Consider the following 67,441-nt stretch of genomic DNA (forward strand, 5'->3'; position numbering starts at 1 on the left):
TCTGTTGATCATCTTGCTCATTAATAGAAATAAAACCACCAATTCTAACTAATCAGAATTTATGAAAGAATCGTCAAAACGGCTAGCCAATAGGAGATCATGGCACTGTTTTAAGCAAAAGAGTAAGGTCATAAACACGATGCGTGTCAAGTTTTCGTAGACGTTACTTCTCTTTCGGGGAGGAGGAGGGGGGGGGTACAGATACACGTAGGCCGTCGCTAAGCAAATAGTGTTGATGAAATTGAACTCAAGGGTAACCTAACTATTCCTAGAGTCTGTATAGTGCCTACAAATTTCTAAAGAATTAGAGTGCCCTCATTGAGAATTGTATTTTCTTTCGACGACTAGAAGGTCAAGAGTGTTTCGAGATAACTGGGGAAAATTAAAATTAATGTTTAGAGAGGTCTTAGTAACGAGGAGCTAACCATTTACGGAACTCAAGTGAATTAAGGCTTGGCTGGCTAATTAAATATGCATAACATTCCAAAATGCAATTTACAATGATTTCATACAGCAACATTAAATTGTGATATAAGACTTGTCTTTAAAGACCCAATAACAAAGAATTCCAAGCAATGTACGTCCTACAACATTCTTTAGCTTGACCAAACATGTCACAAGCAAAGAAACGAACGGAAAGTTGGTGAAGTCAAATATGCTATATATAAAATTGAAATATATGCAGAAAATACGACGCAAGTGTTACACATAAATTTTTGTGGATTGAGATCTCAGCAAGACCAAGTATGGAACTAGATGTAACAAATTACGTAGGTACTTTAACACTGATAAGTTAATCTGCTTCCCTCCATTGGGACCAAAAAAAAAGAATATAACACTTCATCTGTGCACTCAAACGTTATAATATTAGCGTGGAAATCATTAGACCTTTTCTCTCAATAAGGAAGCCAGGAAAGAGCATCAAGCTGCGGAACAGTTAGCAGGTTTAAATCTGGTGTAAAGGGCACTTCAATTTTTCTTATTGATAACCTGGAAGAAGGGCTATGTGTTCTTGTAACATGAAGTTATCATAAAGTAGAACATATCTTTTACGAACCCCAATTCCATAAAAAAATTACGAATATTGCGAACAATACTTTTCGATATTTCGTAGCTGCCATCATTTGTAAATGTTTCGCAAGCTCACATGAAGTGAGGTGCGATTTGAAAGGAAACGACGTCAAAGCTTCAACAAGGAAAATCCACACGTAGAATTATCATAGGGTTCCATAGGGTATAAACAGAGCTCTTTGTTCTATTTATGATGTAGCTGTTCGAGTTTTGTCACCAGCATAAGACCCGGCAAAGATGAGTTATAGGAAGTCGATTTCTGTCGCAAGACTGCAGAGATCGTTCAAAGTATATTTTCCGCCAAGTTTGATCTCTAACTTTCAATGCTTTCGAATGCAACGAAAGGCATTCACCTTTTCATTCAATTCTTGCTAACCGGCCCACGGTTAGCTCCATTTGTTAGAGCGCCGGATTGTATTATGCGGGAGGTCGAGGGTTCGTGCCCTGGCCGGTCCAATACTCATGGTCTTAAAAAAACAGAGGAGAATTTGCTACCTTTCTATAATATTAAGAAATGGATAGATATTCTAGTCTTCTCGGATAAGGACGAATAAACCGTAGACCCCGTCTCCTGCAGGATTAGGGGTAGGCCTAGGAGACGTTAATTTCACACGCGCGAGATCACTATGTGGGGGATGTCCTTCCCTGGGGTGGGATGGGTGAGTGGTGTTGTAAGAATGGCCCTGAAAAGCCCTATGAGGGAGTGGTTAAATAACGTATGTACGTATGTATGTATGTATGTATGTATTTATGTATCTTATTCGTTGGTTTACATTATTCTAAAAAATTCGAAATTTCACTTTGTCTTGTAACATTTCAACACTTTCTCGAATCTTAGCATCCGGATTTCCCGCCAAATTCGACATTTCTTTTCATTAAGCACTAAAACACATTTTTTGGGCTTTAGAGCCACACAAAATGTTGGGAGAACACGAGCTGAAGGTGAGTGATTAAAAAGCTTTGTGAGTGTTCTCCCAACATCCCGAGAGGTTTTGTCACGCCTTCTAATAAATTTTAGTTATAACACGCGCTGTAATTAGTTGAAATAACGTGCTCTATCAGAGTACAAAACACGGAGCTGAGCTAAGGTTTACCAAAAATCCAAGGGTTCACATCATATCCTTGTTGGATTAATTTCAGGAAAAAAATGTTTCGTAACATTTGAGGTTCAGAATACATTCATGATTTCAAACGTACAAGTCCCTGTTAAAAATAAATCGAAAGCCCATAAAGAAAGCCGACGCACGACACGATCGCTATTAAATGGTTTTCTTTCTCGCGGAGTGTTGTTCGAGAACCGCTTTTGAGGCCAAGATTCATCGAATTTGAAGTGAAACAAATTATGGCTTTTCGTTTTGATAAGGAAAATTCATATTTTGAAGAAATGGCACGCTGTGCATCGGAAGAACCAACTAAAGGTTTGTAAGCATGCCAAGTACCATAATTGACGTCTTTATAACGCGAGCGGAGAAGAAATTCCTCGAATAACAGAAAACGAAATATAATATCCGAGTTTTGAAGGGTTTTCATGCTTGGTTAGATTGCTAAGACAAGGCCATCAGAATCCTCGTTAGAATGGTTCAAGTTATTTGATCAGTTGAACAATACGTAAGCTGTCAAAAATGCCAAAAATGGCGTTCATTGCTTTTATGACATAAAGAGATCAAATCCAACCTCTACAACCTGATGAAACCTGCGCTTGAAAACTGAATTGACCAATCAGACGATGCATACCATGTATTCACTATGTCCTAATCCAAGAAAGTTGGCGTTTTCTTCTTAAAGAGGGGCTTTGATTATCTACAAGAGGTTGTTAACTGGAAAATCTCTTGCTATCTTTAATACAAAAACGTTCTCAATGGATGGGGAGTATTGGGGTATTTTTGACGGTTCGCAGCTCTAAACTGACTTTGACGGTAGATTTCCAAGAACTTAGATGTTCACAGTTGACGATTAATAGAAGGATATTTCTTCGACTGTTTTTAATCTTAACAAGAGAATTTAAACTTGTGTTCTCTTGATTTTAGTTATAGATTATACTCAGACCATCTAAGTCTTTCTCTGATTAAGTGAAGTAGAGCGAGTGTTTAAAAAAAAAAAAACAACCTGACTCATCAGAGAATTACGAGATATTACGCACATAGTTTTTCCAAATAGTGAAAAGCGGAGGGCGTTATGATCAGACTTTTCAATAATTAAAAAAAAAAAAATGTTACAAGTCGTTTATAAAAGGGAAATCAGGTTTTAAAAACAAAATGGACCAACCCCTATGTAAAATGCAGCAACCTAATTCTTATTGTTCCGGTAGCTTCTAAGCCGTCTCTATCGATATTATTCAGCATCTCGAAAGTAAATGCAATCTATGTAAATACAACCAAAGGCTTATTTCAAACACGAGTACTTTAATCTCAAACAATTAGATCAAGGAAGAGGTAAACATACGTATCACATAATATTGTTTGTTTTCATCCTGAGCGCGCGCTCCAGAAAGCCATTTCGAAGTCAACTGTCAGAACTGTTATTACGTTAGCGAATAGTAAGCAAGGTCCACGTGAGAACCTTCGAGACCTTTTATTTGAACCTTGTTTGTACATTGGTTTTCAAGCTTTTTTAGCAAGCTTCACACTATTTAAGGACAATGGTGGTATTTCACAGAATTTACAAGCCGTTTATTATTAACATATTTTTTCAAGTTTCCACTGAATGAAGTGTGCAAGCGAAAGCGCCGAAAGTTTAACATCGCTATTAATACAAGATAAATAGCTTGAAGTGTAAATACGTGTATTCATCGGTATCTTATTCCTTTAAAAACATAGGAGTGTTTCATGCAAAGTCCAAAAACTTCAATCTTTTTTTTTTGTAGAAATTCATTACAAGCAACTGCCATTAGCTAAGTCGTTAGGATGAGCATTGACTGAAAGTTGACGGAAATATTCGCTGGAGAGTTGTTGAGCGATACATTGGTGAACAGTCCACCTAGAACTCTTGCTGTTAGATCATCACTGCCGTTATTCATTGATGTTGTGTTATTGCCAACTACTAATGGAAGTACAAGGCTGTTGACTTCAATTTCTTGCAAACGGCTTCAGTGCGTAGACCGTCGCTGGCGTTGGCAACTGTGACAGTCGTGGTCGTACGACTGCAAATCCAGCCAACTTGCCTGACATCCTTCGTTGATTTTCTAAAAGAGTATGGCTGTAGGTGGATATTGAACCCGAGTTGACCTGACCCGTTAGCTCGGAGGTTGTTTTTTGTGGGCCATGTTTACAGGATTTTCTCGCTTTCGCGTTGTCGCGAGCGAAAGAGGTTTTTCATGCCTCTCCAATAATTAACTGTTCAGTTCAAAACAAGGAAGAACCTCAAGCTCACTTTCAAAACCGCATTTTATGTTTTTGGCCCTTTAAAAGGTGACAATGGTTTTAAAATCATTTTAGATTGACTCAGAAACCAAACTTTGTAACGATAGTTATTCTGCTTACGTAGATGCAAAAAAAATATCACTTAGCCTCATTATCAACTCGCAATTCCACCGTAAATAACTCGCTTCCTTAACCAATCAGAATGCAATATTGTGTTCAACGATGCCATTATATCGCAAATAGTGACTAGCCAAGGGCGTTATGATCAGGCTTTTTAATAACTTAAAAGTGTCAAAAGTGGTCCAAAACAAGGGAATCGGTTTGCAGGGTCCTTTTGCTTTCATCAATAACTAAATGAAACAAATCCTATGTCAAATGTAGCTAACTGTTTCTTAACATTCTCGTAACTTCCAAGCTATCTCGATCGATATTGTTCAGCCAGTCGAAAGTAAGTGCATTGTATGCAAATACAACCAAAGGCTTATTTGAAATACGAGTACTTTGATCTCAAACAAAAAATTAAGGAATAGGTAAACATACGTAGCACAATAAATAGGTACTTACACACTGTTGAGCATGAGGTGAAATGAAAGAAAGAAAACAACAAATAGTCAACTGTTGTTAATCATTTTAGCATACTTATCATTAACCTTTATTCCCAGGAAAAATGGCACGAAACTTGTGTTGGTTGAAATCTCGTCTATTCGAAGACTACGTAGAAAGTTATTTTGCGAGTAGTGAATAGCGAAGGGCGTTACAATCAGACTTTTTAATACTTTAGAAATATGAAAAGTCGTCCAAAAGAGGGAGTCGGGTTGCAGGGCCCTTTTTCCTTTTATCAATAAAAAAATGGATCATATCCTATGTCAAATGCAGCTACCTGTTTCTTATTGTTCTCGTAACTTGCAAGCTATCTCGAACGATATTATTCAGCCGCTCGAAAGTAAGTGCATTCTATGCAAATACAACCAAAGGCTTACTTCAAATACGAGTACTTTGATCTCAAACAATTAAATTAAGAAATAGGTAAGCATACGTAGCACAATAAATTGGTACTTACCAACTGTTGAGCATGAGGTGAAATGAAAGAAAGAAAACAACAAATAATCAACTGCTGTTAATCATTTTAGCATACTTATCATTAACCTTTATTCCTAGAAAAAAATGGTAGTAAACCTGTGTTGGTTGAAATCTCGTCTATTCGAAGACTACGTAGAAAGTTATTTTGCGAGTAGTGAATAGCGAAGGGCGTTACAATCAGACTTTTTAATACTTTAGAAATATGAAAAGTCGTCCAAAAAAAGGAAATCGAATTGCAGGACCCTTTTTGCTTTTATCAATAACAAAATGGAACATATCCTATGTCAAATGGAGGTACATGTTTGTTATTGTTCCAGTAATTTCCAAGCTATATCGATCGATATTATTTAGCCACTCGAAAGTAAGTGCATTCTATGCAAATAAAACCAAAGGCTTATTTGAAATACGAGTACTTTGATCTCAGACAATTAAATTAAGGAATAGGTAAACAAACGTAGCACAATAAATAGGTACTTACACACTGTTGAGCATGAGGTGAAATGAAAGAAAGAAAACAACAAATAGTCAACTGTTGTTAATCATTTTAGCATAATTATCATTAACCTTTTTTCCCAGAAAAACTGGCACAAAACCTGTGTTGGTTAAAATCTCGTCTATTCGGAGACTACGTAGAAAGATATTTTGCAAGTAGTGAATAGCGAAGGGCGTTACAATCAGACTTTTTAATACTTAAGAAATATGAAAAGTCGTCCAAAAAGAGGAAATCGGGTTGCAGGGCCCTTTTTGCTTTTATCAATAACAAAATGGAACAAATCCTATGTCAAATGTAGTTACCTGTTTGTTATTGTTCTCGTAACTTCCAAGCTATCTCGATCGATATTATTCAGACGCTCGAAAGCTAGTGCATTCTATGCAAATACAAGCAAAGGCTTATTTGAAATACGAGTACTTTGATCTCAAACAATTAAATTAAAAAATAGGTAAACATACGTAGCACAGTAAATAGGTACTTACGGTCTGTTGAGGATAAGGTGAAATGAAAGAAAGAAAACAACAAATAGTCAACTGTTGTTGATAATTTTAGCATAGTTATCATTAACCTTTATTGCCAGAAAAAGTGGCAGGAAACCTGTGTTGGTTGAAATCTCGTCTATTCGAAGACTACGTAGAAAGTTATTTTGCGAGTAGTGAATAGCGAAGGGCGTTACGATCAAACTTTTTAATACTTTAGAAATATGAAAAGTCGTCCAAAAAAAGGGAATCGGGTTGCAGGGCTTTTTTTGCTTTTTTCAATAACAAAATGGAACAAATCCTGAGTCAAACACAGCTACCTGTTTCTTATTGTTCTCGTAACTTCCAAGCTATCTCGATTGATATTATTCAGACGCTCGAAAGTAAGTACATTCTATACAATTACAACCAAAGGCTTATTTGAAATACGAGTACTTTGATCTCAAACAATTAAATTAAGAAATAGGTAAACATACGTAGCACAATAAATAGGTACTTACCAACTGTTGAGTATGAGGTGAAATGAAAGAAAGAAAACAACAAATAGTCAACTGTTGTTAATCATTTTAGCATACTTATCATTAACCTTTATTCCCCAAAAAACTGGCTCGAAACTTGTGTTGGTTCAAATCTCGTCTATTCGGAGACTACGTAGAAAGTTATTTTGCGAGTAGTGAATAGCGAAGGGCGTTACGATAAGACTTTTTAATACCTTAGAAATATGAAAAGTCGTCCAAAAAAAGGGAATAGGGTTGCAGAGCCTTTTTGCTTTTATCAATAACAAAATGGAACATATCCTATGTCAAATGCAGCTACCTGTTTGTGTTTTTTCTCGTAACTTCCAAGCTATCTCGATCGATATTATTCAGCCGCTCGAAAGCAAGTGCATTCTATACGAATAAAACCAAAGGCTTATTTGAAATACGAGTACTTTGATCTCAAACGATTAAATTAAGTAATAGGTAAACATATGTAGCACAATAAATAGGTACTTACCAACTGTTGAGTATGAGGTGTAATAAAAGAAAGAAAACAACAAATAGTCAACTGTTGTTAATCATTTTAGCATAGTTATCATTAACTTTTATTCCCAGAAAAAATGGCACGAAACCTGTGTTGGTTGAAATCTTGTCTATTCGGAGACTACGTAGAAAGTTATTTTGCAAGTAGTGAATAGCGAAGGGCGTTACAATCAGACTTTTTAATACTTAAGAAATATGAAAGTCATCCAAAAAAAGGAAATCGGGTTGCAGGGCTCTTTTTCCTTTTATCAATAACAAAATGGAACAAATCCTATGTCAAATGCAGCTACCTGTTTTTTATTGTTTTTGTAACTTGCAAGCTATCTCGATCGATATTATTCAGACGCTCCAAAAGCTAGTGCATTCTATGCAAATACAACCCGAGGCTTATTTGAAATACGAGTACTTTGATCTCAAACAATTAAATTAAGAAATAGGTAAACATACGTAGCACACTAAATAGGTACTTACGGTCTGTTGAGTATGAGGTGAAATGAAAGGAAGAAGACAACAAATAGTCAACTGTTTTTAATCATTTTAGCATACTTATCGTTAACCTTTATTCCTAAAAAAAAATGGCAGTAAACCTGTGTTGGTTGAAATCTCGTCTATTCGAATACTATGTACAAAGTTATTTTGCGAGTTGTGAATAACGAAGGGCGTTATGATCAGACTTTTTAATATTTTAGAAATATGAAAAGTCGTCCAAAAAAAGGGAATCGGGTTGCAGGGCCCTTTTTGCTTTTATCAATAACAAAATGGAACAAATCCTATGTCAAATGTAGTTACTTGTTTGTTATTGTTCTCGTAACTTCCAAGCTATCTCGATCGATATTATTCAGCCGCTCGAAAGTAAGTGCATTCTATACAAATACAGCCAAAGGCTTATTTTAAATAAGCAAAAAGTTCAAGGAATGGATAAACTTGCATAGCAAAAACGGTAATCATTAACCCTTACTCTTAGAAAAGGCCAGGAAAGCCGCGATGTTTCTAATCTCGTCTCTTTGAAATACTATCAAGAGATTTCTTTCGCTCTCGAATGACTCCGTGATAATCTATATATTCAGAATTCAATTTTTGCACGACATTCTACCTAAGAAGACAGCAACAAAATGTGGCGAATAAATAAAGGGAGAAAAAAACCTATGTTTGGAGGTCGAGGGTAAATATCTTAAGCGACATGGAATATTGTTTACGGTTCTTGATTATGGTAAGTAGTGTTCTCAACACCGGTTTATTCATTATTATTATTATTATTATTATTATTATTATTATTATTATTATTTTTGTAATTTTAATACATAATTGATGTGTTTCTTTTGCTTGTTTAGTTTTACATGCAGTTAGCTCGTTCGGAATTAGACGATCGAAGAGCTTTTCAAATAGCTTTGTCCATTGAACACGATGCGAAAGAAGGGAATGTAGTTTGAAACCTGAAGACTGTTTCGTCGAGAAATTCTATTATTGATCATTAAGTTAATTAATCCACTAATAAGATACTTTAAAGTGATATCATAATACTAATGTAAGTGATTTGTCGGCTGTGGGCCCAACCGACTCACTTGGTAAATATCAAATCGTTTCGTATACGTTATTATCTGAGCATTTCATAACAATGTGACTTTATTTTAAGATTCGAACGCACTTCTTTGATTGTCTGACACTGTAGTCGTCAATAAAGATGTTTGATAATAGTGAACCAAAAGCCCACAACTGACGAAACATTCGAATCCCAATCGGTAACTCCGAGGACCGCGACGGATAACACTGAGATGGCAGAAGAAGCCAAAAGCATTCGACGAACAGCCAAAGCAATGTTTGCCAGGATGCGCAATTAACTCCTGAAACCTATGGATGCCGACCAAGGACGAGAAATGGTCGAAGGTAATTACGTGAAGCTTTCAGAAGCATGGGATATCGTTGAAAGTAAACACGATCTATACAGGATGTATTTAACGGATGAAGAACTGGAAGTCGTGGAGGGGTGGATTACTGAGTTGCGGGGCCTGTTTGCAGAAGCGACAGCGCGTAAAATCCAGTATATACAAAAATCAGTTAGATCAGAAATTGTCGTTCGAGAGAACACATTACGTCATGAAACAGAAATGAAGGAGCGCGCGGAAAGAGAGAGGAAAGCAGAAAAGGCACAATGCGCGCGAAAGCGCAAACAGTTTTTGGCACTATCTGTAATAATACAAAGCATTTTCTTGATAATAACATTGCCGCACATACTCTGGAAAGGTCTTTATGACAGATAGAAGATGCGTATGCCGAGTGCAAAATTGCAAACGATGACGTTTTAGATTTAGCAGACCATGACACTTCAGAAAACGCTATAAAATTTGCTTCACAGATACAATGCCGGCTCGATGATATGACTGAGAAGCTCACGTCGTTAATCGGTCCAAAACATGATAAAATAGCAAAGAGAGAGACCTGCCCGTCCTCCAACCTTCAGTTAGAAAAATAGAATTGCCGCGATTTGAAGGAGAAATTTGCGCTTATCTACAATCCAAACGAGACTTTAAAAAACAGATCATGCCGCATCTCCAAAGCGAGGATGTTTCCTACGTACTACGTTCATGCTCAAGGCTCACTAGCGCATAACCACTAGCACAAGAATAAGCACAAGAATAAGCACAAGAATAAGCACAAGCACAAGCATAAGCAAGTGAGAACACAGAACATAAGCATAAGAGCATACGCAGGCGCAGTATCAACAAATTTTTCGTTACCAGTCTTCCTCGACTATAATCAAGATGGCGGATGAAGATGAAATCTTTCTCTTTGCGTTGCTTGTAATTTACCTTTTTCAGAAGATCCATCAGACCTAGAAGGTTTTGGGCAAGGGAGATATATCGTTGCAAGAAAGCTCAAGGGGAGTTCAATTACCTTGTTTCGGAACTTCGTGGTAGTGACAGAGAGCTTTACTTTCGGTAAGCGAACTTTAAAAGTCTGCTGAAAAACTAGTGTAAAAGGCTTACTTACGCTCCGAACATTATTGCGTCTAGCGTTTTGTTATTTTGCAGGCAAGTTTTTGTTTGTAATTTGACTTAAAGAAAAGCCCTGAAAATAGCATGAAGATATAAACTTGATAAATATATTTTTTGCCTCAGTACTGTGTTACTTTGTATATGCTACAGTAAATTTTTAATTCCAACTTTAGTTCAACATGATGTTACAAGGGCACGCTCGAAATATTATTGTTTAAATATAAAGTTTAGTCATTGGTTCATTGAATGATTATTGGTCTCATATTAGTTACATGAGAATGTCACGAGTATTTTGATTGCCTCCTTTCCAAGGTTGGCCCACTTATAAGAAGCAAGCTATAAAATTCACACAGCCTATCTCACCATCAGAACGTCTTGCACTGACCATACGTTATTTGGCTTCTGGTGACAGTCAACAATCCATGTCCTTTTCTTATTGAATATCGAATATCCTTAACCAGCAATTTCAACCCCTTCTAGATTCTAGAGTGATATCTCTGAGAGAGGTGAATGCAATTTGTCTTTATAACACTTGTATAAAATTGCTGTCTTATCATAAATGTGATAACACAACAGTTTACCTACGAATTGTCCTGTTGATGTTTTTGTACATAATACACAAATTATGAGTAAGACTGTCACTAAGAAAACAGGAGATCAATGATGTGTTTTGAGTTTGAGAAAGGAGGGATTGGTTGATTAACATGGTCAGGAACCGGTTAAATGCTTTCAACATTCAACAACACAACCGCTTTGATTATTACAACATCCATATGAAAAGGGAATAGTTTCAAAACTGTTTGTTTGAAAAGAACATAACTCTCATTTTATAACTATTTTATAATCTATAACTAAAACTTGTACAATAGTTATTTCAATACTTTTACCGAACTGGTTGTAATAAAAAAATAATGTTGACATTACATCACAGCAGACTCAGACAATTTTGCCTTGTTTCAAATACCAATACATAACTAAGTAGGGTGGATACCCTTGGCATTTATAACCCCTCGTGTCGACGTTGCTGGAGGAAGTAACCTGGGGGATATGTTGAAACAGCCTCTACATTACCCAGCTCAGACATGAGACTACTCCTAGCGACACCGCGGAAATACGTTTTGGTGACGTCACAGTGGTCAGTGGTCATCAACATTAGGCTGCCAAGTGCTTCCATGTGTTTGTGGACTGAGTTCGATGAAAACGTCGGCCTTTTGCATGGTTTTAAGTCGGAAAATATCCATGATACTTCTCCTTGTTTATTATGGTTGATCCTTTGAATGGGTTTTTAATACTAAAACCACGTCTTAACAAATAGCGGTACAGGGGAGTCATTTTGTTTGGAGTTTTGTGCTGTTTGCTGACTTTAGCTGGCCGTCGTTACGAAGTGCGATCGTGGTTCGTCAGTCGCCCTCGCCTTCAGAATTGTCAAAAACAGCGATAGTTATCCAGACAAAGCAAGAGATTAGTTCTGTAAGATAATTTTCCAACGAGTCTGAAGACTGGTTGGATTTTTAAGTGTTATTAGCATGAAGCAATACACGTAATTATTGAGTTGTGAAAATATTCACACTCACTTTGCGCCGACGTGCGTTGCCTTTTCATTTTGGAAATCATTCGCTTGGTTGAGAATTTTACTTTTCTAGACTGATTTTTCGCCATTCCACCTTTCTGATTTTCTGTGCCTTTAAGAACGGGTGTCCGTAACGCTCGAAACGTCAGCTTTTGTAATCGTTACGGTTGCCAATTTACCACTTCAACTTTGTTGATATATCCAAATTAAAATATGAAAACATTTGTTCATTTCATAAACTTGCAGCTTTATCAACAAGTTATCTCTCATGAACAGAATAACGCCTGACTCAAGCTCATATAATGGTGATGTTTACAAAGGGAGTAGAAATCGAAGAAATTGTGATTTGTTTGTATTTGAGACTGTCCAACATGATTGGATCATTTACAATTTATCTTGAATTAAGTTTTTATTGATATTAAACGATTGTAGATCTCCATTACTTGTCTTTGGTACGTTTGCTTGTACCTGTTACTACAACTGCTACTTTAATTTCCCATACAGCTCTATTTGTTTTACATGAAAGCATTTTCAATAAAACCCACTTCTTTATTATGATTATTATGATTATGATGATGATGATGATTATTATTATTATTATATTTTTATAACTCAGTCATTTGAAACTTTTACAGGCACGTATGTTTACCTGAAGTATATTCCACTATCTTGCATGTGCATTGCATTAATTTATGCAAATAATCAACTACTCTTCTTTTTCAATTCATTTTTTTTTTAGATTAGCTTTGCATAGCTTTACATAGTTTCCATGTGCTTTAGGAATCATATACATCACATGCTCTGAAGCACTGCAAGGATAATTATGATCCCCATCAGTAGTATTACATCATATCCCCACACTGAGGACATCATTATGAAACGTTCCTATTTGAATTGTAACCATTATTTTTCAAGGTGGCAAAATATATGTGTATTGCTGAAACTCGTTGAGAATTTCTTATTGACTACAACTAGCATAGCCATACTAGTGCTCCCCTTCCCTGTAATAAGTTGGGAAAAGGACATCTGTATGGTGCTATCATTGTTCATGTTTGGGAATATCCCATCCCTGAGTTTTATTTGACTAGATGGGCACAGCAGTACACAAGCTAATTACAAGCTTTTGGTTACTCCTCATGACTTACTGTTAACTGGGAATTGACAGCTGACTTAATGTAATCAATTTTCTCCTGAACATTTTTTAACTTCATTTGTTCCACTTCAGAAAATACTTCTGATAATTTCCCTCTGACATTTCTAATTTGGAAGATTAATCATCATAATCATTATGTTCTTTAAACCTCCATAAACACCCAACAAGAGTTCTTTGTTTATAACTCAGGCAGCTTCTGAATATAAGAAATCAAGTTTAGAAGATAGTTGATTCATTCAAGGCTGTTGCAATATGAGAAAAGACAATGCAGTGCTTTATTCACATCGATTAAATTATATTAAAAAAATTATTTTACCTTACAGTAGTTTTGTTTCTTAAAAAATTGTTTTCTAGTAGTACCAAGATGGTAATATTACTTTGTGAATCTGGGAGCTAATTAAAGCAGAAGTATTCTGTTAGCTCGGTACATTTTATGTTGCAGATGGCATTAAGTTAGTAAAGAAAGAAAAGAAAAAGCAAAAATAAATAAAATAAAATGATTAGTGAGGGAAAAGCAGCTTAAAAAAAGGCATACTACAAATTATTCATAATTGTAATGAGAAATACTTGTTGGGAAAGTAAAACTATTGCTCAGAAATAAAATTACAGCTTCTCAGAAAAAAAATTACAGACTAAGGTGGAAAGTGAAAACTTCTTTGTTATCATTATAATGGACATTTTGTACTTAAAGCATACCTCGGTTTATTCTTCCTCTAGTTGAGCCAGTCTTTCTACTTTTGGGGGCTTCAGTCCTTTGCATGTTACAGTCGTAGGTTTTTTGGCCAACTATGATACATACAGTAACGAGTGGGGATAGGGTGGCCGTGCTACAAGGGCATGTTTTGTCTTCTTTTCGGCGAATCTGACCGAAAAGTCGTTGACATGCCGATTTATACGGTTCAAGCCACTGCTTTACAAACCTGATAGTGCAGCGTCCTCGGATCACCGCTTCAACCATTCAAAAATCGTCTCATTTTTAGCCTTGGTACATAAGCTCTTTTATAAACAAAACTTAGTTGCCGCGGAGCCGCCAGCGAAAAACAACAATTTCATATCGTGTGCAACTTCAGTTCGGCTTTGGCAAATTATATAATTGAGCTTAAGAACTATCCAAAAGGTGAGCCGAGTTTCAAAGCTAAGTTTACTGTATTATTTCTAAGTTTTGACCTTTTACGCTGTCGATTTGACTGACGGCGAAAAACATTGTAAAAGTTATCGGCCTTTCATGGTTTCGTTGAGGTGTCCGCTGACTAGTAAAATACTGTATCGTACCCTAAAAAACGTATTTCCGCGGTGTCACTCCTAGCAGTTTCAGGGTACCTAGAAGCTACATAGCTAACAGGATTAACATCTTGAGAATTACTCTTTGATAAACGTGAAAAAATCAAATTGTTTATTTCCATCCTGGTCGTCAGTCTTTCTTGTGTTGGCATCTTTCTCAGTTGGCATCTTTCTCAGTTGGGCAGCAACCAGTTCTCCAAAAGGCGTTCTTCATCTTTTTGTTCTCTTGACTGTCTCTACTTACAAGGTGATTTCCAATAGAGTTGAGAAAATCCATTTCAGCTCCTTCAATAGCTTCATTATTTACTCTCGGGCGTTTGGCATGGGAGGTATTTTGGCCGACCAGTTACTTTAGACTTTAATGACTGTGGCTCAAAGCTAGGGTCTGGGGTGACGCTTCTACCGGAGCTGCTGTCTACTGGAGTGCATATACCTTCATCTTCAATACCAGCATCATCTAGTTGTGAGGTTTCATCTATCACTATAAGATTACTTGAAGATCGACGGAGTTGAACATATGAATCCAGCCAGGCCAAAAACATGCACATGTCGCTTGTTTCACTTTTGGCATCTATGACAGATTGTGTATCCGCTCCACTGACGTTAACACTGTACTTTCTTCTTGTTTCTTAAATATTTTTTACTCAGGTTTTTGAAAGTAGAGTCTGCATCTTTACCTAAAAATTATAAGTATCGATTCTTAGTCTATATTGGCCTGTTTCAGTTTGAAAAACCTCAAACCTACTTTGCACATAGCGATACTTGATAGAGATCAACCATGTGCTTCATTTTATCAAATAATATCCAGTCACAAGAGAAACAGCTCGCCATTTCGGGCGAATTCTTCAATTGTACGAACTGGTTTGTGTTACGTTAATATCAAAATAAAGTGGACGCGCGTACTATCAATTCCATGGAAAAGCTTCATGAGGTAAACCTTGTTAATCTTAAACTTAGCCTAGAAATGATGAGAGAAAGCAATAATTACCTGAGGGAAACCAGTCTTCCGTGCGACGTCTTGCCATGCAAGTTCCTTTTTGTTGCGGTCTTTAAAATCTTTACTTGCTTTACCATACAAAACTGGATATTGTCTCACCGCCTCGGAGAGAAGTTCATCTACTGACAGCTCTGCATTTGCCGAAGTGTCAAATCGATCGGAGTCCCCCATTTTGTTTGTGGATAGTTTCTCGAGGAGATATGGGTCAAAGTGAGCGATTATTCGTTGACCACCTTACGCTTATGCTTATATATGCTTATTTCACACGCGTTCGCACTACGACATAAGCATAACAGCACAAGAAGAACGAACCTTGTTCGTTTTTCTTGTGCTTATGCTTATGGTTAGGTCGTGGGTGTTCTCACTTGCTTATGCTTGTGCTTGTGCTTATGCTTGCGCTTGTGCTTATGCGCAAGTGAAAACCAGCCTTTAGGCAGCGAGCCTGCAACTATCGTTAAAATCATTGACGACGATGTCAGGGAAATATGGAAAAGTCTAGATGAGAAGTCTGGAGATCCAGCAAAAGTTGCAGATGTCATTATTGACGGGATACGGAGAACTGGAATTATAAGAGAAGAAGAGGAGAAGAGATTTATTGAACTCGTAGAGATCATTGAAGAGGGCTATAGAGATCTAAAAAGGCTCGCTCTAGAATCGGAGATAACAAAAACAAGCTCTGTCAGTATCATAGAAAAGAAACTACCGGCGGACATTCGACGAAAATGGGCCGAGATTGTGAGCGCTGATAACAGTGCAGTTAATAAAACTAACAAATTTCCATCGCTTCTTAACTTCCTACACAGCCAACGTAGAGCCATAGAATATGACACGGCCTCGCTAAGGGTACCAGCTGGTCCATTGAAAGCCGTCATTCACCACACAACTGCTGAGAAGGAAATCGATATGAAAGGCCAAAGACTGACGCAGGGTAAATGCTTAATTCAAGAGGGTGGCAAACATTCCGCTGAGGAATGTAAAGTCTGCTCGTCGCAGTCTCTTGACGAAAAGAAGACGCTACTGAAAGAGAAAAATGCTTGCTGGTATTGTCTTAAGGTCGGTCACCTGTCTCGTGTATGCAGAGCGAAGAAAACATGCAACATCAAAGACTGTCCATTGACACATCATCACTCTCTGCACGAAGAAATACAGGTGTTAAACACGTCCAACACCTCTGGGCCAACAAACGTTTGTAGGAATACAGAGACTGACGCCTGCCTGTTACAAGTGCAGAAGATCAAAACCAAAAGGGTAACTTGAACGTGATGTGAGATAACGCATCCTCTCTATGTTTCGTTACCAATTCCAAAGCTAGAGAACAAGATCGTAAAGGAAAGAAAGGAGCTTTATCGAACATAAAGATTGGATCCCAGGATAAGAAGATAAATACGATGAAATTTATACTACCCTTAGTTGATACACAAGGTAAAACAATACACATTGAAGCCTATGGTATTGATCAGATTACCTCAGACTTCGAAAGCATGAGCACCGAGAATCTGGCAAAGTTGTTTAACGGCGTGTCAAAGGACGATATCGCACGACCAGCGGGACCCGTCGACGTTTTTATTGGGTATGAGTTTGCTGCGTATCACCCTCAAAGAAAAAAGAACGCTAGACACCTTCTGTTACTCCAGACTTGATTTGGCCTTTGTATCGGAGTAACACACCCGTCGATAAAAGGCGAAATAAAAAAACATGACCTCAGTTACGCTCGAGTGCATCATGTAATAAAAGTAGAAGACTTGTACAAAATAGAGAATCTTGGCGTTGAAAGTGTTTAGCGTTGTGGAAGCTGCAAATGTGGACATTGTACTATTGGAAGTAAAAACTAAAGCATCAAAGAAGAAAAGGAGTTCGAGTTGATTGAGAAAAACATGAAGTTTGACGCTCAAGACAATAGATGGATCGCGGAGTACCCATTGATTTAAGATCCGTGCGATCTTCCTGATAATAGACGAGTGAGTAGCTCTAGCCATGCTGTATTCTACTGAGCGTAGACTGGAAAAGAATACACAACATGCAACTGTATACGATAACCAAGCTGGAGATATGGTTCTATAGGGGGTCGTCCGTAAACTCAGCAAAGAGGAACTTAACACTTACAAAGATGCTATCCATTACATTTCCCATCCGGAGGCGCTCAAACCAGACTCTAAATCTCCTCCAGTTACAATCGTGTTTAACAGTAACGCAAACTACATTGATTACGTATTTAATGAGTACTGGGCAAAGGAGCCAGACTTGCTTAACAGTCTGCATGGAATACTTGTGCGATTTCGCGAGAATGAAGTAGCATTCATAGGTGATATCAAGGAGATGTACCATACCGTTAAAACAACAGTGCTAGATCGACACACTCACCGATTTTTATGGAGGGACATGGTCACCGACAGAGCACCCGACACCTATGTGATAAAAAGAGTTTCACTCGGAGATAAGCCCTCTGCAACCATTGCTACGATGGCCCCGCGCAAGACAGCAGAGATGGGAAGTGAGCGATATCTGGATGCCGCAAAAATCGTGAAACATATATGGATGGCATTATATAAAGTACCACAGACCTTCCCACTGCCCTAAAATGAATACAGGACATCAAGACCTTAATTATTAAGGGCAGATTTGAACTAAAAGAATGGATATTTTCCCGTGACTCAAGTAACAGTAAAAAGTATCTATCAAATGAGTCAAACGTAGCGACCGAAAAGGTACTAGGAGTCAATTGGGACCCAATCCACGACCATTTGTGCTTTTCAGCAAAGCTTAACTTCTTTTCGAATCGGAAACGCGGAGTACAGAAAGGCAATCCTAGTAACGATTCGAAACTCACACCATCACTTACGAACTGATGATATTGTCAGAAGCCAACAGTATGTACGACCCTCTTGGACTGGCGGGGCCCTTCACAGTGCGGGCCAAAATCTTTAAGCGACATTTGTGGGAAAATAGCGAGAAGCTCGACTGGGACGATCCGATACCAGAAAATAATAAACAACAATGGTCAGCATTCCTTAATAAATAACCTGAAATGGATCGAGTCAAATTTTTCGGTGAGATGTTTAAAGCCTTCGGACGCAGTTTGCAATCCTGTTCTTATTATATTCTGTGATGCTTCAGAAGGCATTTACGGCTCCTGTGCGTATGTACGATGGCAACGACAGAGCGGAGGGTTTGCGTGCAATTTGATTGTTTCTAAAAATCGCGTTGCCCCGACAAAAATATGTCTATCGAAAAAGTAGAGTTGTGTGGAGCAGTGTTAAGTGAGCGGCTTAAATCCTTGATCGATAAAGAAAGCAGATACTTTTTTGAGAAATCCTATTACGTAGTTGACTCTCAGATAGTGCACGCAATGTTACAGAAAAGCTCCTACGGTTTGAATACCTTCGCCGCTACACGTATCGGTGAGATTCAGGAAGGAACCAACATCGAGGATTGGTATTGGTGCGAAAGTAAATTTAACATTGAAGATTGGTTAACTAGAGGAAAGAAGCCAAGTGAAATTAGTCTTCACAGCGATTTGCAACGAGGAGCTCTTTTTCTTAAACAACCCGAGAGCGAGTAGCCTATTTCTCGTAATTATTCTGAAGTAAGAATACCTCCAACAATTATGAAAGTAGTCCACACAGGGAATGTAACTGTTAAAGGCGACTTGGCGTCTAGAATCAAGATCGAACGATGCTCAGATTATAACCGTCTATCGAGAGTGACAGCAGTTATTTTAAACCTTTATCGCAGAGAACCCAAGGTAACCTTTAAGAACGCATAACAGGAAATAACAAGTAAAGATGTAGAGGCAGCGGAGGTATTCTGGATCAAAGAGGCACAGCGAAATATGGAGAACGATATAAAACATGGTAGGTACAGACGTTTGTGTCGTCGATTACGAGATGATGGCATATATGTGATAAGTGGCCGTGCTGAAAAATAGCTAGAAATAGCCTACAACAAGAAAGATATACTCCTACCATGGCAGCATCGATTTGCTCGTATTTACTAGGAGTACATTCATGCTAAGGGGCATCACGGAGTTCTTACAACAGCAAGCAAGATCCGTGCAAGGTTCTGGATAACCAAATAACTTAAAATGATCCAATCTGTAAAGATCAACTGTGTGACGTGTAAGAAACTTGACAAGAAACTATCAGGACAAGTACTGGGAAACCTTCCTAAAGAAAGACTCAAACCGAAACCCTCATGATATTCCACATCAATTGACTTATTTGGATCCTTTACGATCCGTGACGCAGTTAAGAAGCGTTCTACATCAAAAGCGCATGGGGTGATTTTTAATTGCGCTGGAACCAGAACTGCATATTTGGAGCTTGCACCTGACTACAGCCCAGAAAGTTTTCTTATGGTTTTAAGCAGATTTGTCTTACTTAGGGAATATCCATCGAAAATTTATGCCGACAATGGCGCGAAACTTCTCGCAGCAACTCAGGAACTTGAGAAAGTTACGAAATCTTTACATTTGGAGAAGCTAAAAATTCTTTGAGGTATGGAAGGTTTTGAATGGAACTTCACGCCAGCTGATGCACCAGGGCAAAATGGAACATCAGAATCTCTCGTCAGATCAGTCAAAAGATCACTCAAGACTGCTATTGGAGAAAGCATCCTCACGTTTTCAGAAGTTCAAACGGTACTCTTTAAAGTTGCTAATCTAATTAATGAAAGACCTATAACCGTATAAAAGTTGAAACAGAAGTGACCGTTTTTGACGGTTGATGACTAAAGCTTGAGCTATGCGATGGCTGAAAGTTAAACTCATTGAGACCTTTTAAAGTGGACGCGCTATCTGAATTAGACACGAAACATATCTGAAGGCATGTAAAGCAATTTTAAAATCATATATCATATGACCTGTACGGCCCGCGCGCAAACCTATAAGCCAAGGTGAAAGCTGACGTGTGAAGGGCCGACGGGTTGACTTGGATCGGTCCAGAAAAAACACTTTCAGCCCTGCACTTATTGGGATCTTTATAATTTTCTGATAACGCATTTGAAATTGTGCACTTCAGATAAAAGTATAATAAATGAGAAAACGAGTAAAACTTCTCGATAATTATGACCAGCAGCAATAAAGAAAAATATTTTTTTCTGTAGAATGCTTTACCAAGTGTGCAGTGCGTACCTTTCTGCCGTATACATGTACATCCTACCTATTACGACAAAGGTTTCGAAATCTTCAACACCTAGTGGTCATGTGATAAAAGGCTTATTGATTGAGTTTGTTAGGACCACACGGGATAATATTTGACCCTCTGCCCGAGGTCATGCTCTCTGAACGAGCATGACCTCGAGCAAATTATTTTTCCCGTCCGACCCTCCCACTCAGTCAAAAAGCACATTTTACATGTCCCTTCTTTTTAAAATCCATCTCGATGTTATGCTGTTAGCCACTGTATCAATAAAACTCACGGCCGAAAACGTTTTGTGCTCGGATTATCGGAAAAAGAAAATCCGTACTTTAGCTACAACACTTTCCCCTCTGCAAAAGTTCGATTACACTTTCCAACTTGTTACAATGAACTAATAATAATAAAGTATTATCGTTTGTCTCACGATATGGTCACTTGAGATGTGGATCGCGACATTTCGACTGCATCCGGCTATTCTTCATCAGGAGATAAGGTCTACTGACTTCAGGTCTTTTTATAAAGCAGGATGCTCCGCTGTGATTGGTTGGTATTCCCCAGCTGTGATTGGTACGATTCCTAGATGACGAGATGATGGTGTCTTTCGACGTATAGTTCCTTTTTACCAACGTCCCTGTCAACGCCGCTGTTCAGGCCGCATTGCAAAAACTGTAAAACGACCCCAGCCTCCCAGAACACACGGCGCTAACACCAGCTCAAATCGCCGAACTTCTGAATTTTGTTTTGAGAGCCACATACTTCCAGGTCCTCACGGCTGCCGCACCAGTATCGTACACAGGAAGCCCACACACACTAATCAATACTGAGCGTATGATTCACACCAACCACAATCAGTAAAACATGGTATTGTTAAGTGTCTCCAAGAGTGCACTAACGCCTCCTGACAAAAGCTTCTGTCATCTCTCAGGAAAAGAAACATTTTTCATCCGCTCTTACCTCTAATGACTACCCTATTTCTTCCTTGCAGAAAGTCACCAAGATCAGAAAATCTAACGCTGCTTCCGAGCCCGCAATCGATTTGAAGTGCACTGCAGTGTTACTTTATGTTAAAGGTCTTTCGGAACAGCTTCGCCGCTGCCTACAACAACAAAGCGTACGCGCTGTCTTCAAGTCGGAAATCGTAATATGATCAGAGCTGGTAAGAGCAAAAGACGCTGTCGATTCGGCCAAACAAGACGGCGTAGTTTACAGGATTCCCTGTGAATGCGGCAAAGTTTACATCGGTGAGACTGGAAGACCAATGTACGACAGAATGACGGAACAAGACCGAGAGATCCGACTAGCTTGTACCCAAACCTCCGCCATTTCAGAGTACCCCTACAATACCGGACACCAACCGCTTTCAAGTGAGATTAGGTTTATTAATCGAGATCCTCACTGATAAAATCGCAGGGTGAAAGAGGCTATTCACATAAGACTTCACCCTTAGAACATCAATAAGGACAGCGGATTAGAAATTCTTGAAGGGTGGATGGCTACGATCAAGAAACACAACAACAGGAGAACCGTACGACAGCTGACTACCGAGAGAACGTCTCACCAACATCAAGGATTAAAACGCGCCGATCATAGCTGTGGAATACCAAACAATGACAACGGAACATCCTGCTTTATAAGAATACCCGAAACCAGTCGACCTTATCGCCTGATGAAGACTAGCCGGATGCAGTTGAACGGGCGCGATCTACATCATAAGTGACCATATCGTGAGACAAACCATAATACTTTATTATTATTGTACTTTACCATGATGAATAAGCACAACCTTATTTACGAAATAATGAAATAAGTTATAAACGTTTGATTAAATAAAAACAAATAAATAGAAATAAAATTATTAATAACATTGTCCTAATTAACTTAATATGTAAATGATGAAACCGATAATGCATTAGAGGGTTAAAAGAAAAATAATGGCTACTTACAGCCTTATTGTCACAGGGTCAGTTAAGTTGATAACAGAAAAAAGAGAAAAAAAGAGGAAACAATAAAACATAAATCAATAGGTGTAAATTGACTTAGAACTTGTCAAAATTGTTATCATTCAACATTTCATAATTCCAGTGGGTTAACCCGTTAAAATAATACTTACATGCTGTAATAAGCAGTTACCAGGAGAAGAAAGTAATAAAAAGAAAAAGGTTAGCTCAATTAAAGAAAGAATATTGCACTAATGATAAATGTTATTTAATGAAGCTGGATTTATCATATGGGCTAAGGATTTGAAAAATTCCTCTCGTTGTCGGATTAATGGACTAGATGCCTTGAGGATTAATAAATGAACAACAATCCAAGGTAACATAGGATATTTGTAGGCAACAGATTGATACATGTCTTTCCACTTGTTTCTTGCGTGACAAAGTTGTTTGTCAGAATACCGAAAATATTTCGACCTTTTAAAGCGAACTTTTTAACAGAAGCATTTTTGCTGAATACTGTCGAACCCTGTATTAAGCGGCACCGTAGTAGAGGTCACCCTGTATTAGTTGATCAGTTATCAGTCCCGAAATTTTTATTCCTTAATCAACGTAAAATTATCACTTCCATTAACGGTTGTGATCAGCCTTTACTGAGTCCCAACGGCCCGTTTGCATTGTCTTTCACCTGTATCGAACGGTCACATAAAGCGAACCACTCAAATAAAACTAAGAATGATCTCTCTGTAGAATTGAATCCATATTAAATTCCCGAAATCAATGCACTTACTATTACTGGGCGAATTCTTTTACATGGATTGGTCAATTATGGTACAAATGACTTTTTTATCGTTTCCTTATAGTAACCTATTCTGTGGAACCGGCATGGAGCGGTTACCAAGCAATTTCCCGCAGGTTAACGTTTAAGTGTGAAATGTTCAGAAGGCAACCGTGGACGATACTCCTACTCTTGTACGTTGGATCAGCTATGATCTGATCGGCCCCAAATAACGAATATGAAATATAAATAAGACCGATACAACGTAGATAAGTATATTTTAAGACGGAGCACTATATTTCGGCTGGCCAAACCAGCCTTCTTCAGGTGCATTGGGAATTAACAGAGAATTGGGGTAATGCTTCGTAGTTAAGACAGGTTTGACTGTGTATAGGACGCTTGCAGAAATTGCCAGATTTTCACTTCATTTATTCTTGTTCGATTAATTATGCTAAATGATGATAAGTTTGCTAAATATATGAGCGGAGGAAGAAACAGATTAGAAAAAAAAAATATTCTGCTGTTTTGGCTTTGTAATTTATTTCGGAATTAGTTGCACATCTGACCGGAATGGAGAGTTTTTTGTTTGTACTTTATCTTTTGAATGTCTGTCGCTCAATAGTGTTTTTTTTTTTTCGGGGTATTTAGCAACGGAAATCGTGGCAAGATAACTCTTATTTCGTACTTTTAATTCCAAAATTATCAGAATTGAACTGATGGAAAATAGTAAGAATCTCTTGTTTCCAATTATTGATAAAATCATTGCTAAAGTGAGCTAATGCAATAAGTGTATCAAGGTCGACAGCGCCCGCTGATTACTGTATCATTATGACGCAAATAGATAAGATAAGATAAATGCTACTTCTTTATAGAGGCTCCTCTAAGTTAACATGCCATAATATTTTGCAGTTCATTTCATGGTAATAAATATCCTTCATGGTTCGAACTTTTTAAATCAGGGAGATATTTTTCTTCTATCAGGTTTGTCACTGTTTACTCTATTTTATTTTCCAACTACGCTCCGTAGAGTACAAATAACGCCTACGACGGGTACAAATATAACTCGTTATTTGTACTCGAGAGAACCGGTTATACAGGTTTTCTTGCATCGCACAAGCGATGAATTGGAGTTACAAAAACTGGTGGAGAATTGAAATCACTTTTCCGACGAGGAAGAGTCGGAATGACAGGCGAATATTGATCCAAGTTTATCGGATATATCGAACGAAGAAAAGCAGTTAGACGACGATGAAATTTCATCATCTTGTGGAACAAAACAGAAACAGCAACACGACAAAGGGTGAATTCTGTTCCGCTTCGCCTACTTCTGTCACACATTTCCGTAAAGAAATGTCCGCGAAATTCATCCGCACTCAAATTACAATTTGGCGTTTGGGATAATAAGTAACTTATTAAGCGTTTTGTTGTGTAGTATCGCTGAGTATTTCTTACTCGTTACTTGTATTTTGACTCGCCCAACGGGCTCGTCAAGATACGGCACAACTCTTAAAAATACTCAGCGATACTACACAGTAAAACGTCTCATAAAATATATTAATTTCGTATGAAACAGAACAGACATTAACCTCGCTAAAGTAATTTCGCGACGATCTGCTGTATCTTATGCATGGGTTGCATTTTGTCACCCTCGTTGCTCAAGAACTGAATTGTAAGAAGCATCCAATTCAATTTGGATTGGCGAACTAGCTCAAATAACTTAGCCCCAGTCTCTCTCCAATGGCTATATGGAGTTGAGGAGGATAGGAATACTAGTCCTTCCACGTGGAAATTACTGCCGTAGTAAATTTTGGGGGAATTTCGTCGGCATTTTGCTAACAGCAGAAAATTAAGTACTGTAAGTCAGAAGAAAATGACGAAAACATTGAGAACACACATGACAATTACCCTGTTATATTCCTAATCATCAAGAAAAACAAAACACCTCACGAACATGACGCATTCATAAAAAAAACAAGTCAACACTGTATAGGAAGATATATTTTGACTTGTTATGACTGATGGTCAAAGAAATACTTCTAAGTTCCCATTGGGATTTAGCCACATAGGGCCGGTTATGTATAAGAGGTTTAACCCAAACCCCGGTTTTACGCAAGGACTGGGCCTCGAAGATTCTCTGTAAGAGGGTTAATTTTATTGGTTAAAGAAATGTCCTTCCACGATTAGCTTTCGGCCCTCTTGACACTGTTTACAAAAATAGATATTGATATAAACTGATTGGGATAAATTGAAGATGGCTTAGAACGAGTTTTGTTAAACAACGGCTAAACTTTGTTTAAATGAGTAGCCTGTGGACTCTACGACATTGCTTACCCGATAAGAGTACAGTACGTGTGTCACTTATGAAACTTCTTCTCCTATTTTATTTTTTAATTTTTATTTTAGTACCGAGCATAAAACCATCCATCACTTGACTTCTATTTAAGCACATGTCACGACCCTGTTTACTTTGTTTTCGATACGGTAAATGAAAGATACATAAAGATACGTATTATATTCGTTACAATATTTAGTTTTAAGCTTTCACTTACCGCCTGATGCAATTACATGTATTTCATCCATCGTGTGCGATATTGAGAGCAGAGAAAAGGATAGAGATAGGCAGAAATCGAGCATTATAACATAATGTTCAGTTCAACTATAATTTAGTTACAGTAGGTAAAGTGCACACCTTCCCATCAATCTGACAGCTGACCTTAGTTCTTTTTCTTTCACCAACTGTTTTCGAGATATGTCTTTTATTTTTCTCTTACAACGACTGGTATTCAAAAGTCAAATTCTCATCCTCATCTTTTCATGCACGTTTGCGGTATTTAGGAATGACTATGGAAAGTGGAGCAGAAACAAATGTAAACAGGTAAATTATTAACTTCAGTAGTGTAATCAAAAATCACTCACACGCTTGTTTATTTCACAGGTGCAGCACATGAGTAGAGAAATACAGAACAACAATAAAGTTAGGGAGACTAGACAAAAACACTAGTATACCAATAAATGAATTATGTGACGATCAATTTGAAGCTTTAAAATCCCTCCGGGCATTTGAACCTTTGAAGATTGGTTTGTTTAAATTTCCGCCCCCAGGACCAAAATTGTGTTCAAATTATCCAAGTGCTGGATTTGATTGTCAATATTATTCCTACATGCCTACTAAGCATTAGAGCCTAGATTTAATTTATTTTAACTTTACTCAACTCCGTATTAAAAGGTAAAACACTTCTATTCTGCTGGAAAGACTTGAAACTTCCGGTTTAAACTCCCCACCACAACCAGGCTGAGCTCAAATTCCCCAACATAAGAGCACGGACGGCAGTCAAATGTTCATGGGTCGCTTGGCGGGATGTTGAAGGAAAAGCGAAATTAAAGGAGTCCTGAAGCTAAGGGAGGCTAAAGCAAAGTTATTCAGCAAAGTGTTGGATTCATTGTATAATCTTGAAACATGACGTATTTTCCGGGCCAATACACAGATCTCGATTTTTGGATGAAGTGCAGCACCTCTTGATCTTTTCTTTTGTCTCTATCGGCGCTCAGCTGGTAGAAAGGGTACAGACCAGGAGTAGTCAGCAGTTTTTTGGTCATGTGACATGTTAGTAGTAACATTTTTATTACGAAAACTAAGTAGCACTTACTTCCTGATATTTCCGAGGCGCAGTACATAAAAAATAACATAGGAAAAACAAAAGAAAAGTGAAATTCACCGTTAATTATACGATCGTGCATCATCATGTTGAAAAAAAAAAAGGAAACAAAAAAAAAAGGCATAGAACATAAGGGAAATTATTAAGTTATTTCCTATAAAATGTAAGATAATTAATTAAATGACATTCACCAGCGATTACGATGACGTATCCCCATGTTAAAATAAAAGAGCATAGAAAACTGGGGAAAGTATTAAGTTATTTTCTATGCAACGTCAGAAAATTAATCAAATGTATTTGAATGCTTTTCATTTTAAGAGGAGGATACACAGGCGTTTTTTTTCCTTTTTCTTTTTTTTTTCCTACGTTCATTAAACGTTGTCAAAAGAGTTTATATTTTCTTGACGTGGTACATGCACTTTTATACTCCCCTGAGTTTAGCAATAAATCCCAAGCAGTATGTAAGACGTCAAATTTCATTCATTCTCAATAGTTAATTTCAACGCTAAATGACATGAGGAAAACATTCCGAATTATCTCAGGTAAATGTTTGTTATACTAGGGACGGTCCAAAATTTGTTTTGAAAGAAAAAAAGGTTCGAAACAGATTCCACGCCCGTAAGCGTAAATGCCCCAAGTAACTAGCTGTTAGGCTTTTCTTTGACAAAGTGGGATTAACATTGTACTGAAATAGTTAAAGAAAAGTATAAATGAAATAGAATAAAGAAATGATTAGATAAGCGAACACATAAAGCATATTTACGATAAAAAAAAAACTTACGCTGAGCTTTTATTTCCACGTGAATGATTCGAAAATGATAAAAACAAAAAGCAATCTCAAAGTCAATATATATATTTAGTAGCTAGGATTTGCTCTATTCCTGGCTTTTGCACATTAAAACAAGCAAAAATAATAACATCGACTCAAATGATAGCTGAATTGAGAAAATCATCCTATGTAGTCAGTAGATATAGCTATAGCAGCAACCTTTATTTTCTCTATTTAGTCCATATTATACATAATTATTGTTATTTAACAGCGGAGGATAAAATGGATGAAAGAAAGAAAGAAGGAGAGAAAGAGAAAGAGAGATAGAGATAGAGATAAGAGATAGATAGATAAAGAGATAGATAGAGAGAGAGAGAGAGAGAGAGAGAGAGAGAGAGAGAGGAGAGAGAGAGAGAGAGAGAGAGAGAGAGAGAGAGAGAGAGAGAGAGAGAGAGAGAGAGAGAGAGAGAGAGAGAGTAGAGAAAGAAAGACTGAGGAGAGAAAAAGACGAAGAGACGGCTCTTAGTATTTGTTTGTATCCCGACATGGTTATCACAGCCCGACTTGAATGACAGCGAGCCATCAGACCTGAGGGAAGGAAGACTATAAAATAAGACAACAGTGATCATAGTAATAAAACAAACTTACGGCACTGCTGTTCATCTGAGTTATCACCACAGTCATCTCCGAGCACACAACGCCTCCATTTACTAAGACACTTTCCATTTGCACAGGTGAACTCATAGTTCTCACACTTTCCTGTACATTAATGCAAATAACATCGATTCAAAGACAAGAATATTGAGCCTGTTCATCGAAGAAAATGGAGAGCGCAAAGATAACCGGGAAAAATCCAATCAATTAAACCAGAGACACATTACTTGGAGCGTTCAACTCCCGCACTGAGCCTATGTCAAGGCATTGTCGGAGAATGGTTTATTTCAGACTATCTTTTCCCGGGAAATAATTTGAATTTAACAACTAGCTAAACGTAATTGGTCGAAGAGCTTACGTGGGCGGCCGGGGAATCTCATACCGCGGTAATTCAAACTAAAAATAGATTTTTCTATTGAAAACATCGCGACATAAACAAAGGTGAGTTGAACGCTTGAAGAAATGGCTCTTGATTAAACATGTTCTTTAGTTGTCAAGTCAAGACTTGGTGGTTGGATCATAATGCAATTTTCAGCTTGAACCCTCCTCCCCCTCCCCCCCTCTCCCCCATCATTCTACGAAGTAGTAATTGTCGTGATAAGCAATGAATCTGAAGCTTCACAGAAAGTTTACCCGTTTGAAAGATTGGTAAAGTTTGCCAATAAGGACTCCTGAAGTTAACATTTAAACTAAATATGGTTTGTTTTATTTCATCTCCATCCATTATATACAATGCAAGAGATCATTATTCTTCTTTTTTTTCTTCACTTCGCTCTATTTTTTCCAATTGCATTCTACTTGATTGATCTACACTTTTTTCCCTTGACCTGAAATTGCAAAATTTTAAATGTTGTTGCAAAAATAGTCGTGCTACTGGCAACTGGAAGACTTTAGAATTTATTCTCCCACCATCACTAACAATTCCGGTCACGACGAATCCGCGCGGCGTCAGCTATGCTTCATGTGAATCTAACATGGTGGCTGTGCGTAAGAAGAAGGGTGTCGATAAAATTGATTACGTACAACTCCACACCTCAAAAGGGGCCGAAAACTTACCCTTCAACGCACAACGTGGAAAGAATAATATACCGGCGAAAGGTTCGCAATGTGAGTATTAACAGACCTTCGAAGAAAGAAATAACTGACTCCGTGTTTTCCGTATATATTTTGAAATTTTTACTTAAGAGGCTGCCTACAAAAATTAATAACCTGATGGATTGTTTGAAGTCCAATGTGGAAATAAATACATACGAAGTTCAAAAAGAAAAAAAAATGCCGGCGTTTTGTTTATTTATTTAATTTTTTGTTTGCGTTTAAGATGTACTTGACCTTCAAGTCAGGAATAGTCTGGTTTTTACCTTCAATCCATAATTTTCTTCTAAAATCGCGTTTAGAATTTCTGCGTAGCCGATTGCCAATGCATTACTTTTCTTCAAATTGTACAAGGTTTTTAAACAGTCGCATGTGAATGCGACTTAAAGGCCACCTGTTCGCACTAACATACTGATATTTTACGTATGTTAAGGCTATCATTGATGGAAACACTATCAGATTCCCTAAACCGGGATAAAGCAGATTTCTGGAGTAAATCAGACCTCTCAGAGATCCCAGAAATACTTGCCCATGCGATATGAACAAAAGTGTTATTCTTATTTTTCAAATTTTAGCGTTAGATCCGGCGGGAAACTACCGGAAGTGAACTTTCTCACACGTTTGACTGCTGGCCAAAAGCTCCTATCCAAACTCCTATTCCAGAAAGACTAGCAGCTTTAGAAACTATTCAAAACTAGAGAAATTGGGCTTCGAACAAGTGTTGAATCTCTGGAAGGAAGTTGATATTGCAGGTAGAAGCTTGTTTTTCTTTCTCGCAAGGCTCAGAATGTTGTTTGTGTTCTTTGCAAAGAAAAAGGATGGAGCAAACAATTCACTATGGGTCTCCACCCCCGCGAGTGAAGTACCAAGCACAGCAATACAGGTATCGACCTGTTTGTAATTTTTGGCTTTTTAGTGTATCTTTGCCAGCTATAAAGGCTTAAGCGCGTCGCTTACCTGGATACAAAACAAAGGAAAAATGAAGTGTTTTTTTTTTTACTTTAAATCTTATTATTTACAGTAGTACACAGACAGCAGTCGTTATATTGGCATCCCGCTGCGGCAAAATAAGTATGTAAAATAGGTGTCCTAGCACAGTTGCCATGTTTTTGCCCTCCTTACCTCCAACTACCAAACAAACATACCTCCGTTGACCCCCAACTCGACGATCGACGCTGCGGGCACGAAATTATTAATTTTTTTTGTTTGGCCTCAACAGTGGCTATTAATTTTGGGTCATCCCCGGTGTAAAAACCTGACGAGGTTTTCTTTGTTTCATGTGGTATTATTCTGCTGTACGCTATTGTTTATAATGCTTTGTTGTCTTTGTTTTACGTCAGTCGTGAGCTTCACGGGTTTTTACACCGAGGATGAGCCGGCTATTTCATATGCTTGTTTCTGTTGATTATACAGTGGTTTACTCTTGTTATATGTGACCGGGCACAGGATTTCGTACACTAACGCTCTTTCGTTAAATGGTTGAAAATAAACGGTTTGTAAACGGATAATAAACGGGTAGTAAGAGTGTTTAAATGGTTTGCATATCCATTTAAACGGATAGTCCAAAGCGTTAAACGGTAGAGCAAAGTCCAAAAACGGATTCCGTAAATATTAAACGGTCGAGAAAAAAAATAAACTCATGGCTTAAAACGTTAAACAGTTGAACAGAATCTATTAATGGATAGCTTAAAACGTTAAACGGATGGACAAAAGCCTTGAACGGATCAGAAGGGCTAAAGAACAGCGGGATAAGCCATGCACGTAACTAACAGAAAGCGCCGGTTGCGAACAATTATACGACTTGTTCTTGCGGAACACTGACGTTTCATGCTAATATTATATTCGACTGACACCAATAGAAAACGAAGTAAAATTAAATTACTATATGGCCTGCAATTAAGTTATCCACTGGTGAGTAAAGCAAGCCGAGAGCGAGTCTCGCTCGGTAGAGCTCGCAATGCGTTTGAAAATTTCCATAAAATATAAGCAGAGGAAGCAATCAGTCAATCATACCATGCGGACTGAACATTCTCGACAGAAAAAAAAAATTAGAATTGAGAAGCAAAGTATGTTTTTTTTCATGTTCCTACATCGTTTCCTCTACGAAACAACTTTGCATATGCAACTTTCTTTCGCTCATGTGTCATCTAGCGTTCGCTTTCGTAAAGTAATTTGTAATTATAGCTTTAATAAAGCCATTTTCGTTTCCTTTCAATCGATGGAAATAAAAGATGAGAAACCCGATAGCCACCGATTCGGTAAATCATTTTACCGTAAACTTCTATCGAAATAAATTTGCATAAGCATGAAAACAAATCTCGCTCTTCTCGTATGGGGGCCCGTTCTGGTCAGAATTATATTAATTATTTTGACTAATACAGAATTAATAAAACTTTTTGTTCAGTTATTTTTGTGGTGTCTTATAAATAATTATATCCACTCTTCCAACTATTTTTACATATTTGACATCTTATTTTCTACTTCTTTTAAGTCTGGAATTAATTTTACCTTATTTTTTTTTCATTCCTTTCTTCAATTATTTTGTCCTATATGCACGAATTTCTCAGCAAATCCCATATCTCATTGCGGGCTGAGGGGAATCCCATACGCCATTGCTCACCCTCATACAATATGGCGGCTGGTGGAGCGATTCTCAGAAGGATGAAATTATCAGAATTGCAGAAAGTGCAATAGAAACTATAACTCAACTTTCAAACGTAGTGGGAAGATCAAACCCTGCTCCATTTCCAGCTCGAAGTATTAGGTGCAGTTCGCGTTCAGAAAACGCCGTCGATGAACTTCATCGCAGATTTCCAACTGCAGGTTCAATATTTTCCAGAGGTTCAAGGTCAAATTATCCGCCAACTTGGGGGAAGTTGTATATGGATATTTTCAGTAATACAAATTCGTCAACATTACCTTGTTTAACACTAATGCTCTTTTTGTTTCATCACTTTTACCAAAGCATGGAAATATTTATAATTATATAATTTTACATCTGACTGATGTAGAGAAATTGATTGGAAAGTCAGCAAATAGAGTAAAAATGGCACTTCTGTTATTCAGACAATAACTACCAGTGCTGTCTCACTATGCAGATGATTTCTTTTTCTGATGACTGTTTGATCAGCATTTAACTGTTTGGACAAACTGTTTTACAGACAAGGCCTCTCTTTTGGTGTTACTGGAAAAACTCTCAAAAAATTCCCACATATTGTCACATGGGGTTCACTGAGATCCAATCAACATTTGACTTTTGAAACAAGGAATGGTTTGCATTTTCAACTTCCATTTGAACAGTGGATCTATTGAAAGGAGTGATTAAAGGAAATTTTTCAGAATAAGTTTACCTATAGCATAGATGCTTGACCTATTTTGACTGTTATAATTGTGGATGCACTTGACCTAGAGAAAACAGTGTAGGATTGCGTTTACTACTTGGCTGTTGTAAGAAGTTAATATGGGATACATGCATTGAGTTTTTACAGAAAATGTCCATACCTCCTTCACCATCAGTCAAAACGTCTACCCTGCTACCACCCACCTTCTAAGACAATATTCATAATAAATTACAAAGTCCCCACCCTGACTGGGTATGGATATTTTCTAGTATCATTGATGCTTCTTGTTTATTGTTCCTGTTTGTATAGTAAAGTAGTTTTAATCCAAGAGAAATAAAATTAGAATAAAATTGACTCACAACGCACACCGTCTGCCTCCATGGAAACTGGAACAGAAATCTTGTATTAAAATGCTGTCCCTAGCTTACTCTAAGTGATTCAATAAATGGAACACACATCTAATGCCTACATCCAGATATCTTCCATCTTCTCATTATGCTGTCAATGTTGCTTGATTTACATGGTCTAAAGCTCTACCTCAAGAAAGAATGAATTAACTCTACACATTGCTTGAAAATATGAACTCCACAGTTCTCATCATTTTGCAGTGTACTTGGCATTTGGGTTAACTGTTGCTCAGTTAACTCAATTGTTGGAGGGATAACATTAACCTGGTAATCGTCTCTTTAACTAACAGTGCACCCTCTAGATCCACCCCAAAGTTTTAAATTTCTTCTGATGAAAGTGCACTGTGCCCAGAATGGATGTTCTCTAACATTCCCTTTTCCTACATCTGTAAGGGTGATTGGTTGTTTTAAGTTAAAACTGGGTAATTGTTCATTTGCTGAATAAACTCATTCAAAGATCTACTGATCCTGAGAACATAGACATGGTGAAGGCTGAATAAATGAACATCATCCGATATGTCAAGAATGCTTTCATCTTCCATTGCCTCAAAAATGCGTGAATAAAAGGCGAGCACCCAAGAGTAAACATTTCGATGAGCTCTTTCAACTCTGGAGTTGTGCACTGAGGATCCAGTAATTATGCTTACTCTGCCTTCTCCATGGTGTTCAATCATGTATTGGCCAACATAGAATTTTTCCATTCCATAGTCACAGCGAACACGTGAAGGTAGTCCCCACCGTTCCACCCCATTTTGGAACAAAGAGAGCACTGTATCAGCCTTGCCATTGTTGCAGCATGAAACATAAACTAACAATCTGGTCTTGCCATCCATGCAAACATGAGTGATTAGTTTGTACCGTAGAAGTTTATGCCCAGAATCTATATGCCAAAGGCTGTTAGGTGTTGGAACAAAATATTTTCTGCGATGAATTGTCATTCTCCATCGCAAAGCAGTGCCAATGGGATCAACGCGGCGTAAGCACTCGCTAACTTTCCATCTTTGAATTCGTAAACCACGGCTTTTCAATGCACCAATGAACCTCCTCCTTCCCATATTAGGGGTGAGGGGGCCTTCACGTGAGTTACCTCTTACACTTGCATAAATCTGATCTATTTCATAATCTGTTATGTCTGAATAACGTTCAAATTCATCACTGAGCCCAAACTCCCTGCGCCTTCGCTGGATGGTAGAAACACTCACCTGCAGCATATTTGCTATTTTTTTCCAAGAGAAAAAAGTGAGCGCAAGTGTTCGAGCTGGTCCCTAGAGATGTCAAAACGTCTCCGTTCAGGTCCAAACTGCGCTGTTGTCACAGATGTCGAAAAAGCAGTGCCCTGATCAGAATTTTCAGCCTGCTGTCTACTCTCTATCTGGGCTGGCAACATGTTAATCATTTGAGCCACAAACTCGTTTAACTTCTGAAGGGGTGCTTGTAAATTACTTGCCGGTAAACCTGTTGGGTTGGGGTCACCTCTTTCCAAATCAACAATTAACAAAGACAAAGTCCCTCTGGCATCTAGCAGATGATGTCTTCCTTCAACTGAAGCATCGGTTGTTAAATTTCCATTCCCAGGAGTCAGGAAAAGCCGAAACACTGCCTTCAAATTTTGCTGAAAATTACGAAAACCTCGCTCATTTCTCTCTCGAAAAACTACGTTTCTGGCCGCCATCTTGGAATTATTCTCAGGGGCTATGGTTTCAACTCAGCCCGCAATGAGATATGGGATTTGCTGAGAAATTCGTGCATGTAGGAAAAAATAATTGAAGAAAGGAATGAAATAAAAATGACACAAGTAAAGTTAATTCCAGACTTAAAAGAAGTAAAAAATAAGATGTCAAATACGTAAAAATAATTCGAAGAGTGGATATAATTATTTATAAGACACCACAAAAAATAACTGAACAAAAAGTTTTATTAATTCTGTATTAGTCAAAATAATTAATATGATTTTGACCAGAATGGGCCCCCATACTTCTCGTGTTACTTAACGAATATTATTCTGTTTTCGTAAGGTAATGCGAGCTCTCGTGTCTCAATATCTGATTGAGAATTCTTCTAATCGAAGACTTTCTCATACCAGAGATTTGCAAACAGTAAGTTGTAACATCATCTCGATCGAAGCGTGATTGATTTTCAACGGATGCTTCTTGGGCCTGTTTTATACCGTTGCTCTTCAAAAACGTTAAACGGATTCAAGTAACAGTTAAACGGATGGATTTTTTTTAAACGGATAGGTTAACCGTTTAAACGTTTTGTCGAAAACGTTAAACGGATGAGCAAAGCGTTTAAACGGATGAAGAAAGCATTTAAACGCTTGATGATCCGTTTTAAACGGATAATAAACGGATAGTAAACGGATTATTTCGTTAAACGGTAAAGCGTTAGTGTACGAAATCCTGTGCCCGGTCACATATGTTATAAATATGGAAAGTGAAAAAGCTATTTTTACTCGTCGTAAATTTTTGGTAATACTGATAAAGGTTTAAAACCAATTCTAAAACTAAGAGATCCAAATTTACCTGTTGACGTTAACCGAATTATTTTAGAAAATTTCGGTTCGGATTTTATGAAATTGAATGTAAGAAATTATCGTCACCATCCAGTTTTTAAAGAATGCTTTTGCTTGTCCAGATAAAAGTGTTTGCGAAATTTATAATTGTATTCATGAATTATATACCGGTACTCATGGTAAAGGAATACGTATTCGTTGGTCTGTTGTTGAATATGATCCATCTAATTATAATGGTGCTGCTGCTCATAGATTAGTTTATGAATGTTTTAATGGTTTGATTCCAAAAGGAAGGAAAATTTATTTTAGAGATAAAGATCAGAGTAACTTGAGACTGGATAATTAAAAGATTTCTTCTGGAAAAGGATGCTTAGAATATCTTGCAGCACAAAGTGAATATAATAAGTGGTTAAAAACTGTATGTACTGTTTGAATGGCAAGATGGATTCTCTGCAATTTGATAAAAATATTCATATAATGATGATAATGAGATAGAGAAAGATATGTGTGACTACAGTTGAAGGTTTCAATAATTTTATGAGTCTAAATGACGTTAAAAATGGTAAAGTGGTATCTATTTTGAAAAGAATGTATGTGAATGTGGTGAAAATGTTATGAATAATAATGACAAGAGTTTTCTTCATTTACTAGGTAATAAATTTGCCGTGATTAAGCAGTTTTTGATTGATAATGTCATTGTTTCTGAAGATGATGTTGTATGTTATGGTGTGTGAAATGTATGTAAAACTAATTTATATAGTTAAAATAATATAGTATGTGTGATTATAACAATTATTCACTTTGGATTGGTAAATAACAATTGTGATGCATGCAGACAGATTTTGAGAAAGAAGATCAAAAAGACTTCAGGAGATGAAAAAAGAAATTGATAAGATTATGTGATGATAATATTCATGAAGGTTTAGTTGATATTGGAGATAATTGCCCTTTTTGTATGGAGTTGATTTTATGTTAAAGGCATTGCAGTTGATTCGATAGTTTGTTGATCAAATTATTTCCTGGTTGTTGAATTGTTATTTTTCACTGCTTCTTGAATTTTGATTTCTTTTTTCAAATTTCACTTTTTCATCAATTAGACTAATGCATTTTCATTTCTATTGTAAGTGAAAAATGTATTGTAAGTTTCCACTCAAAAATTATTTCTATATAATTCTTCAGCACCATAAAACAACATAACTTTGGAAATTGTCAATGTAAGCGATTCCACTTTTGTTTTCTAATATCAAGTCAAAATAAAGATAATTGGTTGTTGGTTTATTATATTTATGCAAGTCAATTTTGTTTCGAGTGGACTTTTGCAAATGTTTTGGTGCTGTGCATTCAATAGTTTCAATGGCTGAGATTACACCAATTGTTACATTTTGGTAATTGATGTTGTCACCTTCCCAAAACATTTCAAAGGAAAGTGTATATACTCCTGTTGGTAAAGTGCACAAACTCAGACCAAACCTGCTCGAATAATGTCTTTTTTGATTCATTGAGATGAAATGTGAATGGTTTGACTTCTTGTTGAATTTATAGTTTCAAGTCTTTTTCAGTGAATGGTGCTCCTATAATGTCATATTTTAATAGTTATTTTTCTTCTGTGCCATTGATTGCATGTGATTATCTGTCTTCGACGTACAATTGATAGTTAGTTTTGATTGTACTATGTTCACTTTGCAGAAAGTTTTTGTTGACTACCTGATCATTTGCAGTTGGATTTGTAACTGAGCCTATTATTGTATTTTTTGCATCATAACCGTTTTTAACTGAAGAAAATTTGAGAAGATTGCTTTCATCCACTTGTGTTGTATAATTGTCTCTCAAATATTTGAGATTGACAGCATCCTGGTCATTAATTTTTCAGGATTTTTTAGAGATATAAGTTTGTTGTTATTAATGTCAAGATTATTTCTCATTTTCACACTTCCATCACTTTTTAAATCACCTTGCTACTTGAAATTTTTTAATCAACATAAGATTTATTTGCTGCATCAGAAGCAGTTGATGTATTTTTGACATAATTTTTATTTGATTGAATGTCCAGTCATTGACATCACCTGTGAAATTTTCCTCTCCTTTCAAAACTTTGTTGATTATGATGTATCTGTGTAAGATTTTGGAATTCCATCTGATACATGTAATTTGTGCTTGTGGAATATTTAACAATCTTTTGTTATTGAAATTCAGATTCCCTTTAAGAGTTCTGCCAGAAAGTGGAAAATAGTTGCCAATTGTATGTGAAGAAACATGTGATTCAAGTAAATAGAGATTTTGTCATTGCTGAATTATTTGTTAATTATTCCTTCTCTGAGATCGATTGCTTTGTTATTTTTTTGCATCATACTTATTACCTGAAGAGTTTGAATATTCAATAAATCTGTTTGCTCATATATTATAAGGAAAATTGTTTAAAATGAAATTATAATTGACTGCATGGTAGATAGTAACTGGATCCGGCAAAACTATTTGGTTAAATCCATTCATATCAATTGACACCACTCGTTTTAGTCCACCACTTAAAATGCCGGGGCCAAACCACCCCTCAAATCGGTCATCTGAGTGTCCCAAATAAATTTTCAATATGGCGGCCAAAATGCGTGCAAAGGCTTCTGGCCTGAATTTCTTCGATCTCTCCTCCAGACCAGCCGAGAAAAATCTCGCCGTGTGAAGACTGGGTACCTTAAACAGAGAAACGGCGGGCAAACTCATTTTCTAGAGGAGACAAGCTTTGTTTTGGTATGTAAACTGCAAGGGTTATTCTTGAAGCGCCCTTGTTTGGGGCATGCTTGGAGGGGTAAAAGAAGACAATATACTTGTCGAAGTGGGCAGCGAAAGGTGAGTTTGTAACTATATTTTTTTGGACTGTATGTAGTTTACGAGAAAAAAGTAAAATGATAGGATTTTAGTTCGATTCTTCCTTTGTTAAAGAGTTTGATTTTGCGTCCCAAATAGCATTTGATGAAAAAAATAAATCATTGGTGTTTCAGCATACTGCGTGGAGTGAAAAGTAAAACGTCGATTTAATATTGGTGCGTACCAACATGCCAAAAAGATTGCCATACAAAATGCGCGGGCCGAACAATCCAGAGCTGTTGAGGCCCTCAGAAATTGTCTTGTTGAGAAGGAAGGGGAGTTGGAAGAGCTCACGAAAATGCTGAATACTAAACACAAAGAAAATAGAGAGAAGAAAAAGAAAGGTAAGAAGTTTTTAATTGCATATTTTCTATAATATATCAGCAAGTTTGTAGTGGCAGGATATCTTAGCAGGCTTTACTGAGCTTTTCAACTAAAATTCTTTTTAATTACTCAAATATTTTAGAAGAATAGATATTCATAAAGTAAAAACACATTTTAATTGTCAATTCAGTTTCAAAATTTAGTTTTGTATGATGCATTTCATGTGCTTTGTGCTGTTACTATGCAGATGGAGTAATTTGCAGGTGTATGTGCACACACAGCTTTAGGTTTAGCTCTAACCCAGTTAACCATAATACCGGTTTACAGAGTGACACCTCCAGCAGTTTGCACCATCCAGATTAGGTGTATACTTGAATGATATTAGTGAGATCACAGACTATTTTTTTAGATAGAGGTAGTATTATGTTTACAAAGTTATGTTAATGAGTTAGTTAGGAAATGCTCTTTTAAAAGCTCACAGAAATTGAGAACAATACACAACAGTGTGAACACCCAAGTATACCAGGAAAAATGAGGAGGCCGTCTGTGATCAGTAAAATCAATCCAGCAGATAGTGAAATACTGAGTTTATCAGCAAGCCAGTTCAGGCGACGAAGACAGGAAACAGTTGATGCTGTAAAAGCAATCCACTGTGACAGTCATGTTTACACTTCTGAGAAAGAACAAACAAAATCAATAAAAGATGGCCATTGGGCAACTTTGATTACCTCAGCAGAAACTGGAGAGATGAGAGAGTATATATCCAATTGCAAGAAATGCATGGATTCAATTGTTCCAAGCATTGTGAACAGCAAGGTCGAAGAATATGAAGGAGCCAAGCAAACAAAATTAGAAGCATGCGAGTACTTTATGAAAGTAGGCTGCTTGGAAAGAGAAAATACGCCAGCATAAGAAATAGTTCTGATGTCTTAAATGAGTCAGGGGGGGGGGGGGGGAAGGGAAAAAAATCAGAAAGCAGAATTTCTTCCAGGGGTTGAAGTGCCTAAAATTTTACCCAATAAAAATCTGATGTCATTTTTGAAAACTATTGATGTCGGAGAACTGAGAGATTTACAAACACTAGCCACAGAGCTATCTACAGAATGTGTTCCTGGTGTTTACAGACCACTTAAACCATATCTCTTAAAGCTAGCTGACTTGTATATGAATCTTCATAAACAAATCCCCATACTTCATTGGTTTCATGGTGAAGAGGGACTATTCTGGGTTGCTATAGGGGCAGATGGTGCACCATTTGGTGAAGATGTTTGCGCCACTGGTAAGCATGTATAGTTAGTTTAGAATAGCATGAATGGCCAGTATAGGTAAAATCACTGCAAGAAACTTTTGAATTGCCAGTATATCTTTTAGAGCTTAGTTGTACCTAAGGATACTGTGAACTATCTTTCACATGCATTTCATTGTAAATAAAGATGGGTCCATATTAATAATATTAATATTCTTATATTTAATACTTTTTTATATCACTTGAGGGCACCATAACATAGTTCTGGTAGTGAATACTTCTACTGTACTGATATTGATCTGTTATGTTCTTATAATCAACCTTGCAGCCTACTTAGTCGGTTTCCTAAACCTGCTAAATCGCACCCAGAGCTGCAATGAAAATCACCTGCTGCTGAGAGCCAACTGTCAAGAGGACCACCCTTTGATGAAAGCCTACACCCAACAACTTACAAAAGAAATGGAAGAAGTGGAAAATAAACTGTTGACCACTGAGAAGGGATATCAAGTAAGGTTTACCATCAAATTAATTCCTTCAGACATGAAGTGGGCCTCCTCTTTCTCAGGAGAGTTGAACAATGCGGCAACGTATTTTTCCCCATTTGCAAATGTCTCGCAAAGCAACAAGCTAGCACATAATGTTTGGCACCATAGGAGGTTCAGATGGAACCTGGCAGCCACGGAGTTATGAAAAGAGATTAGAAGTGGCGAGAGAATTTCAAAATTTTAAAAAGCGTCTCACAGATCCGGACAAGAAGCAGAGGGGTGAAGTAACAAAATTCATACCACAAAACAAATCCAGGTAGAGTATTTGATGCCACTCAATTAATTTTGCTCTTATTTAAAATTTTTAAAAGCAGTTTGATTTTTTGATTTTTTTTTTTGGTCTACTCTTAATCTTACATTTACTTTACCTAACCTTTCCAGGCAGAAGTTTGCACCACCCCTTGGAAAATAAGTTAACTTGATAAAGCCTGATCCATTGCACAGCATCAACAATGGTTGGCAACAGCGGTTTAACAATTGCTTGACTTTTTCCATGCAGCACACCAATCCTAATCAATTGAAGGCTGTAGTAGTTTTATCAGATTTGCCAACTTTCTGCCCTCTAGTGACGTTCTTTAATTGTATAAAAGAACGCATGAAGTGTGGACGTCTGTACAAAAATTTTTGCCTTTGGTATTCTGAGAAACGAAAGAGAGGGCTTCCATACAGTTATCGTTTTACAGGTTTAGAGTCCAAGAGATTTTATTGGCACTTTGGGCTTCTAATTGAAGTCCTCTTAGGCATTGCCAATATTTCAAATTCAATTAAAGTAAAACTGCATGACTTAGCTTTTTCAGCTTTACAATTACGAGACAGTGGGTCACTGTTTTCAAGGGTGGAAATTAGTAGAAAACAGTTGGTAGAGCTTATAAGCAAGTGCCAACTGTATTTCAATAATCATTCCCTTTTGCTTGGTGGCATTAACCCCACAACTTGGACAATTGGATATGCCATCTCCTACTGCACCCAACAACTGTTCAAGGAGAGTGGGTTTGGACTTGGATTAAATTCCAAGCAGGGGAGAGAAGCCAAACATATTAAATTAGCGGCTTATGTACAAAACACTTGGAATTTAAACAAAAACCAGAGGTGTAAATACTGAGACAGTTTGTTAATAGCCTAGATAGAACAGTTCGTTAATTGTACCAAGCTGGGCAGTAACATCTGCAGGTGCTACAATAAAACTGACTCTTTTTTGGTTAACAGCATCTGTCGTGGAAACTAAGCAATAATTTTAATGGTTCTGATCACAATTGACTGAAACAACATTTGTAGAATACCAAATTTAAATATTATAGCATCTGAATTTCATTTGTTAGCTACACTGGAAACAATAATCTGAAATCCAATCCAACTCACATAAGCTATTTGTCCGATAACAATAATGTATCACATGCTGTAAAAATCCTAACATTTAAATCCCTTAACAAAACAAATTTCAACCAAAACGAAACACCAAAACCTATGACAAAAACTGCATAGTTTCTATAATCTAATTCATGTGTATTTATGGCATAAAACTCCAATATTCCATGCCATTGTCATTTATGTAAACAAAACAGTACTTTTCTAGCTATACAACCTCTTACAAGCCAAAAATTAATGTTGTGGCACTCCATGCCCATTCCAAAAGCCATAATGGAAATTAACTGAGAACACTTCTGAATCTTTTGTTGTATCTAAACTTTAGTGGTTTGCCGTTGTGAACAATAACCTCACATCTCCCATTAGTTTTGGTAGGTTTCTTTTTCAGTAGATCATCCTTGGCTATAGCTTGACTCTCAATGTTAATTTTGTCAAAGATAAAAACAGCTTTATTTATCCGTGTTACTTCCACATTAACCACAGCTGTAGACTCCCTGCACTGATGCCCGTAACTGTCTCTTTGTATAATATGTTTCAAAAGGACATCAAAATTCTCTCGCGGAATATCGAGGGAAAATTCACCATTCCAAGGGTATGTTAGACTGGGTGTTGGTCGAAGTCTACTGACAATCTTCGTATGGATCTTCTTTAGAGCATTAATAACCATTCTTTAGGTCCCAACAAGTCGTTGAATTTCTTTGTTCCGCGATTCACCCACATATTTTTCCTCCAACATTCCTATTGCCGTCTCTACTTCATGATAAAATCTGGAGATGGTGTGCATCGTAGCCGAACTTTCAGTTTGAGATAGATAATCGCGCATATTTCTCCGCAAACACCTGTTAATTCTCCGAGGAGGGTTTGTTGTTGTTGTTGTTCATTTATTTGTTTTAGCAGGTTGATTAATTTGGCAGCTGTAATAGCTGATGTGGACCTGCTGTCCTAACCCACCCATCCCACCCCAGGGGAGGACATCCATCACACAGTAATCTCGTGTGTGGGAAATTAACGTCTCCTGCCCCAACCCTGCAGGAGACGGGACCTCCATTTATTCGTCCCTATCCGAGAAGACTAGAATATCTAACCATTTCTTGATGTTATAGAAAGGTAGCAAATTAATCTCAATTATTTTAAGGCCTTGAGTATTGGTCCGGCCGGGGCTCGAACCCTCGACCTCCCGCACTACAGTCCAGCGCTCTATCCATTGAGCTAACCGGGAGCTTTCTTTAGAACAGCTTTCTTTAGAACAGGTCCTCCGCTATGTTGTGTTGTACCCATGACACAGTGCGCGCCTCCAATGACCGATTTGAGGGGTGGTTTGGCCCCGGCGCGTAATGGTAAATAATTTGTGCTTGACGGGAGTTGAAACGTGTGAGTCTATATTTATAAGCTTTATTTGCAGCATCTTTAGAATTTGTTGGATCAGAAATGTTGAATATCTCTTTCTTCCTTGCATTGAAACTTGTAGCTGGAGTAATAGAAAGTATTTTTCAAGGCTTTTTTCCATCAATTTCTGTTTGAGAATCTTCATTCAATGTCTTGTTAAATTGCATATAAACTAAATCTTGCTAATAAATTATAAGATTTGAAAGACAATGCTGTTTTTTTTAATTTTTAAATAATAACACTGGAATAATTTATGATCCTAATCTTGTGTATTCTTTCATGTTCGCTATCTCTTTTGAACCCATATAAATATCACCACTCATAGTGCCATCAGAAAGAGATAGATATTATCGTTACCACCTGTATGGCCTTGTAATTTTCTCAAACTGACGGCATCAGTGGTTTGTTTAAAAACAAATTATGTTTTGGAGTGCTTTTTAGTGGGCTTTTTTTGCTTAATATTAGTCCACTGCCCGTTTTTTTTCTTTCGAAGATCATTTTTTGTTTCTTTGATACACCTCTTCCAATGGTATCCTGATGTGGCCAGTTTACTAAAAAAGGTGTTGCCATTGACATAATTTGACCATTATTACTTTTTTGAATTACTGGTGGACTTTTTGTGATGGGCCACTTGGTGTGTTACAATTCTTCACAAAACATGTCTTTCCAAATTGGTATTCCTGCATGGATCCATAAATGCCTGCCAACCTGGTTTCATTGAATTGAAAACTTTTGGTTTACCCACAACAGTTTCTAAAACTGAACCGATTCCATTTCCTTTAAGTAAACTTGGCAACATTCCAAGTGCATGAAGAAGCAATGGAAGAAAACCACTATTTTGCTGTTTCTTTGTTGGTTTAAAAGGGAATATCGTTCGCCACTGCAGCAGCAACACCATTTTTGTGTGCTGTTGTGAGCATAGGAATCAATTGTTGCATGATTAATATTGCTTGAGGTGGAATCAATTTGTTGCACCACCATTTTGTGGTGTTCTATTTTTCATTCCTAAACTGAGTGCTTTATTGATGTGCCAGCAGCTGCCAAACTGGTTAGTGCCTCAGTTGCTATTCCGGGAAGTGCTTCTTTTTCCTATCTTCACAACAGCACTTGTGGCTTTGCTTAGAAGAGGTCTGGCAAATGGAGCAAGAGAAGCCCAAAGTAAATCTCCATATTGAACAACTTTCCTTATTTGTGCCTGAGAAATTTTTAAATCAATTAATACTAACATGCTGTAGCATTAATTTTTTTTATTTTTATGATTTATGGTTTTAATTGTAAAATCATGAGTGACAGCTAGTTCAGCCTTCAATTCCACCATGATTCGAAGAAAAACTCATAAATGTTCTTTTCATTATACAATATGCCTATACTGATTTATAAACCTTTTGACATATTCATTGTATTCATTTACAAATCAATTACTTTGAGTTTGATGAGATGGTCAAGAATTTGCTATGCTTCATTGCTGAGTTGAATATTATTGTGTCCTGCAAGTCTAATGTGCCTGTAAGAAGTTTCAATCCTGGAATCAAATCTTTTGGTGTTGTATAAAATACTTTTGAATCAACAAGATATTGTTTTCCACTGCTTCTGTGTTTTGGCATATTTGCAAGTCGGAGAGTTATTATTGAATATTATAATAGCTTTCAATAGCACTACATTTCTCCTTTTCGTAATCAAATCCATCAAACTCTTATCGGCTTTTACCGTCATAATAATCTGCCCACCTTTTTGTAGTTCAGTAACCATCTCATTCGTCAGTCTTGGAACATTTATCATCAATTACCATATTATCCATTATCTATTTTATATGCATTTCTTTTCTTCTGTTTGTAGTTCCTCATTCCTTTTCCTTTCTTGATCGACTTTCATCTTATCACTTTTAAATCACCTTTTATAAGTTAGAATGTGTGAGTCTCTGTAAATTGAGGTGATTTAATAACTGAATCAAAAAACTCCAAAAGAGGAGAATCTTTTTTTATTCTTTACTTCTTTCTTCAAATTTCCAATTTGTTGAGCAAAGATTCCAGATTCAGCTTTAAACTTATTAAAATCTTCTAGAGTTGCACTAAACAATTGTGATGGAAGTGGAAAAGCTTCTTCAATTACTCCTGATTTGAAAAATCAAAAGGTCACCGAGCACTTCAATGTCTTGTACAGATAACCCTTCATGAGCATAAAAGTTTTTGTTGGTGGTGGTTTGATCTCTGGCATTATTTTAAGTAATTCTCTGTTTAAAGTAATAATGATGTCTCTGTACGTTTCTGTGATATCATAGAGATCTTTTCTTATTGCCAACTGATTTTCCTTTAATTCACCAATTTGTATAGTTTTTCATCAACTGACTTTTTCAATTCTGTCTGACTTTCTATAACAGGTTTGAAAAACTGTCTGCTTGCAAACTGTGAATCAATTATTTGATCATTATAATTTCTGACAGTTTGTTTGATTGCTTTTCTCATTTCTGAGGCTTCTGCTCTGTTTTCAGTGTTCTTTTTCAGTCTATTGATATCCAGATATAAATAGTCTATCTCAACTGAGCAATTAACTAATAAAATGTGCTTATGTACTTTCAGTCTGGCTATAATGTGTAAATAAAGATTTCTAACTTAATTGACAAGAAATCCAAATAAAACCAAAAGAGCCTTGAATGATTTCATTGGTGAACAATACAGAATACCGTAACTGTTTGTGATCAAAGTGGGTGCGGCAAAACAATTGTTGTGATGCGTATGTTGAGAGAACTATTGGTTTATTATGATAAAAATCTTTACACACTAAAGCAGCACCAAGAAAGGATTGTTGATTTACAAGAGGTAATGGTGACAATCTATATATTGTTTGAGCCAATTGGACTTTGATCATGCTGAGTGACTCTAATAGTGTACTTCCTTTAAACGTTAACCCTAATTCAGGATAAAGCTGTTGGCAATACAACTGATTCCACCTCTCATCCCTTTTTCAATGAATAAAAATTTGTCAACATCTGTTATCGCTGAGTTCAAGTTTGATGCCAACCATTTTAAATATTGCATCCCAACTAAGACCAGGACTTGTAAAATAATGACAAGGATCTGAAGTTTATAATAATTATTGCAAACATGTATTTCTGACATTTTCAAACACTACATCAGCCAACAACAACACATCACTTTGCAGATCTATACAAATCGTGATATTCACCCATATTTTTCAATTCGAATGTCTTTCAAACATTTTGAGCATGTTCATATTCTTCATCTGTTATGTGCTTGCTAGTCAGAATTTCTGTAAAATTCTTCTCTTGGTGGCAGCTGTGTTTCTTCAAATTTTTCAAAGCTGTCCATGTAGTCATATGGATAAAAACTTTTTTGTTTGATAAGTTTATATTTTCCATTTTTCTTGAACTTTTGTCTCGTGTATTTGAGATTGTCTTCAGGTAAATTATCAACGAGCTTTGTAAGAGAACTGCTCATAAACTGAAAATCGTCAAGAAACAACAAATTATTATTCAATGTGAAAGCCATGACATTTCTCCATATTATTTCGAATGTCATCCAATTACAATCCTGATGTGCACTTCCTCTGAATTCTCCAGTAATATGATCATGATAGATCTCTCACTCTGATGCATTCTTTCAAAGGTTTATTGTGGTGCTTCTTGGCTATATCTTTGCAATATTTGTTTCTTCAAGAATCTGTTTAAAAAATTTCTCTACTGCATTCTTATACCCCTGAAATTCTGAACTTGTTTACTGAGTTTGTCATCATAACAATAAACCAATTTATGGGCATAACCAATCGATCTGTGTGCTTCTGATAAGCTTCTTTATAAGATTTACTTTCAAAAGGAGAACAAGGTTGTATTTTCTCTGTTATGGCCTCAAATCAGCATAAATGCAAAATGGAAGTGGAATCTGTCTGTATATAGCCATAGAAAACTTGTTCACATTTTTCTGGCATTTATATACTCTGCTTTCCTTGTATAACAATACAATTCTCCTTATGTTTATTTTTACTACTAAAATCCTGCAGACAATACATGCAAAAATGTTTCCTCTCATTGTGCTTGGTTTTATGCCTCATCATTTTTTTAAAATATTTTATCAATACATAATGGCTCTTGTGATCATCACTTATCAATAGCAGGTTTATTTCATTCTCAACTTTTTCTTTTAAAATGTGAAGAGGGTAAAATTCCTTATTTTCATAACCGAAAACAATTTTAATGTCATTCTGTTTTCCGATCTTATTTTTGTAATGTTTCAGTGAAACTGGAAAATGAACACCTAAATAATCCAATTTATCAACAAACTGTTGGTCTATCTTTTTAGTTCTTTGTTGATTAGTCTCTGCTGAATTGAGATGCTTTGCATGGCACCTTCTAAAACATTCATTGTCTCCATTCTTCATATTTATCAAACTCTTTGTAAGTACTAATTTACTTGGAAGTTGCATAATTATGAAGAGTCGGCCTTTCATTGTCCTATATAACGATATTTATAAATTGTTGATCAACTCTATCTATTGTCCATCCAGATCCTTTAGAAATCCAATTACCAATTGTATTAAGAAGTTCAGGGCTTAAAATTTTAAGATCCCTCTCAAGATCAGCCTCATTAATCACAATTTTTGAATATTAATTTAAAAATGCATTTTGAAATTCATCGTCACCATGCACCCTTCATTTACTAAAAAGTAATTTTTGAAGTCTCAACAAACTTAAGACCTTTCATTTCCAATAACTGACCTCTTACATGTAAAATATGAAAAATCGCTTTCCTTGTTTCTCTCAACTGTTTCAAAGCATTATTATCACTACGAATACTGATTTCAAATGAATTAGTAAATTCACTCAGTGCTTTATCCTTGATTGTAATATTAGTTCTACGTGTTGGAACTGGTAAAAATTTTAATAGTCCTTGGTTTTGGAATACGAGGTACTATATTCTTTTTCTCATATTCTTGAACCATTTGCTTGACAGATTTTTGTGGTCTTGGCATTGGAGTTGGTTTTATTCAGCCAATCTTTTGTCCTTTGTTAAAATAAAATCAATCAATACAGATTTTTTAGTTTTTTTCAAATCTATATTTTTAAGATGGCTCATCTCCGTACTATAGTTAGATAAAATTTTTTCACCCTAATTCTTCGCCATACTCGTTTCTGCTTTTTGTACGTCATTTACCTTTAAAACGTTTCCTAAATGTTGAAAGACAAAGCTGAAATCTATAATAATTCTCTGAAAATTCTGGCTAAAGCGAGAATTCTCGTTAAGTGTGGTTTTAGACTTAGTTAAGAGGTAAGAAAAGGAATATAAATATAGTATTACTTTGAGCCAGTCAATGCAAAACTATAGAAAGCAGTTTGATTATTTCCCTTTCATTTTGGCAGTCTGATCTAAGTAAAATTTCTTTCACCTTCTTATTGTGGTAACGTTGTGAATTTGGCATAGAAGGAGATGTTCAGTTTATACGGTAAATGGAAGTTGTAGTATATTTCGCGTTAAGCTGTTTTTGATTATGTCAATCTGCTAGTTAAGGATGAGAGTAAATCTCTGTAGTAAAAGTTCACCTCACACAGGAATTCCTGGAAATTTCTGCTTCTTGTACTTTTAATTATTTCCAGACCCGTTTTTTGAGATGAAATTCTCTGTCAAATTCACGATCCATGAATATTTCTTAAAGTTTGATCTAACACCTTCAACACCCCTTTCTTTAAGATGACCCTGAGTGTAAGAAGCTTATACCTTTTTATCTTCGCACTAAATTTTGAATTAGATAATCTGCTGTAAGATCACATAGCATTTGTGGGGTCGATACTTGTGAACGCCTCTTCTCCAATCTCCTGTTTATTTTGTTGTTATGTAGGTCTTCTAGGGCTGTTTTCTCCTAATATCTCTTTTCAAGAATGATTCTTGTTCTACCAATACCCTAATTATGATTTTTATATCATCAGTCTTGTTTCTGTTTTGGCCGATCTCAACCGTAAAAATTTTTTAAATTCAGGGTAGAAAATAAATTAATCAATCAATCAATCGTTTATTCAACCCTACTGCAGTAACAAGAAATTCGTCTAAAGTATCTGATGTAATATTTCTGGACCTGTCAAAAGCGTTCGACAGTGTCCCTCATGAGCGCCTACTTTTAAAACTCAATAGGTACGGGATAGACGGGCAGCTGCACCTGTGGTTCAAGAACTTCTTAACCAATCGAAAACAAAGAGTTATGGTACGTGGATCGTACTCGGATTGGTCACCAGTTACATCTGGTGTCCCTCAAGGCTCAGTACTAGGACCGGTTATGTTCCTTATTTATGTGAACGAAATACCTGGCATCATCACGTCTACTGCCAAATTATTTGCCGACGATACCAAAATCTACCGACAGATAAATAATATCGATGGTTCTATTGCTTTACAGATAGATCTGACCACCCTCGACCTATGGGCGGATCGTTGGCAGATGAAATTTAATTCTACCAAATGTAAAGTCATGAGAATTACACCTAACAGAGACAAAAAGTCCACACGGTACAATACATTGAGTACAGTGTTGAGGAATGTATCTAATAACAAAGATCTTGGAGTTATTATGACTAGTGATCTGAAATGGTCAAAGCATGTTGAACAAATAGTTCACAAAGCAAATAAGGTTCTTGGCTTACTTAAACGCACAGTAGGCGGTAAAAACAAAGATATTTTTTCAAACTTGTACAAAACCTTGGTTCGTCCAATCTTGGAATACGCCTGCCCGGTGTGGTCACCACACCTCATCAAAGACATCGATGAAATTGAGAAGATACAAAGAAGAGCCTTGCGAATTGCCTTAGGCCAAAGAAGACAAGAGATGGCGTATACGGAGAGGTGTAAAATTCTTAAATGGAACTCTTTAGTACAAAGGAGAGATTTCCTTTCCTTAGTGGAATGTTATAAAACTGTATTATATCTAAATGGTTGAATTTCAGCGACTATTTTAAACTTTGTAAAAACACTAAATCGAGATCTAACCACCCATATAAACTACAACTCAAACTCGCAAAACTGAACTGTTACAAAAATTATTTCTATGTCAGAATTATCAAACCCTGGAATAATCTTCCTGTTAATTTATCTAATTTTTGTGACAGCCCTAACGTTCGTGAGTTGAAATCAAAATTGAAGAAACATATGCATATTTATTGAATCGTCATTTTATAATTGATATTTAGCTGTGTCTTATTTGACTTTCTTATATTTTTATTAACTAGTTCTGTAAGATTTATTACATAAATAGGAGACCCTTGATATAGGGCCAACCTCTGGGTTTCCTTTTTCTTAATAACTATGTATTTGCATGTTGTTCTGAAATAAAGTATTGTTATAACAACTGAATTACAGGGGGCGGTAGTGACATACTTTTCAAAATTTGACAGACTTTACAAAATCATTAAATCTTTTGCATTTGCCAGTAGAAGTCTGAAACGATTGTGAGCCTGAGCGTAAATTATAACCGTGGTAGTAAACAAGCAGAACCCGAAAGAGACTACTAAGTGTTCCTGACATATGACAGGAATTTGCAAATTCACGCAAGCTTGTTGCCGCCTACCGCTAAGGAGTTCAAGGTCAGCAAGAATCAGTGCGTCACTATAACAACGATCAGGGAACACAATATAAAGAGCTTTCCTCTGGAATTGTTCTAAAAGGTCACTTGGGTAGGCTGGAAGTGCCGCCCATGCAGGGGAGGCATATTCGAGCACAGAGCGAATCGTACTGCAATATACAGATACTAATTGGGAAGGTGAAAGTCCACTTTTCTTAAGAATCCTCAACCCGGAGAGGCGTTTGGTTGCTTTATCGTATATGTACTCACCATGTGCGTTCCATGAAAGGTCATCAGAAGCTATGACTCCCAGCAGTTTGTACTGGGATACCATTTCGATTAGGGCGCCCCTTATAAGTAGGGGACTAGAACATGTTGATTTATACTGGAGAAGGTCAACAGCCATCTCTTTGTACTTCTTAGGGTTAAGTTTCATTTTGCGCTCTAGGGAGTACTTATTTACGTTACATGCGATGTTTGGCAGACAACTATTAGAGTTCCTGGTAATAAGTTCCATGATGGTGCGGTCATCAACGTACTTAAGACGAGTACAACATTCACTGGTCAGCCTATTCACAAGTATAGCGAAAAGAAGGGGAGCCAAGTGCGTACCTTGTGGGATACCACCACGAGGCGAGATGACCGAGGACAGTTGGCCATTATGCTAGGACTAGGAGGTTCCAAGGGAGAGAAGTCCAGAGTGAGGTTGCCGAGGAGCTGATTGAAACGCTCGGCAAGCAGAACCTCATTTGGCATCTGTTCGTCCAACATTTGTAGATGCCAGGGAGAGGAACTCCCCCGTTTGCCACTCAATTTATTGATTTCGCTCCACCAAAGCTTAACCTTCGAAGATCTTAAGGCAGCTACTTTGCAGGTGAGAAAGGTCTTCTTGGCGATAGAACAATTATTCTGCACAGCATTCCTGTAGGCTTTGTAAACCTCAGAATCCTTACCCTTGGTATGGAAAGCCTTCTGGCCATTGTGGATTAGAGACTTGATTTTGGCGGTAATCCATGGTTGATCAGACGAGCACACTTTTATCTTACGTAAGGGTAGATATGTATCTACAGCCGCAGACAGGATGTTGGTGAATACAGTGAGTTTGTTCAATGACAAGTGGCTCGTCATAAACAGACTGCCAATTTTGCTGGGTTATCCAGTTATCCAGCTGATTTTGCGTAAACAACTCGAAGGTGCATACTTAATATGCAGGTACTGTTGCGCATAATTCAACGCGACTCGCTGGTTGAGATAGAACGATGACGATGCAAGAAGACTGACAGTCGTAGTAGTGTCACCTTTAGTGTTGCCTTAATACGCTAGGGAACAGCATTTTCAATCAGAGTGGAATTGAATTGAATTGAATAGTATTGACACCTGAGCTAGTCCTAAAAGAAGAAAGTTGTATTAAGAATCCAAGCCGAGAAATAAAGAAACATTAACTGGGTGTTAGAAAAAACTTCTAAGATTAATTACCCAAATCCCATGGTCAACCACAAAATCCCCAAGGTCACGATACCTCCGTATTAACCACCAACAAGAGTAAACCACTGCATACGCCTTATTCATAAGTGGCGGACGCGCGGTTAAGACCTGAGCCGAGTTCACCAAAACGAGGCTTACGAGGCATCGCTCGATCTATTGATACTGTAAGTCTTGTTCGAAGGTTTTTAGAATTATTGACTGTTTACAATGTAGTTTAATTGAGGATCAGCTGATGTAACGTAGTTTGACATTGGCGAATGTTCAGTTATAAAAGTGGCGGCGAGTTCTGCAGTGAATTTCAGTCAAGACGATATTCCTGGAGCGTCTTCAGAGGGAAGAAACCCTGCAGAGCTTAGCAACTATGCCTTGAGCTTTTGGCTAAAATGTAGGGGAGATAAATGCAAAGGGCTGAAAACAAAAGCTCAGCTACTAAAACTGTAACGATCGATAAGCCAAATAACGATAACATAACGATCGATAGCCAAATATAAGTGGTAATCTAAACGTCTTATGTTGAGCAAGTTAAATATAGTTTTGTTTCGATATCTGAGTGAAATATACTCTAATTCGAAACTTTTTCTCCAGGGTTGATGAATATATCAAGTCGGGGTTAGAAGACGCGATAGTCGATCCTGATCCAGACTTAACTTATACGTAGAGGAAAATTGCAAGGGAGCGAGGAAGCAGCGGCCATGAGACTGGAGCAAGTCCTTCTCAGTGTAAATGCCAGATCAATTACCCGACGAGTGGATGGGGGAGCTCACTAAAGAAAATGCCCCTCTTCTCCCGTGCCGAGATGGATAAATTTGTTGCACTAACTGGAAAGAGTTTGGGCTGTGCCGGTAAGAAATCTGTTCCAACCGGGCTCAAAAGAGCCACAACATTTCTAAAGGATGAATATCTTAAGAACATTGAAAGCTACAGTGGCCAAAGATACTTTTTCATGCGTTGCAAATGTTATCACTCCTTTCAAAAGAACGATCCCCCTCATAATGTATTTTTAGCATTATGTATTGTCTCAGGCGAAGTGCAAGACTCCAAATGTTCGTGTGTTGAAGGTTCCTTGGGCTACTGCAACCATTCTTTAGCCTTAATGCTGAAGGCTTGTAAATTTAGTCTATATGGGTCTCAAATTACTAAAGACCTAGAAAATGAAGCTGATCAGATCCCAGAGCAGCTTCGCACCTCAAAACTTCAAACTTGGCATCAAAAAAGTCGCTGTGAAACCATCTACCCTCAGCCTGTTATGGATGTGGTTGTCTAAAAAACCAAACTGGAGGTTACAGAACGTGGAAATAAAGGGATTCATTGTCTTCTTTAAGAGGCAAGAAATAATGCAATGTACAACAGTGCAGAGGAGCAAAAATTCAAGCAGGCAATCAGAGATATAAACTCTCAAATGGGTCTTGCTCAACTTGTTGATCTTGGGAGTGAAAGACATCTGAAAGAAACAGGATTCAGGCATAGTCCATTGGGCTCTTATTTAAGCTACCAGCTAGCCCACACAGAATCCAACTTTAATGTTTGTGTTGATATTTCCTCTGTGCCTCGGGGGAGGAAGAAAACCAGCCTTTAACCTATCCCAGGTTTCCTTTAAGAGATTGTGGACTGCTTACAGTTCAAAACAGTCAGCTAACAGATGTAGAGAAGAACCTGTATGAATCATTATGCATTGATGAGGAGACTGTCAATGCCATTGAGAGGGAGACTAAAAGATCAGTCACTTTCTGAAAGGTGGAAGCTTGAGCGAAAGTACCGTTTTACAGCATCTCAATTTCATCTGATATCCCACAGACAACGCAGTCATGATAAATTTGCTCAAGAAATCATGTGCCCAAAGACATTCCACTCTAGACAAACAGCTCATGGGATTAAATATGAGCCAGTAGCAATTGACAGGTATCACAAATACATGCACAGTCAAAAAACACCAGTACATGTTTTCAAAAGTGGATTTGTTGTATGCACTAATTCTCCAATACTGGGATGCTCTGCGGATGGAAAGGTAATAGACCCCAGTTGTGAAGATCCCTTTGGACTACTTGAAGTCAAGTGCCCGGAAACAAGGTTTCAAGTGAGTCCCCTAGATGCCTGCACAGACCCCAAGTTCTTTTGGAAGAGGGTTGGGAACATGTGCAAGCTGAAAAGAACCCATGCTTACTATGCCCAAGGTCAGGGACAAAAGGGCTGAACTGGTGCACAATGGTGCGATTTGGTTGTTTACACTAAAAAAGGGATGTCAATTGAAAGATTTGCCTTTGGCAGAGGTTACTGAGTTGAGCTTCAGGAGAAGCTTTGGCAATATTATTTCACAAATCTCATTAAGTATGCTGTAGCTGAATTTGCATCAACATGTACAGAAGCTGTGGGGGTTTGACATTCTACAACAGCATCATAATCAAACATTTAATGCATAAAGTCTCAGAATGGTTTGAGAAATATCCTAAGGGGTAAATCCAATAGATTTGAAGCTCACAAAGACAGTGTAAAATTGTAAGTCTTTATCAAAATCACAAACCACTCATTAGTTTTCACTTTTGTGGGGCTGGTCAAGAGGCATACTGCAGTGGGTCATTAGTTCTTTAATCCTTCAAAAAGGGATGGGCTGTGTAATTTTTCACTACACATAAGGGCTGGGTTATCTTCTTTTCCCATTTAGGGGAGGAGGTCATCTAATTTCTGACCTCTATTTTGGGGTCAATTGTTTTTTTATTCCAAAGGTAAGGGGTTAGGTCATGTGCTCAGGTCCTCCCCCTGTAATTGTTGGCCTCTCGTTTACAGGTATCATAAACACATCCTTCTTTAGCCAAAACATTCAACATTATAAAAATTACAAATCAGCTGTCTAAAGCTTTCTATTGTTTCAGCTTGTTAAAATAGAGTATTGAATGTTGCAAAGAAACGCACAAACAGACCACATTTGATTTGCAATGCCAAAGAGATTCAGTAGGATAACGCTATCCTATATATGAAATTGTTTACTTTTATTAAAATTGCACGTTCAACATGGATCCTCAGTCGTGCAATCTCCTGAGTTCTCACAACATCCTCCGGGGACATTTGCGTGGATGTTCCCAAGAATGGTGGAATATGCAAAGACACACCTAAAGGTAAGATGTCACTTAAAATAAAACCTTTATCTGCCATGACAGAATCTCCTTCATTGAATGGCAGGTCAAGCATCCCTGACCTTTCTACAATTTTTCTGTCTGATATACTTCCTGTATACAGTTGGCTTATGAAAGTGATAGCACCAGATGGAGAAATTTCCACAAGCCCTCTAAGTGTAGTATGATTCTTGTAGGCACTGAACAACTCACTATTCAGCAACAAGCTACTAGGCATTGCACACTTCACTTCCGTACAATGAATAATAACTCTTATACTTGGATATGACTTCCTGAAGTCTTCAGGCATTGTTCTGTTGACAGCTTCTCTTGCTGGCCAAATGTTAAGCACTCCAAATCGAAGATACATAAAATTGATCCAACTAATAATAATCCTACTAACAGTTGCTTGAGATATATTAGACAGGTGGGAAAGGTGGGTTTCTGCAAATCGCTGTCTCAAGCGACACAAATTGAGAAAAAATTACTCTTGTGGTTTGAGCAATCTTGGTCTACCCCTCTTTACACCTACCTGCGGTGGAGACACATAGTGTTCTGAGGGTATCTTTCGCCTGACAACCAGTATCTGACATTTTCTCCATTATCTCCCGGATCTAAATATTCAAAGGATGCCAAGAATGTTTTGTAGTTAGGAAAGCCTGTACAAAACAACATTGCCTCATCGGAGGTAAATCGACTAAGTGAGAAGACATTTGACTGAAATGCTTGATTTTTGTCTTTCAAATCTGCAACTGTCTTCTCGAGATTTGCGCATTTTTTTTCAAGTAGCCTTAATGGTATACGGACCCCATTAAGATATTTCTCAGTGGAAGGCATTTCATTAAGACTGGTACTGGCGGCTCTTAATATAGTATTTTCATTAGTACCTGTTTCAGGAATATCGTTTGCTGTTTCAGGTGTTTTTCCAGGCTCCGAACACACTGAAAAAGACTCTTTTTCTGGGACAGATCTCTTCTCTTTTCGCAGTCGTAGATACGGCCTCTCGGTAGGGGAAAGTCGCTTTCGTGGTGAGGTTTGTTTCCAAGCAAATATCGACGGAACTGCATTTTTGTTCAGAGACATTCGTCCACCAAGACCCTTTGATATGTCACTAAGCTGGAAATCTAACGAACACACTTTTAATGCCTCGGAGATGCGAAAAAAGCTACCAACATCTCTACGTAAAGCATGTATCCAACGTTTCTTCATTTCCTCTACGTCTGGAAACTTGAAGAATCCAATTAATTCTCCTTTCGGTCCGACACGCCCATTTTGTGCGCACAATGGTACGCAACAGTGAATATTTGACTTCGACGCCATGTTTATTGCGATACCTCCTAAGCCTCGTTTTGGTGAACTCGGCTCAGGTCTTAACCACGCGTCCGCCATTTATGAATAAGGCGCATTGTTCAACAGAAACAAGCATATGAAATAGGAACTGTAGAGCCCAAACAAAAAAATTAAACTTTTCGTGCCCGTAGAGTCGATCGTCGAGTTGGTGGTCAACGGAGGTATATTTGTTTGGTATGGTAAATTGGCCATCGCAACGATTACAAAAGCTGACGTTTCGAGCATTAGCCCTTCGTCGGAGGGAATAGAGGAATTGTGGGTTGTGTGCGCTTTTAAAGGCAGAAAATGGAGCTACGTTATCGGTGGACCACCAATAACGTAGTGTAATCGTTACGGTGGCCAATTTACCATTCCAACTTTGTTGATATATCCTAATTATTTCGTTACCCCTATTGACGCAGCCCCAAACAGTTTCTTTAGAAACTATCAGCCTTTATATATTTGTCTGGTAGTTCGGGGGTAAAAAGGGTAAAAACATGGCAACTGTGCCACGACACCCCTTTTTAATACTACTGGCAAACGTTCCATCAGTAATTTTTAACCGACCTTTTTGAAATTAAAGATTAAAAATCTCTCCATACATTTCTTTATAAAATTTGACGCCGATTTTAATGTTACATTTCTAAGTAACCGCTTACGTTACGCGGGCGCTCGGCCACAATAGTTGAGGATGGAATACAAAAGACTGTGCGCAGTCAGGGTGAAGTCGACCCAATATAGATCAAAATTATAGCTTTTTCTTTTTTATCTCCATGGTTATGGGGCTTATGTCATAATTCTCAACTTATTTCAACCAATATGCGGACGGACAAGTATTGTTAGGAAACAGTGAGATCTTTCGTGTTGATTGCCAAATGATTTACCATAGCTCTTGCTGCCTAGTGTCATATTACAACATTTTAGTCCATGTCGTTTCTAGAAATGAAAAAAGTTGCTGCTGACCCTTAGCCACACTATGTCATTTTTTTTCCTTTTCTTTTAGCTGTTTAATTGATTTCCCATTTTTTTTTGTTTGAGGGCGTTAAAGATATACCTTTCCTTTGGGAAAAGCGAGGTGTTTAACAACAACAAAAAAAGGGTGCATTTGGAATTTACAGCTGCAGAGGGATGAGACCAAATAAGGAAAGATAGGACTCGACATTATACTATTTTTGATGTCACGAATATTCATGAACTTCAGTTATCTTCACAGAAGGGCTTAGTAAATCATATGAAAAAAATCAAAGGAAACTGTGAATAAGTCGTGGATACATTGCGTTTGAACAAGTTTTGAAGATAGTTCATTTCCAATGGGTAACTCCCGGGTACAATTGAAAGTACTCGGTATTACTTTAAACAGCTAGGGTGACGTCGGGTGAATGGTCAGAATTCATATTTTAGCTATCGGTCAGAAATGCAGACTAGGTATAAATTACAGACTGCAAACCGGCTACGAAATGCAGAATAGGTACAAAATGCAGACTGCAAACCGGCTAGGTAATGCAGAATAGGTACAAAATACAAACTGCAAACCGGGTATCAAATGCAGAATAGGTACAAAATACAGACTTCAAACCGTGTACGAAATACAGAATAGGTAAAAAATGCAGAATGCAGACTGGAAATTCTCAAAACTGTCTTTTCTTCTGATACATAGTAACAGATGTCATCTTACAACTTACCGAATGTCACGCAATCGCCTTTTAGCGATCACTTACATGATTATTTGCACTATTTAAAGAGCAGTGTTTCTGTCGAGGAGCTATCGGCTGATAGTTGCCCCCCCCCCCCCCCCCCGCCGGAAATATATTACCCGAGAAACGAAGCTTCTAGCTAACTTCGCGGCCGTCAAACTATTTATTAAAAAAATAAATAAAAAAATTACGACGTAAAATCATGAACTTTGGCAGAGAATGTTTTATTAAAGACTTTAGAAAACTACTTTTTAGACGTCTTTTTAGGCAGACTGTCCGTAAAAGTTGAAAGTACAGTTTTGAAAAGAACCGATGAAAAGTTCTGGGCCGCGCCGGTTTGGTGAACGCCAATATTGGACTGTTGATTAATGCAGCGAGTTTCGTCCTGGCTCTGATTTTGCTGCAGTGTTCCAAGAGGACTTAGTGACTGAGCGGTGACTCTGAGCGCCAGTTGCAACAGCTTGGCTTGCTCTCACTGGACCCACAAAATTGCTGATTATGGCTGAGGACTGCAGTTGTTAAATTGTCAGTCTTTCGCGGTACGAATCGAGCGACGCCTCACTTTTGTGGCCAGTAACACTTCTTACTCACGAATTCTCCAGGCCGGCTGCTTTGAGGATGGTTACTGATGCATGATGTCGCCCGAATACAGTGAGTGCGATGCGAAGTGAGTAGACAGACTAGCTTTCTTATTCATGCGGCCGAGTAAATCTTGCGAAGAGTTTTTCCCTAAAGGGACATTGCAGTGCCGCACCGCGTCGCTTTCCTAAAATTCGCCGGTGCTGTTGTTACTTGGCCTTTGCCATAAGGTGAGCAGCTGGGGTTTCGCTTCTTCAAATACTTTTTTATACATATGACTGTACATCTTTCCGTATTGTCTGGTCTCTCATAAATTATGGCTTGTGAATTATCCACGTTGTCACGGAGGCCGCCAGGATGAATTTTTGTCGCTCGCTCTCGAAGGGCAATATATTCCAGGCCGTTTGCGATTTTTCTGAAAACAATTTCTTCCTTTACCATATTTCTCTGGTTTCTCGGCCTCGCCTGCCAAAGAAGAGCATCAGATAGAACCAAGCAGTCTGTACTAGACTTTTAGAATTGTCGTTTCCTAACTGCTTCGCCGTGAACAACTGCTCCACATCTTCCCGCTCTAAGGCTTACTTGTGTTTTGTAGATGACAACGACCCCGTCTTCGCCAAACTTTTTAGGTGGTAATCTAAGGCCTCTTTAGATAGAACAAAGACTTTGTTGTGTATGATGGAAAATACTTTCGTGTGTGGAGCTTGACTCAGGTACCGTTCAAGACCCGCTCGAATGGCTTTCATGGAGTTTCGCGAATAGCGTTGCCCACTAGCTGTACGTGCCCCCACGTAAAATTTGCGAAGGACTCCAGCAAGTCTTTCTGCTGGAAACTCTTCAATGCTTTCCGTTATTCCTTTCTCTCTAGACCAAGCTTAAAGGTAAAAACAATTTCACTGAATTTAACTTTTATTCGTTGTTGTAGTTTCTTGGTGAATATCTTTTAATTCGTCAAATGCATTGTAACTTTTGAAACAAATATGTCCTACTAAAAGTTTCATTACCTTCAAAAATTTCAACCTCATACGAAGTCGCCTCCTTGGTTTTTTGGGGTATTCCCTCAATGACAAGGATAATCACATCTTCGCTGACCTCGGCGGATCGAGTAGCCTTACTTGTTACAACGAAGCCTGCTTGTTTAGCACAGAAAATTTTTCACGGAACAGATGAGACGTAAAACCACCAGGAAAGTAAACAGTTGGCCAGCCACGAAAACAATGCTTCGCTTTCCCCTATAAAGACTCACCGGTTACTCATTTTAACGATATACAACGATAGAAATACTGACGGCTCGCAGGGAGAGGAATGAAAGCTTGAAATTGTATTTAAGAACGACTGTAGCCTGGACGCTTTGTAAAAACAAAATATACCCGGAACGGCGAGGAATATTCCACAATAATGCAAATGATGGCGAAAGATGATCGCGGAAAAGCGATTGCATAAGGCGTATTTACTCATAGTTACACCTTAGTCTTTCAAAGAGCTTTGACTCGGTTACACATATGCTAACTGCGACGAGTATTTTAATTAAAATCGAAGTCCATCGAAGAAAGACAGAGTTAAATTTTAACGTCGCAGCATTACTTCGGAAATGTGATAGAGGCAGCATTCCCGTATGAATTCGGAAGCTCGCTATTAATTGGGCTGCCGTCGACATATCGATTTGTTTACATCTGAGTGAGAGACACATTTGCATATTCTGCCCCACGACAAAAAATCAAATCAGTAAGCATGTATGTATGTATCAGTTATTTTTATTCTTTTTTTCCGATAAGGACGTGACACAAAAATAGATCTAGATTATGGTACTTACGGCCAGCTGATTGGTGCAGATAAAACATGAAAGAAAAGGAAAAGTCAATCAAATTTTCTTTTTATATGATTAAGATACCACTAAGACTGTATAAGCTTCAGCGGTAAAATTTAGATGTTGTTTATCATGATGGGTGACACAAACTAGCATGTAAAAGAAAAATTTGTTCGTAAGCCCTGTCTTCAGCAATTTAGTTTCGCCTGCGTTGTGAACGGTTTATTTACTTTTTCCCGGTCAAATTGATGTAATCAGGCAATGTTGATGGGTCGATGACTATATTTCTATATTAGCTCTTTTTCAAATTAATATACCAACGCTTGAGGAACTCAGTATACCCGAGAAAACCCGTAGTATTCATTCAAAGCATAACATTTGTCTGCTTTCAGAATAATTTACATCGAGCATTTTATGTTGCAAGATATAATTTGTTGTTTCCTGTCGCCAACTGAATGCATTTGCAAATGAGTTTTCCGGGCGCTAAGATACAAATGATCAGGTCATCTCGTACATGAAATCGCAGACATCTTGTTCTGCTTATTACAGTTTATATCATTTGTTTTCATGGTAACTTTCACCATCACAAAAATCTCTTTCATACCATTGAGGCTCTTCATTCAAATGAAAGATGAACGGATATGACAGCATTTGACCAATAACCAACCATTACTGTAAAACTACCTTCCCACATGATAACATTATGCGCCAAGGCTTTATTTTGCTATTAGGATATGGTCTTGTAAATTGGGCTCTTGATGCACAATTTTTTTCTTTCTTCATTTCTTTTGGAAAAAAAAGGTATTTGCAAGTCAGCATGATTATTATTATTTTTTGTAATACTTTTAGGGTCGAAAAAGCACAGCCCATGATAAATGTTAAAATATATACAAGAATTTAAAAACAAATTAACTACAATACTTACTGCATTGTTCGTCTGATCCATCACTACAGTCCCTGTACCTATCGCAGCGTTCAGACGCATGGTTACACTTTTGTTGATTTGCACAAGTAAACTGATCGCCTTCACAAGTTACTATGAGATGATGAAAAGAAACACACGAATTGTGACAAATCGTTTACACTTCATGCACATTAAGGGCTACATCACGACTCATGCAAGCGCTGTCACAATTGAAAACCCCATAAATAGGCGGTTAGCAGTTTATTTTCAGGGATTGATCTTTTGCGGCTGACATTGTGAAGTTACATTTCATCAGAGATCAAGATTGATCTCTGCGCGGTTTTTTTTTTTTTATGGAAGGCACTCGCGATGGGTCGGAGTACTCTTAATGACGACGCGTTTGACCTTTTTTCAGACTTAGCTGCAGAAAATATCTTGATAGCACAGAATTTCTGCATTTCTTTCTTGTCAAAGTTTTTGTTACCTTTACTTATTGACATTAAGCATGTTGTTTTTTATGATAATTTGTTTTTTCAATAAAGCTAACTTCCCTGGAAAGCTGTTATTCTTGTGTTATGTCGATTTCCCGATAATGCGAGTTCGAGTGAGCTTTTATGCTTATTTGTATTTGATGCTTTAGACTGGCAGAATATAGCCGTCAGATTGTCAGATTATGTCTTCGTCGATTGAGAAAGCCCTGAAATTTATTGAAACTCTCAGAAAAGGATCAGAAGGAAAAGGGTCTACATTATAAATTGCAAGGAAACAGTTGCCGCTGACCCTCGACTTCTTCAATTCTTTTTTTTTGTTCTGTCCTTTTTTTTAAGGTCGGTTTGCTCTCTCATTTCCCTTAGTATGAGTGTATCGACTAATGGTATTTTGTTGAGGAAAATGAAAAGTTTATTCTAAAAGAAAAAATAAACAACAAGAAAAAAACTGCGGAGGACTGAGAAGGGATAAGTAAGAGACATAATAATGATTTTAATAAATTTCAGCTGTTAAAAAAGCAAAGGAATTTTAAAATATAATTCAAATAAGTGAACAAATTTATCAATTTGATGTTGGTGTTATTGCTTTGCATTTATCTTTTCATGCAACTTCCCTATCAAGCACTAGCTGACTTTGCTTTTTTTTTTATTCTTCCTCTTAAGAAGAGAAAGAAGCTTTTTTTCACTATTACGATCGCGATCATGTTCAATTTCAGATTTCTTCTTTATGGCTACATGCAAACTAATCGTAAACCAAAAGACAATTGTGTAAGGCGCATTCATAATACAACATTCGTTTAATGCTGCTACTATAGAAATATGTATGGAGACGATACAAATAAATATAAATCTAAGGTCCCTATCGTTAGCTGATTGGTGCAGGTAAAAGAAAAGAAAAAGAGGAAAAGTTAATCAAATGATCAGATAGTTTTATGACAATACCACCAAACTCCATTCAATTTGCGGTAAAATCATAATTTCATTAACCAAGGGAGACAACAATTTATGTGTGAAGAAGAATTTATCCGTGAGCTCCACATTCAGCATTTGTTCAAGCTCCGCCCCCAGACACCGCTCCAGTCACCAACCAATCACAGCGTTTTAGAAAAAAAAGTGGCGCGAAGTGCTTTGTATACAAGCCACACGCGAGGCCAATCCCACACGCTGAGTAAATCTCATAAATGACATTGATTGTATGCTATTGTTTACAGTTGTTATTTAGGGTCAATAGTGTTTGTATCCCCTAGTTTATTTCAATTTGTGATTTTCAATACCCAATCGATGCATTTCCTTTGCCTATAGCTCAGATGGCTCGTTCGCAATTAAACAAACGGCCTCTTGAATAGCACTGTCCATACAACAGCATTATACAACCACCGCACCATGATATCACGTGACCTATCGAGTAGCTCCGTTCATATATGAACAGATGAACAGCTTGGACAATAGTGTGGGCATAGGCGTTATTTTCTCGCGCCCCTCTGTCCGAACGTATTAATAACCACTAGCCTTTTACCCGAGATGTGGTCTCTTTTTTTTTTTTTTTCTGCCTTTTTTCTTCTATAATGTCGGTATCACATGGTTATTTGATTTCGACCTATCGTCACAAGTAGTGAGTGAATCATTTCTGTCAAAATTTATAGACATTACAATGAGTGGCTTATAGGTCTTTTTAAGTAACAAGTTGAGTTCTCCAAGTTCTTTTTTTCAGACCCAGAAAAGCATGTTCCGAATAGGGTTGGAATATTTGTTTTTAATTTTCTCTAGCAGGTTAAATTTTCACATGCAAATATTCCGTTTACTTATCAGGGTAGAGGTGATATCTAAACATAACCTAATATTACTGTAACATACTCGCAGTTGTGAAGGGAACAGCTACCAGCATGAGCAATAGAACAGCCTGGGGATCCATTACAATCTATGTGGAAAGTCAAAAGGTTATTTAATTTATTTATCATATATTTTTTTTTTTTTTGGGGGGGGGGGAAGAAATTGGTGGAGGAGAGCAAAAACTACAATTACCTGCTGAGTGTCGTGAAGTCAAGATAAGCATTCCCACCGAGAAAGAAGGGGGAAAAAGAAATTGTTGCATCTTACAGACTATTAAGAGGATTTCTATAGATATATGAAACCATTTCTAGGACGTAATTAAATTGGAGAGAAAAATCTCGTCTTTTTAAACTGTTGTTTGACAAATGTCGTGTGGAGCCAATAAAAAAATACTGAGCGTATATTTAAGATATTACGGCTCGTATGAAACTGACAATGTGAAAGTATAGAGATTTATCTATTTATAAATACATTTTGATTTAATTGTATTACTTTGCGTCACAGTGTTCTGAAGCCACCTAAAGTAGCTTCCGAATAAACAAGTTTCATACGGGTTTAAGTTTCATATAGATACTACTTCCAACTACTACTTCCAACCGGCTCATTACAACAATTTAGAGTACGGTAATTGAGACTTCTCAAAATGAATTTTGACAGAGTGCAGAAATATGATATAATGTAATGATAATCATAATTTTGTTGATAATCATGATGATGATACTTGCAATAATAAAATAATAAAAGTAACAGCTCAATGAACAATAATAAATCATTTAGGAAATAAAGCACACTTTCTAACAGTTCATACGCGTTATTTATCAAGCTTGTTCGGACAGGATGGCTAGATATTGGCCGGGTTTTCTTTTTTTTTTTGTGTGTGTGTGTGTGTGTGTGTGTGTTTTGTTTTTGTTTGTTGTTTGTTTGTTTTTTTCTTGTTTTGACAGTCTTCCACTTAGTTGCTGACATTTTCCAAAAGCTACAAACTTTGTAGGTCCGCTCCCCGCACTTTTTTTCTTGCACGATATAAAAGCGGGCAGTCTTGAGCGGGCCCCATCTTGCCCGCACGGGTAGCCAATCATAACACATGATCGCCTCGTCCTGCCTGCGGGCGCCGCCAGCTAAAAAATAAACTGCGGTAATAGACCGCGCGGGATGATGGAAAAAAAAAAAAAAAAAAAAAAACAGAAAATTTGGTGTAACTCGAGGTGCAGCTAAGTGGTTTACAAACTCTGCATTCCTACTTTTTTTTTTTTTGTTTTCTCTCTTTTCCTTTCAGTTTTTTGTTTTAATTTTGGTTCTCTTCCTTTTTAATGAACTGCTTTAAGATGAAGTGCTTCAGTTATTTCCTTTTTTGGCAAGAGGAGAAACACGTGAACGTTCGAATATAATTCAACTTCAGTCGACCACTTGGATCTAAAACTAATGAAGACCATAGAAGCAACGCTTATTTTACTAGCATTAATCTGAAATAAAGCATACAGAAGCAAATTACTCTAAAACAGATATTGACCCAAACATGCTTTATACACAGAGATATGGTATTAACACAACATTAATATTATGTTTGTCAAAGCCGTTTCTTGGTCAGAATTAGAATCACTATTGGCATAATACTAAAGAATGCCTCTTAAAAACAAACAGCTTAAAATAGTTATTTAACAAGGAAAGAAAGGAGCAAAACGATGGGGAAAATTTTCACAGAACCGAAGTAGTAGAGATGATGATCGTCGGCGACGATTAATTATACGCGGCACCTCATCAGCAGGTTAACAATCGAATTATAAAACGAGTAACGATGTTCTCAATACTCCAGATGGAGCCAAAATAAATAACAAAAGATTACCTTTATCAAGGGTGTTTCTCTGAGAATTAATAGATTCTAGCTAAACAAAGTCGAAAGTGGCTGAATATAAATATTCCTTCCGTGGTGACACAAACCAACAAAAAGGAAGACTGTGCTGTTTACTTTGCATAAGGATGTATTTCAGAATCCAATAATCCCGAATCGAGCCAATAAGAGGACACGAACATTGTGGGCTTGCAACCGTCTGGAGAACTAAATTAACTTCTGAATAAACAGTTTTATGGAACTAAAGCAGTATTATAACTTTTTTCTGTGATAATATTCAATCCAGCACGTTGGAAAAGTTACATCTACTTACATGGAGAGTATCTGAGAAATCGTATTGTTAGTGGAGAGTTTGTGAAAGCACCTTTACGCATGAAACGTTAAAGGCGCCTTGAGTGAGAAATTACCTTTGACGCTAAATATTTTTAGATACATGCCGAGAAAATAGATAATTACACGTCTGGCAAATACTGTTCTATTAGGATGAAAAAAGGCGAGAGTGATAGTAATAACTGCGATGATGACGATGATGATAAATGTGATAATAAAATATTGACAAACATCCTAATATATTGAATAATAATAACCTATAGATGGATAGAAGTCGTATAGTTTTAATGTTTTCAAAGACCACAGCTGCTCGGCATTTAACATATTGTTATCTCTGTCGATCAAAACTTAGAATTATGACATCATCATTATTTCGAATCAGCCAACCAAGCGAGAGATGGGGACAAATAACATAACGTTTAGTCAATTCATTAGATTGTCTCATCCGACGGTTGTCAAGAAAATTTTTTCCATTCACAACGGTTTCTAATTATTTTTGCTTCATTTTTCTTGTTTTATTTCTTGTTTTTGTCTCTCGATGTAAGTTTGTATCGTTTTGTCTTTTGACAGTTATCAGTAATTGGCAAGCGTTTAGTTACGATCAAGCGACCAAAAAAAAAATTAAATATTGACGCTTACGATGTAAATTAACCAAAATACATAATTAGTTCACTCTTCCGACACGTGATGAGAAAAAAAAAATGTCTTACGTAGTCTTTTAAATATGTATGTATGTACACACCCACTGTTTCGGTTTCTGTTTCAGAATTGCAAAGTGTCTCCAATTATTTGTTTTATTATTATAATTATTATTTTTCTTCTTATTCTTTTTATGTATTTTTTAAAGGCGAAATGCTTCCTTCGTTTTGTTTTTCTCATTATTTCTATCATTTTTCAAGAAGAAAATCGCGGGAATGTTCAAATATAAGCTGTTAGCTCACTTACTCTAAGGAAAGATGATGGGCAAACAGGGGTGGGGTG

The 67,441-nt window shown here is 37.3% G+C and overlaps 3 pseudogenes; 2 read left to right on the forward strand and 1 right to left on the reverse strand.

Annotated features, from left to right (window-relative positions):
* Positions 1–14,800: 14,800 nt before the first annotated feature.
* On the reverse strand, positions 14,801–15,669 carry LOC148730720 (uncharacterized; annotated as a pseudogene).
* Positions 15,670–39,739: 24,070 nt separating this feature from the next.
* LOC148730721 (uncharacterized) lies at positions 39,740–41,852 on the forward strand (annotated as a pseudogene).
* Positions 41,853–49,705: 7,853 nt separating this feature from the next.
* On the forward strand, positions 49,706–54,552 carry LOC148730722 (uncharacterized; annotated as a pseudogene).
* The last annotated feature ends 12,889 nt before the right edge of the window (positions 54,553–67,441 follow it).

Source organism: Stylophora pistillata, chromosome 5, assembly GCF_964205215.1.
Source record: "Stylophora pistillata chromosome 5, jaStyPist1.2, whole genome shotgun sequence".
Lineage (NCBI taxonomy): Eukaryota > Metazoa > Cnidaria > Anthozoa > Scleractinia > Pocilloporidae > Stylophora > Stylophora pistillata.